We start from the raw sequence: 72,089 nt of genomic DNA, 5'->3' as shown, positions 1-72,089 counted from the left end.
TGCTCCAACTGCTCAACCAGAAAGGAAGTCATAAAGAAAGAAGGGTCCTAACACTAAACCACAAACGAAGCCGAAATAAAGTTAGGTGAAAAGAATCAAACCTACTCCAGTGGATGTTTCTGATGTTCCTGCCCCAACCAAAATTGAAACCGACACTTCTGAACCAACTGCCTCTAAGAAAAGAAGACTGAAGAAGAAATCTCATGTGGTCAAAATAGCTTCTGATCCAACACCGAAACCTCTCCAAGTTGCACCATTAACCATAAACACGAAAGAAGTTGTGCAGAAAAGAACCATCGATAAAAGGAAGTTTGTAATGAAGCCTTCATCGAAAGTGCAAAAGAAAATCAGTTCTTCCTCTGAATCAACTCACATTGAGCATTCAACAGAGGGAGATAGTTCAGAAGAAGATAGCTCTGAAGTTAGTAGAGCAAAACAAGCAGCAGAAAGATTCAGAATCTTTTAGAAAGAAGTTACAGTTGAACAACCAAAAATTATTCCAAGTCATGTTGCACCTGAATAGTCAAGTTTAGAGAAATTGACGAATTCTCCCGCGCGTGTTGCTCAGGGGGAAGAAACACAAGCTGTCCACCAGAAGTCAAGAAACCTTCAGTTCTTTCACAAGCACTTGCCTTAGTAAGAAAGAGCAAGACATCTTACACAAATATCGGCTGAGGCAAAGAAGGCCGAAAGGATCCTTCCACAAGAACCTACTGAAGTAGAGCAGGTCGAAAAGACATTGACACAAGAACCTGCTGAAGTAGAGAAGGACGAAAGCTTGCCACTCCTTTCCAATGATCACTTAAATCTCCCACAAGAACCTGGCTTGCCAGCAGAGACAAGAAAATTGATCAACGAGCAGAATGACAATCTAGCACCATCAAGGGATTAAGTCCTTCAGCAAACCATCTCAAATGAATTTCAGCGAGTGTTACAATGGCGCACCTCATCTCTCGACTTATTTCCAGAGAGGTTTGATACAATGAGTGAAGAGAAGTTTGCTCTTGAGCGGCTTGGTACTCAAAATGTTTATGATGCCACACGAATCGAAACCATCAATCGGGTTTACTCGTACATATTGAAGAACCGCAGTATTGCGAAAAGAAAAGCCCCGATCAGTTTCGATATCAAGAAGCCCCCACTTGATCCAGCGTTTAAAGCCAAAATGAAGGAAGTCAGAGCAGCAATGAGGTTGTCTAAGATCAAGACTGAGCCTGAAAAGCTGCATCAAAATGATCTCGAATATAGCATAAGCAAGACGGAAGAAGATGGGCTTAGTGTTGAACCTGCTGACAAGGAAGAAGGAAACGATGATGAAGATCCCATGAAAGATGACAGGGAAAATAATAATGAAGGAGATAATGAACAAGCTAAAGAAGAAGAAGATGATGATGATGAAGACCACATGAAAGATGACAGGGAAGATGAGAATGAAGAAGACAATGATGAACAAAATAATGATGAAGGAGATAGTGATGAAGATGGTGATGACAAAGATGATCCTGATAATGGCGGCACTATTGTTGCCCACGCCACCACCATGGAATCTGAAGGAGACTCCGAGCCACATGATGATCAACACGAAACACCACATAGCGCTCATGACGATCACTCAGATAAAAAGGAAGACTCGAGTCTGAGATCAGCTAATGACGACAACACGGACGCGTCACTTAGTGCGAGACATGACGACTCTAGTCGAAAAGAAAAAGGTGTTCAAACCTCATGAACGATCAAGATAAGACAATCTAAAGCAAGAACCACAATGTTGTTCTTAACAAATCTGGACGAAGAGATTAAACTACGTTGCAAATGGCTAAAATCCAACCAAAAGCATAACAATCAAAAGCTCACGGACTTGTCCGTGAACATGAATCTCGTTTTGGAAAAATTATCATCTATGCAAGCAAGTCATGCGACTGATGGACCAAGTCAGCAAACTCAGTTGCTGGAAAAGATTGTCAAGGAACAACACTCTCCCAAAACATCAAACTTTGCTCTAAAAGAGAGAGTTGATCTTTCATGCACGAAAATTGACATAGTTCACGACAACTTATTCACAATGGTGGACTATCAACACCAGATCTTGAATTATGTCAAGGAGCTAACTATCACCGTCAACAAGCTCTCGAAGCCCTCCGACCCAGCCTCCGATGATGCCAAAAAAAGGGGGAAAAGAACAGTAAGAAAGATGATGATTATGAAGAAGAAAGAAGAGGAGAAGGTTTTGAAAATAGACAAAGTGAAAGAAGAGAAGAGATGATACAAGAACACAAAGGACTACACCTCCTGCCTCCAAATCAAATCTTGCCCCCAAATCAAATCACCCACCTTCTTCAAGATCTCGTCATCATTCCTTAAGACCTTGTCAGTCTTATGGCTCCAATTCCGCTTATCCATTTCATTGACTAACTTAGAGAGAAAATAAGAACCTTCATCAAAAGTTGATGCGCAACAGATATGTAACAATGGACGCAGCAGGAAACTTCCTTCAGTATAGGGAATATGAAGAAGGAAGTGGAAAAAGATTTGAAGGCTACAACATGCCTACATGGCTGAAGAAAAGAGATAATTCAACAAGACAAGAGTATCAAAGAAAGAAGAATGAGGAAATAAAGAGAGCAAATGTTAAACTTCGTCTTAAACAAGAAGAGGTCAGGAAAGAGAAAGAACAAGAACTAACTCACTTTCAAGAGACTCAAGAAAAGATAAAAGATGTTACATGAGTTGGAAAAGATGCTGATCTAGGCACCAAGCATAATGTCGTGTTTAAAATTCATGAAGAATCTGGCAAGAGTAACGTAGAAGGGATGAACTCAATTGAACTTGTGATGTGGTGGAATCTCAACATCATTCCAGGACAAAATGTACTTGAGGCTTATTACAACTACATGACCTACAACTTGTCAGAAAAATATGCAAAATTGGCTCGATCCAACCCCGTCCGAATCTTCAGAAAGTTAATCAACGATGACTTAGATATCCAGAAAATGCTCAGGGATTAGAAGGCTCGAGATGACAAAGAAAGAAAGGAAGCAGATCTGCAAAAGCAAAAACTTTTGAACATGTAATTGTGTTACTTCTTTTTGTAACCAAATGATCATCATGAATGAAATTTCATTTTGCAGGTTTTGTTATGTTTCATTTGAATTTGTTTACATGGACCACTCTTGTAAACTCTACATTTAGGCTGTTTTGGAATGAAAATCCTTTGAAGGATGTTTTTCACCCTTATAGCAAGAGTGTAGGTTTTGGCATCATCAAAAAGGGGGAAATTGTTAGGAACAAGTGTACATAGATTTTGATGATACCAATCTTGCTAGGATTGTAGACCCATCTTTTTTGTTTTATCTTAGAACTTTCGTGTTAAACGAAAGCTGTTGCAACTTACTATATGATTCGTACTATGTGGTACACGAATCCGAGTTGTGATTAGTTTGTTAGGTCAACTTGAAGACTTGAAGATAAAGAGAAGGATGAGAGAATAATTTAGACCGAAAGATGGAAGGGTCTAACTCTCGTATGATCATCAAATGATAAGGAAGATCATTTGACTGAAAGAAAGGACGGAAGATAAGGTTAATCTTTCGTGTAACCTTTTCGAGACAACAACCCTAAGTCAGACTTGAATAGACAACTATGATTAAGTGAAACAAAAAGAATGTTGTCTATGTATCGCAGCTGGGAAATCATCCTAGACAAAAGGAGTCTTAGGAATGATACTCACAAAAACCAAGGAGCATTAAATGATTGGTACTTCATGTCATCGAAAAAGGACAAAAAGCCATGTTTTTTTATACCAACAGCTACACAGTATAGTCGCAATACATGCTCCATGCCCAGTTGTTAATACACGTTGGTTAATAGGTTTGAAATTTCATCTCCCTCCAACGGGTGAATTTTTCCACACCTATAAATACCTCTCTTCACCATTGAAGAAGGTGCTGGTTGTTCAACTGATTTAATCTTAAGAAAAGCTCTTCATACAAGTCCATCCAAAAGTTTTTCATAACCACCGTGTTTGAGTTGTGAAGTTTTCAAAGAAGCTCATCCAGATTTCATACTTCACAACCTGAAGAAGTCCTGCATTTTTACGTGAAGATTCATCCATTCATCAAGTCAAGACTTCAAGCTGTTGGAGAAATACATTATCAACTTCCAACACTCAACTCTGAAGAAGAAGTTGATAGAGGCGGTGTAACACCCAAAAATTTTTCAACTTTTAAGACTTTTATAATAAAGGTAAATCCTCATAGAATTCCAAAACATAACATAAGAGTACGGGGTGCTATGCCACACCTAAGCCAGAGGACTTAGGTGCACAGGCTACTAACTAAAATCCTCAATAATGTCAATACATAAGCATGGCACGCAGGCCGAAAGGGGAACTATCTATTCTATGCTTCAGATCTCTAGCGCGCTCCAGTGTCTACTCATCTGTGCCTGAAAGCCAAATATATCTGTTCAGCGAGAGATGCTGGTAACCCACTCCAACGCGTTGAAATACATTACATATAAATATATATAGATATAGGAAAAACCATTTTGAATCATGAAGATATATCCTAGGAACTCTAGCTTTAAAACCGGGAATAGACTCGACAGATAAGGATAAGCACATCAAATAACAATAAGCAGTTTAAATAGAGGTAACATCATAAGGAATGCACAACTCAGGTCACTTCTCAATTCCAAACACATCATCACCCAATCATCATTCATGTCACATCATCATTGAATCATCATCAAATCACCACTCAAATCACCACATCATTCATATCACAACATCATCGAATCACCACTCATATCACATCTTCATTGATGGCGCCACGGGACCAATCGCATGCCCCGAACATGAGGGTCAATGCATATAGCATTAACACGGCCCCGCAGCACCCTACCTCAATACCGCGGTACGAGGGGAGTTGATCGCAACCAACCCTTTGAGAACCGTTGACGAACTCAACGTCGGACCACGATCCTACACACCACTGACGCACCCAGTCGGTGGACCGCGATCCCCTTTTCAAGGGGGGACTTACGACCCTACACACCGCCGATGGGTACGCCGGTGGACCATAGCGGATCAAGCCCGATACACCGCGGAGCTATACTCAGTCGGTGGGCGAAGATCCTCGGAGACTATGGCCCTACACACCATCGTCCCATCGCTCGGTGGGTCGCAGCCAGCCGTAGCCCTACACACCGTCCTGGCGCGTTCAGGTCCGGTGGGTCATAGCACCGAGGCCCATGTGGACCGCAGCCAAAGAAGTGAATCACTGACCGCAGCCAGGAGAATGAACCGCTGCTCATAAGTAATCATCAGTGGACCACAGCCCTATATAATATTTATATACCTGACCGATCGCAACCGGCCTGGTTAACAGCTAGTATGGTTCTCAACCCATCCAACTGCCCGTATAGCCAACTTGAACCAAATTGGGGAATCATGCATCACATACACATTAGAGCACATAGTAGCACATTAGGAAGGGGAGACATATAATTAAGCTTACGTGTGATCATTCACATACTAAGAATCGTCCTAAGGGGTTCATACGACTTCCACCTAGGTCAACGGGCTACCAATTCAACTAGCATGCAATTCCTAAGATTCACCTATCCTACGAACGGCACCCGAAACATCAAACTAGACATAGGCACGATAAACGGGGTCCGTTGGGACGCCACGGGGAATGGAGGACATCAAACGGGGAAGCCGGGGACCCGAGGTGGGTCACGAATCAGCGGGTGGCCGGTGGGTGAGGGATCACCCGCCGGCTACCCGCCGGAGATCACTGCCCGGCAGCGGGTTGCCGGCGGGCGGACGCCTGCCCGCTGCCCGGCGGTGATCTTCGGGCAGCGGGTAGGTGGCGGGTACCCCTACCCCCACCTACCCCCCACTGATTCATTCATCAATATTTCGCCCCGAGAACCTTTGTGGAACCCGAAACCATGCTTAGATACTTTTAAACGCAATTAACGACACCACGTAGTCAAATAACGGATCAAAAGCAAGGATCACATACGTCTTATCCTATCACGACTTCTAAATATAAACAACACCCGAACATGCGAATTCCCACCCAAATATAAATCAAGAACATCACAATATAACTTCCCAATCCAACCTAGGGCTCAAATCCCACCCAAATCATCAAGAACATATTCCATCTTTAACATCAAGAAATATCAAGATTCGGCAAGAATCATCATATCAAAATCAAGAACTCCTTTTCAACATCAAGATCATCAAGATCATCAAGAAAGTATATAAATCTTCCCATCAATCACCAAGATCATAAAACACATTAAGCACATTAAGCATTAAACTGACGCACTTTAAGTACACAACACGCATATTAAGCACACAAATAAAACACCTGAAGAATACAAACCCACGCACTTTAAGCACAAAACTCACGCACTTTAAGCACAAACCTCACGCACCTTAAGCACAAAATTCACACACCTTAAGCAAAAAATTCACGCACCTTAATCACAAAAACACACGTACCTTAAGTACAAAACTCACGCACCTTAATCACAATACTCACGCACCTTAAGCACACAAAACTCATGCACATTAAGTGTAACACCCCGTGTTACGATCCCTAAAACTAATTAAATCATTTAATTAATCACATAAGAGAAAGAATTAAATCACAACAATTAATTAGGGAGGCCCACCATAGTCCATGGGCCCTTATCCCTAAACCCAATCCTTAGTCCCAAAAGGAATAGAGTTAGCAAACCTATAGTAATTGGGCCTAAGTAAGACTCTTAGATATATAAATAGGGAACATAAGGAGGCACCTAGGATCCCCACCACAATAATCCCTCACCACACAAGAAGTTCCAAGAATTCCCCTAGGAGAAATCAAGAAAGAAGAAAGCTTCAAGAAAGACCCTTCATAGCCAAGGAATTAATTAAGGCTAAGAGGTAACCCATTTCTCAACCAAACCTATTTTCATAGCTATGATTCCCCTCTTAGGATTTCCCCATATTATTGTGAATTGATGATTGTGATATTATTATTGATGATTGGTGGGATGATTCCATGGGTGATCTTCATGATGAGAGGTTCTTGGTAATTATGGTGTTCTTGATAATTATATGACGTTCTTGATAATTATATGACGTTCTTGATGATTATATGATGTTCTTGATAATTGTAAGATGTTCTTGATGTTTATGTGATATTCTTACCGAATCTTGATATTAGAAGATGAATTGTGTCCTTGTTGATTTAAAAGTGATTAGAACCCTAGGTTGTATCGTATGATATCATTCTTGGTATATGGGGTGGGAATTCGCATGATTGGGTGTTGATTATGTTTAGAAAAGTATGATAGGTTATGTGTCGTATGTTTCTTGATTTTGATCCGTTAATTGTCTACGTGTGTTATCAATTGCGTTTGAAAGTGTCTAAGCATGGTTTCGAGTTCCACAAAGGTTCCCGGGGCGTTTTTGTGATGAAAGAGTCAGTGGGGGGTAGGTGGGGGTAGAGGACCCGCCACCTACCCGCGGCCTTCCTGGGCAACGCCGGCAGCGGGCAGCTGCCCGCCGGGCACCCGCTGCCCGGATTAGCTGCCGCCGGCGGGCAGCCGGCGGGTGAACCCTCACCCACCGGTTACCCGCTGGTTTGAACCCCACTTTGGGATTTTGGCTTCCCCGTTTGATGTTTCCCCAACCCCCGTGGCATCCCAACGGACTCCATCTATTGTGCCTATGTCTAGTTTGATATTTCGGGTACCGTTCGTAGGTTGTATGAGTCTTATATATTGCATGCTAGTTGAATTGGTATCCCGTTGACCTAGGTGAAAGAAGTATGAACCCCTTAGGATTATTCTTAGTATGTGAAGGATCACGCTGTTGGTCCCAAAAGAGGTAAGGTGAAAGTCTAGAGGGGGGGGGGGTGAATAGACTTTCAAACTTTTTCGCACAGCACAACAATTGTTAAGACAGAGATAAACCAAAACTCATAACTAGATTGTTAGAGTATAGTGCACAGCGGAAATAAATAAACATAAAGTGTGTGTGAGATTGTGAGCAGAATATCTTCGTGAGAGCAAATATGTAAAGAGCTGTAAGTAAAGAAAGCAGTAAAGAACAAAAGACAATTATAGTGGTTCGCGAGGTGGTGTAATCCTCCTACTCCACTTGCTCTTTTCTCCAAGAGCCAATTCACTATATCCACCACTTCTTGGTTCCAAGATACAATGAATTCCGAGATCTAGTGCTTTGATCACAAAGCCCGCACTAATCACGCCCAGTGACACAACACTGCTGCTTCGGGTTTCACGTCGCCGCGCTACTATCCCAGGATTTCACGACTCCACGTTACTTTCCCCCCGTCTTCCACACTCCGGTAGAAACGTATCCCGTGATCTGGTGCTTTGATCACCAAGCCCACACCAATCACGCCCAGTGCCTCCGACACTGCTGCTTCGGATCTCACAGCTCCGTGTGACAATCCAGGATTTCACAGCTCCGTGCTACTTTCCTCCCTTCTCTTGTTTTGCTCCAAAACAAGTGTTGTCTTGCTTCCAACTTCTGAGACTCTGTAGTTGATCTTCAATGATGCGCAGGTCTCTTTGATGAAGATAAGCACTCTGGAATGATTTCTCTTGATAGCTCTGAGTGTTTTCTCTCTTTGAATATATCAAGTAAAGCACTTGATATTTTTGCTCTGCTTTGCTCTGTTTAAGAACTCTCTGAATATTTTTCTCTTGAAGCTCTCTGAGTTCTTTTTCTCACACTTGAAGATTTTAGCTCTTAGAATTTTTGCTCTCTGCTCTTTTAAGCTTAATTGCTCTATTCGATCCTTTGATGGATTCGAATTTTCTGCTCTCTTGTTCGTGAGTTCGTTGTATGCTCTTCTGCTCTTGTATTCTTCAAGTCTTCATATCTTCATCATTTTATAGCTGGTAATGAGAATCCGTCCGTTGGAAAGAGACGCTCTCATTTTTGAAATCTTGTATCTTTTGTCAGAGATCTTATCTTATCTTCTGCAAAAATGTCAGAAAGAGATAAGCTAGCCATTGATGGAGTTTCATCTCCATGTAAATGAGCTCCCAAACTTCATCTGATATTCCTCTGGTTTTACGTTAAGTGAAAATATCTGGGTCTCAGTTTTGGTGTAGAATGGCTTCTCTGATTAACTCTGAAGTGGTCCTTGTATCTTTGGGATTCAAAAATAATCTTTATTTTAATCCCATACTAGTTAGACTAGTATTTTCCTTGTGAGAATATTTTTCACTGTAAGTTCTGCTTCATCTTCTTCATTCTCACGTCTGGGTGTTCTCAGACTTCAAACTGGCTTTGAACTTCCACCCAATTTGAATTTCTCCTTTGTAATTGACACCCAATTTCAATTGTCTTGTAATTGACACCCAATTTGAATTTCTCCATTGTAATTGGCTCCCAACTGACTTTGACTTGCAATTGGCTCCCAACATCTCCTGGTGTTTCAATTACTTCTCACATCTCCTGGTGCTTCAATTACTTCTCAATGTTGACTTCGAAATTGGACTTCTTCAATTGCTCCTCAATGTCTTCTTTTAATTGGTCCCCAATCTGAATTGCATCCCATACTACAACTTGAATTGGCTCCCAATTTCAATATTCTACATTGGCTCCCAACTTGAATTGATTCCATTTGAAACTTGCTCCCAATTTCAATTTCTCTGAACTAGCTCCCAATTTCAATTAATCTCAATTTCTCACTGGCTCCCAATTTCAATTGCTTCGAAACTAGCTCCCAATTTCAATTGCTATGAAATCGAGTGAAATTGCTTCCCAATTTCCACTTGTAATTGGCGCCCAAAGCTTGGCGCCCAAAGCTTAAACTAGCGCCCAACTCCATCAGATTAATTTAATTTGACTTCTCAAATTTTACCTTGTAAAATTGTTAATGGTGAATTTTGAACTTCAGCCATTTCGGATAATATATCAAGCATCATCCACTTCGTCCATACAGCTTTTGATTAAATCTCCAATCACATTTGATGTACTTCTTTCTTTCCATAGATGCTTGATCTCCAAGTCAATTTCATGCATTCTTCCAATATTAATTTTCTTCACGAAAATTCTTCTGAGATATCTTCTTTGAGTAGTATTGACGTGATTTCATATCATTCATCTTCTTCTTCAATTTGTCATTTTCTCCAGACAAATTCTTGATTTTCGGCTTTATATCTTCTTCTTCTTCTATTTTCATCCATTTTCCTCTGTTTTTCTCTTTTCATAATTAAATAATTTCCCGATCATGGTCTAAGACTCTACTAGACCTATGAAATAAAATTGGGGGATCTACAAATACATATTTGGCATATCAAAACCATTACACTTTATTCCTAATAATTTCCCCCCTTTTGATAATGCCAAAACCTATACTCAGTCATTGGCTTTAAGTCTTTGAAAAATAATCTTTTTGCTCAATTTTATTTGACAAAGCCAAGATGAGTTTAACAAATGGTTTTCTTGACACAATCAAAAGAAACTTGTGAATTAAATTTTTAGACAAGCTCCTCAACGCATCTTGAATTATTTTTATTTTGATCATCATCAATTTTTAATTTTTGTCGTGCGTTTGACATATTTCTTGTCTTTTAATTCACGAAAGTCTAATTACATTAAACAAATAAAATTAAAGACTCAAAATAGACCATGGGAAATTATTATTGATATATTTCGAATTTATAGAGAAAAACGCAACAGAGGTTCGAAAATAGAGAATATCAGCTTAAGAGAATTTTCAGATTACCTTCTGGGTTTCTTCACACCATAGTCTTTCTTCAAAATTTCCTTGACATGTTCTCTGAGCTTGAAGAAATCATCTTTGAACTTTGCATTCTGAAATTTCTTTGTAAGTTGTCCGGCCATATAATGTCCATAAGCTTCTTTGATATTGTTGCCCAGAAGAACTCCGTTTTCCCACCATAAGACACATTCTTCGAAGCTTCTTTCTTCTCCAAGATTCATGCCCATATTTCCGGTGAAATCTCTTAGTTCATACCACATCTCGGTTCTTTTCCTTTTGCCTTCTTCTTCTTTATTCTTCTCCGAGATCCATTGGGCTTGATCGGCTGCAGGCCATTTCTTGATCATGCTTGGTAAATTTTCCTTGGTCCATATTGTTGTCTGAGTGGCGGTACCCTTAGAGCATTCGAACCAGCCACGCTGTTCAGCAACCTTCGATGTACTCGTACCAAGACTAGGATTCGCGAACTGAGCAAAACCAATCTGAGATGGTCCTTGTGAGGATTGTCCGCGGCTTCGGCCTCTACCTTGAGTAGACACTACTGGCTGTTGTTGACTTCCAAGAATAAATTCTTGTTGTTGCAAAGCCATGTGACTGAGAATTTCTTCCCCCCTTTTGGCGTTATCAACCAAAAATGCAAGGGTCTTAAAATCTCGGTCTTGGTTTGCCTTCACAGTTTCAACACTGTTGTGTGTTTCAATGGAAACGGTTTGCACGTTGTCAAGCTTGTTTGTTGTAACTGCGAGTTCAGCTTCAAGTTTGTTGATTCGGCTTTCTTGATCTTGAATCGCCTTGATTTGTCTCAAGTGACGTTCGTTGTTAATCTTTTCAGCTGCTTCACGTTCCTTCTTCATGAACTGAATCACTTTAAGTAAGCCTTTTGTCAATTCTCCTTTCAAAATTCTTTCTGCTTTGTCAATCTGGGTCTTCAAAATATTTTGATGCTCCATTAATTCCTTCAGATTGACTCGTGTATCCGTGTGTTGTTGATCCATCATTTGGTTTTGTTCAACCAACTTTTCTCCAACTGTTTGACAAACAACATCACTGGATTCGGCCACTTTGGCAAATAAGGATGAAAATATGCCATCATCTTGATCATTCATCTGCACAAAGTTTTGAGGGGATCCGAATGGACTTTTATTCGGATATGTGAGAACAACTGTATCAATAAGTTGCATCCCTTCTTCTTCAGGTGATTCGGCTTCTTGATTGAGATCACCAACTTGTTCTTCTAAGACTTCTGTTCTTGTATAGTTGTCTGCAAATAAATCTTCATTTTCTATAACAGGGTCCACGGTAGGCATGGTAGACTCGGTAGGGTGTACCGGCAATACACTGGATAAATCCTCTGTGATTTGCAGGCTACTCTCAGTAGCAACTTCTACTGCAACTTCAACTGGTATATCTCTTCTTCTTTCTTCTGACACTTGTTTTCTTATTTCTTCTCATACTGACACTTCTCCTCTTAATCTTTTCTTCTTTTATCCCTTTTGTAGCCATAATAATTTTTTTTTAATTTCTTTTTATTCCTCTTTTCTTTTATTATTCATATAATTTTTATGTATCTTTTTGGCTACGAAACTTGTTCTTTTTATATACCATAGGGATTTTCATTTTGTAGGAGAAAGACAGAGAGAAAATAGAGATAGACAAAACCAGTAGCAAAAACATCCAAGAATTTTTATTTATCTCCTTCTTAGGGAGAAAGAGAGATAACATTTTTGGATCAGGTCACATTACATATTCAGGCTTCATCAGTACAGAGACCAGCGCCGTGATTAGTCTCAAGATCAGCATGCGGTGGAGACGGAGAGCTTGATTTCAGAGTATAGACTAATCCGGGTTCCATTGAGAGTTGAGCAGATCGCTTGAAGCTGCGGGTTAGAGGACGAGAGGACAGTGGTGATGGCGTTGAACGTCGTAGCTGCACTGCTGAGACCTTTGGACTTCTTTGAACTTGATCCTTAGTCGGTGGTTGTCCTTCCTCTTCTTCAGAGAATAGGATGAGAGGATCGCTAGGTGTGTCTCCAACTTCATGTCCTCCATTTGCAGCACGTCGAGCCCTCAGCATCGCTTGTCTTGCTTGCTCGGCCACTCTCCTGGAAGATCTTCTCTTTTCTTGATTCTTTGGAGTCATCGAAGCCTGCAAAAAGAAATAGATACAAACAAAAGAAATCTCCACACAGATTTGTTTGCTTCAGGTCCTAATTTATAGGCCTAGGAAGGTGCTAGAACCGTGTGTCCTAATGATGAAGAGGTTGAAAGGTTTTCTCTGGATATAGCCGACGTTTGGTTTCAAGAGGTGTGATGAGTGCTTTCGTGACTCTTCATTGGTCGAGAAAGCGGTGGATGTGATGGGTAGCGGTTTCTAGGAGATTTAATGAGGGATTAGGGTGACGATTTGAGTGAGAACGAATCGGTTGGGAAGGGTGCTGATATAGGAGAGGATTATGGGGGGAGGTTTAGGTTGGGTGGAGGTTTGATACCCAATTAAACTCTAAATTTTCCTCCTTTATCTCCTGATTTCCTTCTCAAAATCGTGTACCACAGATATAAACACACTCAAACATCTCATTAGTAGCAAAAATTACTCCACAAATAATTAATCACACATCCAAAATATTAAACACATACACACGGCATTCCTAATTAAAATACATATAATTTGGAAATTAACACAATTAACACACATATTCCTAATTTATAATTAGAAACAACTTTATATAAAATTTTGCATCCTAAAAACAGATTTTAGAAACGAAAAATATTAACTTAAAGCATTTTAACACATTATATCATATATATGCACGAAACACATATAAAACACGGTAAATCACATTAGGCACATATATAATTAAATAAACATGGAAAATCATTTTTAGAGCAAATTGTTCATGCAAACAAGTTAGTTAATTTACAGAAACATGAACTCATACTCAAAAACTGATTAACACATTAAAACATGCAATTTAAAGCAAATTAACAAATAAATCAAGAATTGCACATTTTATCAAATTAATTTGCATGGCATATGATCTCACGTTAAATAACACATGCAAAAACACAAATAAATTTCTAACACATATTGCAATTTTATCACATAAATATTTTGAATAAAAACATGCATAGAAACACATAAAACAATTTATCCACGTAAAACAATTAATTTTGAGCAGAAGTATCAATTTAAATTGAGAGATTAAGTTCAGTGATACTTAGCTCATTTCGATCATTCCCAACTCGTGCCTTAAGGTTGAAAATCTCGTTTCGCATAAAGGCTTCGTGAGAATATCAGCAACTTGGTTTTCCGTAGGGATAGATTCGATCTTCAGATTTTTCTTTTCAACGTGATCCCTTATAAAATGATGTCGAATGTCGATATGTTTGGTTCTTGAGTGAAGCACCGGATTGTGAGTGATAGCGATTGCACTAGTATTATCACAATAAATACTAACGTCATCACAGTTAACTCCGTAATCCTTCAATTGTTGCTTCATCCACAAAATTTGCGCACAACAACTTCCTGCAGCAATATATTCGGCCTCGGCGGTACTAGTTGTGATGGAATTTTGCTTTTTGCTGAACCAAGAAACAAGCCTTCCCCCCAAGAACTGGCATGTCCCGGAAGTGCTTTTTCTGTCTATTTTGCAACCTGCAAAATCCGCATCTGAAAAACCCGTTAGAGTAAAATCTGTACCTTTTGGATACCACAATACAACATTGATTGTGCCTTTCAGATATCGTATGATCTTCTTTGTTGCGGTGAGGTGGCTTTCTTTTGGATTTGCTTGGAATCTTGCACACACTCCCACAGCATAAGAAATGTCCGGCCTACTTGCAGTAAGATATAGAAGTGAACCAATCATTCCTCTATATTTTGTTTGATCGACATCTTTTCCATCTTCATCTTTGTCTAGCCTTATTGATGTGCTCATTGGAATTTTGATCGTTGATTTTCCATCAAGGCCAAACTTCTTTATCAAGTCGCAGGTGTACTTTGCTTGATTGATGAATACTCCTTCTTTCAGTTATTTGACTTGTAAGCCCAAGAAGTAATTCAATTCACCCATCATGCTCATTTCGAATTTATTCTGCATAAGCTTCGAAAATTTCTCACACAAAGAATTGTTAGTGCTTCCAAAAATAGTATCATCAACATAAATTTGCACTAATAAAATATGATCACCATCTTGAATTCTAAATAGAGTTTTGTCAACAAGGCCTTTGGTGAATCCACAGCTTATCAAGAACATTGACAAAGTATCATACCAAGCTCTAGGTGCTTGTTTCAACCCATACAATGCCTTTTTAAGTTTGTAGACTTTATCACCTTCGCCTTTTACCTCAAAACCTGGGGGTTGTTCGACATAAACTTCTTCTTCGAGTAGACCATTCAAGAATGCGCTTTTCACGTCCATTTGATAAACGGTGAAATCTTTGTGTGCGGCGTAGGCTAGGAAAATTCTGATTGCTTCAAGTCGGGCTACCGGTGCAAAAGTTTCATCAAAATCAATTCCTTCTTCTTGAGAGTATCCTTTTGCAACGAGCCTTGCTTTATTCCTAACAATCACGCCTTCTTCGTTTGCTTTGTTCCGGAAGACCCATTTGGTTCCTACAACGTTGTGGTTCGGCGGTCTTGAAACAAGTTCCCAAACATCATTTCTTTTGAATTGATCGAGCTCTTCTTGCATAGCATTTATCCAATCCGGATCATTAAGAGCTTCGTCCATTTGTTTCGGTTCAATCTGAGATAGATAACACGTGAACAATGCTTCCATGGTAGATGATCTTGTTTTCATGCCTTCATGGATATTCCCAATAATTAATTCTAGAGGGTGATTTTTGAGCCATCTTAAATATGGTTGAAATGGGTGCATGGTACTGGGTGGATCCATTTGTTGTGAATTTGCAGTGTTGGTTCGAATTTCATCAATTAAATTGTCTTGAAATTGATTACCAACATCACATGCAATTTGATCATTAATTGGATCACCAACTTGTACTGCATCTCCATTCCCACGTGAGGCATCACTCCCAAAATTATTATTTAAAGAATTTCCAACTTCTTCTGGGTGAGGGATGGGATTTTCTAGAGAATTAATTTCCAACTCATCTATTCCTTGCAAAACATCATCTTCACACGTATCATTAGTATCACAAAAATCAATATGACACTTGTTACCATTTTGTGCAATTTCTTCGTCCAGAGCGCCATTTTTGATTTGTGATTTTTCATCAAATACCACGTGTATGGATTCTTCAACCACCATTGATCTTTTATTCAGAACTCTGTACGCCTTGCTGGTAGCTGAATATCCTAGAAAAATTCCTTCATCTGCACGCTCATCAAAAGCTTTTAGATGCAATTTATCATTAATATGAATAAAGCATTTGCATCCAAAAATATGAAAATAACCAATATTTGGTTTTCTCCCTTTATACAGGTACACTTATCGGCTTTACACGATGAAATGTGGGAAGTTATTTCCACTGGCCCTATCGAAATATTAAAAGTCAATACGTCGTTTGTTATATCCCCGGATGCTCCACAGTACGTACAAAAGCCAAAATCGGAATGAACATCGGACGATAGAACGCGGAATAATCTTGACAATATTGCCAAGGATATTCTATTCAAAGCCGTTGATGATACAATATTTCCGAAGATCCGAAAGTGTGCCACTGCCAAAGAAATATGGGAAACTCTCATCAAGATTGGCGAAGGAGATGAACAAGAAAAAGACAATAAGTTCACAATCGCCATGAAGAAGTGCGAAGATTTCAAAATGCTCTCAAATGAAAGTGTTGCAGATATGGAAGCTCGAATGATCAAAGTTCTTGGAGAGATTAGTGATCTTGGCAAAAATGTTAGCCAAAAAGAAATTAATCTCAAAATCCTACGAGGCTTACCATCTGCATGGGATATGAAGGTTACGGCTATGCGCGATCACCGAGATCTAAGAATGTTATCAACAGACAAATTATTTAGTGATCTAAAAGCATATGAGTTCGAAATGAAGGCCAAAGATGATGATGTTCATGAAGCTCGAAATGCTGCTCTAATGGCCGAACAACCGTCAACCTCCAGGTCAGTAGAAAATAATGTTGATTTTATGACTGACGAACAATTTGCTTTTTTTGTGAAAAGATTTAAAAGGTTTATGCGAAAAGGAGACAACAAAAATTTTGCTCGTGGAAAATTCATCTCTCGCATAACACAAGAAGAAAAAGTCGAAGAAAATAAGGATTTATGCTACAATTGCCGCAAACCCGGACATTTTAAAATAAATTGTCCGTGTCCGATCGTTAGCAAGTATCAAGGCAAAAATGTTGAATCTACACCGAACAAATTCGAAAGCAAAAGGTTCAAGCGCGACAAAAGAAAAGCTCTCGTTGGCAACGAACCAAACGAAATTGATGATTCGGAGGATTCATCATCAAGCGATGAAAGTTCATATTCAGATGATGATACGACGCTAATATGCAAGTCAATTGAGTTAAGTACAAGTGAAGATTGTCTTATGGCTCTTGACGCAGAGGAAGAAGAGGTAACATCTAATTCTTTCAATTCTGTTAATTCTTCTTTTTCTCGTGAATCTATTGACAATCTAATGCGAGAATGTCAAGAGATTATGCTCACTCATCCTCAACTCAAGGAGCGCAATAATATTCTAATTCTTGAAAAAGAAGAAATGAATAAAAAATTGCAAGATGCTTTACTTGAAGTGAGTAAATTGAAGATTGAAAATATTCATCTTCAAGAAGAGTGTAAAGCAAGAGAGGTTAGAGAACATAATCTTAGAGCTACTATTGCTACGTTCACTAATTCGTCTAAAATTATAGATAAAATGGTGAGCATGCAAAAGCCATCAGGAGATAGAACCGGAATTGGTTATGACTCCACATGTTCTCAAACCCCTCAAAACCTGACTAATTCTACTACTACTTTAAATAATAAAGTTCAAGTGGTAAAATTTGTTAAAAGTCAGAATAGCACGATGAGACAAGGACTTGGGCTATCAATCAAATGCAAAGTTGAATGTTGAAAGGCCGAAACAAGTTTATACTACGGCAAAGCAACAAAAATTCATCAAGCAAAGATATGCCAAAGAGTCAAGTGCAAAAAGATTTCATAGAAAAGAGGGAAGCTTTTCTAGAAATAAAGTTGGGAGATTTTATCCCACTCAAAAAGATTGGTTGTGCAATAGATGTAATGCTTTTTATAGACCAAAGCAACCATTCTCTTCCCAGGTGCCAAAATATAAAAATAATTTTCAAAATCCGGCGCCAAAAATATTTTCTAATGTGAGTTATGATTATCGTGTCTCTAATGGTTACAAATCGCCTCATCTTAATTCAATAAGATCAAGGTGGGTTTGGTTACCAAAAATCACTAACAGTAAAGAACCCAAGCAAATATGGGTACCTAAAGTTAATTAATCTTTTTTGCAGGATGTTTGGTACATCGATAGTGGTTGCTCACGCCACATGACTAGAAATAAATCATATCTAGTGAATTTCAAAGAAATCGATGGACCAAAAGTTATATTCGGAGGAAATCAAAATTATGGAATTACAAAAGGAGTTGGCACGATCAAGAAAAATGGATTGAAGATTGAAGATGTTTCTTTCGTTGAAGGATTAAAATTTAATTTGTTGAGCACTAGTCAATTTTGTGATAAAGGCTATCTTGTGGAATTTTCTAAAGATAATTGCCTAATAAAAAATGAGCTCACAAATGAGATTATTTTATCTGGAAAACGGCGAAAGAATATGTATATTGTTGATTGGAGCACAAGCAAAGATTCAGTGTGCTTAATGGCCAGAAATTCGAATGAAGCTAATTGGGAATGGCACAGAAAGTCAACCACTTAAACTTCAAGACCATCAATCAGCTTGCAAAGAAAAATCTAGTAGAAGGCTTGCTAGATATTATCTTCAAGAAGAACCAAGTGTGTGATGCATGTCAACGCGGAAAGCAAATCAAATCATCATTCAAATCAAAGACACACGAGTCAACGTCAAGACCGCTAAGCTTACTACATATGGACTTATTTGGACCGGTTGATCCAATAAGTGTAAGTGGTAAGAAATATACTCTCGTTGTTGTTGATGATTTTTCCAGGTACACTTGGACCGTGTTTCTCAAGAAGAAAAATGAAGTTGAACAAGTTCTACCGAAGCTGTTGAAGCAACTACAAAATGAGAAAGAATTGCAAATATCAAAAATACGAACGGATCGCGGAACCGAGTTCGTGAATGGAGTTATACAAGCTTTTTGCAATTCACATGGAATTTCTCATCAATTATCTGCCGCAAGAACACCGCAACAAAACGGTGTTGCCGAAAGAAGAAACCGGACGCTCAAAGAAGCCGCACGAGTGATGATTAGTGCTGCCGGTCTCCCGAAACGCTATTGGGCGGAAGCTATCAACACTTCTTGCTACACGCAAAATCGAAGCACGAACTTTCCAATCATCAAATTTATCAAGAGAGAATAATAGATTTTGAGCTAAATCTTTCTTCATCATCATCACGAGATATATGAAAGATTAATCCAATTCACACACTTTGTAGAATGGATCAGCCTAGCAGTCAAAAATAGTTAACCCAGTTAGGCAACGTGTTTTAATACCAAAGGTTGGTATAAACTGACTCAAATAGGCTACAGGCTCTGATACCAATTGTTCGTCCCAAAGGAGGTTAGGTGAAAGTCTAGAGGGGGGGGGGGGTGAATAGACTTTCAAACTTTTTCGCACAGCACAACAATTGCTAAGACAGAGATAAACCAAAACTCTTAACTAGATTGTTAGAGTATGGTGCACAGTGGACCATAAAGTGTGTGTGAGATTGTGTGAGCAGTATATCTTCGTGAGAGCGAATATGTAAAGAGCGGTATGTAAAGAAAGCAGTAAAGAACACAAGACAATTATAGTGGTTCGCGAGGTGGTGTAATCCTCCTACTCCACTTGCTCTTTTCTCCAAGAGCCAATTCACTATATCTACCACTCCTTGGTTCCAAGATACAATGAATTTCCGTGATCTAGTGCTTTGATCACAAAGCCCGCACTAATCAAGCCCAGTGACACCACACTGCTGCTTCGGGTTTCACGTCGCCGCGCTACTATCCCAGGATTTCACAACTCCGCGTTACTTTCCCCCCGTCTTCCACACTCCGGTAGAAACGTATCCCGTGATCTGGTGCTTTGATCACCAAGCCCACACCAATCACGCCCAGTGCCTCCGACACTGCTGCTTCGGATCTCACAGCTCCGTGTGACAATCCAGGATTTCACAGCTCCGTGCTACTTTCCTCCCTTCTCTTGTTTTGCTCCAAAACAAGTGTTGTCTTGCTTCCAACTTCTGAGACTCTGTAGATGATCTTCAATGATGCGCAGGTCTCTTTGATGAAGATAAACACTCTGGAATGATTTCTGTTGATAGCTCTGAGTGTTTTCTCTTTTTGAATATATCAAGTAAAGCACTTGATATTTTGCTCTGCTTTGCTCTGTTTAAGAACTCTCTGAATATTTTTCTCTTGAAGCTCTCTGAGTTCTTTTTCTCACACTTGAAGATTTTAGCTCTTTTAAGCTTAATTGCTCTATTCGATCCTTTGATGAATTCGAATTTTCTGCTCTCTTATTTTTTATCTGCTCTACTGCTCTTGTTCGTAAGTTCCCCCTTTTTCCCTTGATCTTCAAGTCTTCACATCTTCATCATTTTATAGCTGGTAATGAGAATCTGTCCGTTGGAAAGAGACGCTCTCATTTTTGAAATCTTGTATCTTTTGTCAGAGATCTTATCTTATCTTCTGCAAAAATGTCAGTTTTGGTGTAGAATGGCTTCTCTGATTATCTCTGAAGTGGTCCTTGTATCTCTGGAATTCAAAAATAATCTTTATTTTAATCCCATACTAGTTAGACTAGTAATATGTCAGTTTTGGTGTAGAATGGCTTTTCTGATTAGCTCTGAAGTGGTCCTTGTATCTCTGGGATTCAAAAATAATCTTTATTTTAATCCCATACTAGTTAGACTAGTAATTTCCTTGTGAGAATATTTTTCACTGTAAGTTCTGCTTCATCTTCTTCATTCTCACGTCTGGGTGTTCTGCTTCATCTTCTTCATTCTCACGTCTGGGTGTTCTCAGACTTCAAACTGGCTTTGAACTTCCACCCAATTTGAATTTCTCCTTTGTAATTGACACCCAATTTCAATTGGTTTGTAATTGGCACCCAATTTGAATTTCTCCTTTGTAATTGGCTCCCAATTGACTTTGACTCCACCCAATTTGAATTTCTCCTTTGTAATTGACACCCAATTTCAATTGGTTTGTAATTGGCACCCAATTTGAATTTCTCCTTTATAATTGGCTCCCAACATCTCCTGGTGCTCCAATTACTTCTCAATGTTGACTTCGAAATTGGACTTCTCTTTGAATTTCATCTCAATCTGAATTGCATCCCATACTACAACTTGAAGGGCTCCCAATTTCAATTCTACATTGACTCCCTTCAATTCTACATTGACTCCCAACTTGAATTGATTCTGAATTGCATCCCATACTATAACTTGAAGGGCTCCCAATTTCAATTCTACATTGACTCCCAACTTGAATTGATTCCATTTGAAACTTGCTCCCAATTTCAATTAATCTCAATTTCTCTGAAATCGACTCCCAATTCCTTTGAATTGGCTCCCAAGTGCAATTGCATCTCACTTTCTCTGAAATCGGCTCCCAAGTGCAATTGCATCTCAATTGCCATTGGTTCCCAATTGCCACCCAAGTGAAATTGCTTCCCAATTTCCACTTGTAATCGGTGCTTCCCAATTTCCACTTGTAATCGGCGCCCAAAGCTTAAACTAGCGCCCAACTCCATCAGGTTAATTTAATTTGACTTCTCAAATTTTACCTTGTAAAATTGTTGATGGTGAGTTTCAAACTTGAGCCATTTCGGATTATATATCAAGCATCATCCACTTCGTCCGTACAGCTTTTGATTAAATCTCCAATCACATTTGATGTACTTCTTTCTTTCCATAGATGCTTGATCTCTAAGTCAACTTCATGCATTCTTCCAATATTAATTTTCTTCACGAAAATTCTTCTGGGATATCTTCTTTGAGTAGTAGCGACGTGAATTCATATCATTCAACTTCTTCTTCAATTTGTTATTTTCTCCAGACAAATTCTTGATTTTTGGCTTTATATCTTCTTCTTCTATTTTCATCCATTTTCCTCTGTTTTTCTCTTTTCATAATTAAATAATTTCCCGATCATGGTCTAAGACTCTACTAGACCTATGAAATAAAATTGGGGGATCTACAAATACAAATTTGGCATATCAAAACCATTACACTTTATTCCTAACAAAGCATGATAGGTTATGTGCCGTATGTTTCTTGATTTTGATCCGTTAATTGTCTACGTGTGTTATCAATTGCGTTTGAAAGTGTCTAAGCATGGTTTCGGGTTCCACAAAGGTTCCCGGGGCGTTTTTGTGATGAAAGAGTCAGTGGGGGGTAGGTGGGGGTAGGGGACCCGCCACCTACCCGCGGCCTTCCTGGGCAACGCCGGCGGGCGGGCAGCTGCCCGCCGGGCACCCGCTGCCCGGATTAGCTGCCGCCGGCGGGCAACCGGCGGGTGAACCCTCACCCACCGGCTACCCGCTGGTTTGAACCCCACTTTGGGATTTTGGCTTCCCCGTTTGATGTTTCCCCGACCCCCGTGGCGTCCCAACGGACTCCGTTTATCGTGCCTATGTCTAGTTTGATATTTCGGGTACCGTTCGAAGGTTGTATGAGTCTTATATATTGCATGCTAGTTGAATTGGTATCCCGTTGACCTAGGTGAAAGAAGTATGAACCCCTTAGGATTATTCTTAGTATGTGAAGGATCACGCATAGGTTTTGTTATACGTTTTCTCCCCCTTCCCAATGTGATAATGTGGGTTGCATGTGCTTGCTATGTGTTATGTGTGCATGATACCCCAATCCGGTTGCGATCGGATTGGTTATTCCTGAGCTGCGGTTCAGAAGCTGGCTGCGGTCAGATTTACACTCTTGGGCTGCGGTCCACCATTTGGTTGCGATCAAACGTTTCTACATGAGCTGCGGTTCATACTTTCCTGGCTGCGGTCAGATGACATACTCTTGGGCTGCGGTCCACTGTTTGGTTGCGATCAAACTATGATGAGCTGCGGTTCATCGGTCGGTTGCGATCGACCCCTCCGTGTTGCGATACGGGGCAGGGTGCTGCGGGGCCGTGTCAGAGCTATATGCGCTGACCCTCATGTATGGGCATGCGATTGGTCCTGTGGCGCCAACAAAGTGTGCTATGTGATGAAATAACGGATGAGTTGTTGTTATGAGTATCTTGGGGATGTGACTAGGGGATTTACACTGGGAATCGCATGTGTTGGGTTATGATCATCAATTATGCTTATCTTTACCTGTCTTGCCTGTTTGTAACTATATATGTTGGTTTAACTGCTGTCTGTGCTTAGCCCTATCTGATGAGTCTATCCCTGTTTTAAAAGCTAGAGTTCGTAGGATATATCTTCATGTTCAAAATGGTTTTCGTATATCTATATATATATCTATATGTATTGTATTTCAACGCGTTGGAGTGGGTTACCAGCATCTCTCGCTGAACAGATATATTTGGCTTTCAGGCACAGACGAGTAGATCACTGGAGCGCGCTAGAAGCTTGGGGCATAGCTTAGATAGTTTTCCCTTTCGGCCTGCGTGCCATGATTTAGTATTGATACTGTTTGAGGTTTTAGAATTTAGCCTGTGCACCCGAGTTCTCTGGCTCGGGTGTGGCATAGCACCCCGTACTCTTTGTATCGTATTTTGGGATTTAATGAGATTCTATCTTTATTATATAAGTTTTAAAAGTCTTGAAAATCTAGGGTGTTACATTAAGCACAAAACTCATGCACCTTAAAGTTTCAACAACAACTCACATTAAGTACACACTCACGCACATTAATCACACGACTCACGCACCATAAGAACAAAACTCACGCACATTAAACACAACACTCATGTACATTAAGCACAAAACTCATGCACCTTAAAGTTTCACCAACAACTCACATAAGTACACACTCAGGCACATTAAGTACAAAACTCACGCACCTTAAACACAAGACTCACGCACCTTAAATACAAAACGCACGCACATTAAGCACAAAACTCAATACACACTCATGCGCATTAAGCACAAACATCACGCAACTTAAGCACAAGACTCACGCACATTAATTACAAAACTCACGCACATTAATTACAAAACTCACTCACATTAATCACGCGCACAACCACACGGGAGACACTTATCCGCACTGAAATTTAATTCTATATATATATATATATATATATATATATATATATATATATATATATATATATATATATATATATATATATATATATATATATATATATATGTTGGTCCTGAAAGAATGTAATGAGAGTCTAGAGGGGGGGGGGTGAATAGACTCTTTTCGTGAAAAGCCCTAATCGTCACCTTTCGGTGTTTAGGCGCAGCGGATAAGATAGATTCGTTTTAAATGCTTTGCACGAGTTTGCGTAATTAGGAAAACTTTCGGTAACGGTGATAAATGGGATGATACGAATGCAGAAAAGAAAAGCGTAAGTAAAGAGATAGAAGGGACAAGAGATTTTATAGTGGTTCGGCTAACGTTGCCTACTCCACTCTTCTTCCACAACTGATGGAAGGATTGCACTATCACTCTTTAGTACAATTACACAAAGACTTCCTTGATCACTAAGCCGGACAGCCTTCGTAGGTTTTTCAACTCCTCGAGTTTACTCCGCCTCTATCAACTTCTTCTCCTGAGTTGAGGTTGGTAGAAAATGATTTCTTCATTTCTCCAACGATGAAGTCTTGACTATGAGATATGATTGATTCAAACAAATGGCAAGACTTCTTTTGAGATGTAAGAATATGATCAATAACCTTCTTCAAGTAACTTAGCACCTCAATACTGGTTCACAAAAGCTTTTTGGAAAATGAGAGCGTTCAAGAGCTTTTGCAAGTAAATAAGTCGAGTGAGAATGAACCAGCACCTTCTTAGTTGATGAAGGTGGGTTTATATAGGTGATGAAAATTCATCCGTTGGAGGGAGATGAAATTTTCGAACCTTTTAACCATTGGACAAGGACCGGGGAGCTTCATGCATTAAATGCTCCATTAATGAGGTTGGACCATGTAGCCGTTGAAGGTATTGAAAGCATTAGGTTTTGTCCTTTAGCTTCAGGAGATGGTACATCTTCATTTAATGCTTCTTGAAAAGTGTGTCCCATAAGATGAAGTCCTTATTGTCCTAGGATGTTGTCAAATCAGACAGATAGAACATTCTTCTCGTTGTCGAAGAGAAGTAATTGTAACACCCCGTGTTACGACCCCTAAGATCAATTAAATCATTTAATCAATTACCCAAAAGAAAGAATTAAATCACAATAATTAATTAGGAAAAGCCCACCATAGTCCACGGGCCCTTATCCCTAAACCCAATCCTTAGTCCCAAAAGAAATAGAATTAGCAAGCCCATAATATTAGTTCCAAACTAGGACTCCTAAATATATAAATAGGGGACTTAAGAGGCACCTAGAAACCCCCCACAAGAATAACTCCCCACCACCCCAAAGAGCTCCAAGAATCCCCCTAGAAGAAATCAAGAAAGCAAGAAAGCTTAAAGAAAGACCCTTCATAGCCAAGGAATTAATTAAGGCTAAGAGGTAACCCATGTCTCAACAAAACCTATTTTTATAGCTATGATTCTCCCTTAGGATTCCCCATATTAATCGTGTGTTGATGATTCGTTATATTGATAATTGTGTTATGATTCGATTGATGTTTTTGATAATCTTTATGATAAGAGGTTATTAAGGATTTTATGGTGTTCTTGATGTTCCTGATGATTATGCGTTATTCTTGGTGTTCGTATGATGATCTTGAGGTGTATATGATTTTTCCTACCGAATCTTGATATTAAAAGATGAATTGTGTTCTTGTGATTTAAAAGTGATTAGAACCCTAGGTTGTATCATGAAACTCGTGTGGTATTGTTCTTGGTATATTGGGTGGGAATTCACATGTTCGGGTGTTAATTATGTTTAGAAAAGCATGATAGGATATGTGTCGTATGTTTCTTGATTGTGATCCGTTAATTGTCTACGTATTGTTGTCAATTGCGTTTGAAAGTGTCTAAGCATGGTTTCGGGTTCCACAAAGGTTCCCGGGGCGTTTTTGGTGATGAAAAGAGTCAGTGGGGGTAGGTGGGGGTAGGGGACCTGCCACCTACCCGCGGCCAAGTCGGGCAGTCCCGGCAGTGGGCAGCCGGCGGGCGGGCAGCTGCCCGCCGGGCACCCGCTGCCCGGAACAGTGCACGCCGGCGGGCAGCCGGCGGGTGGACCCTCACCCACCGGCTACCCGCTGGAAAATACCCCAACCCGGGATTTCGGCTTCCCCGTTTGATGTTCCCCCGACCCCCGTGGTGTCCCAACGGACTCCGTCCATCGTGCCTATGTCTAGTTTGATATTTCGGGTACCGTTCGTAGGTTGTATGAGTCTTATATATTGCATGCTAGTTGAATTGGTATCCCGTTGACCTAGGTATAAGAAGTATGAACCCCTTAGGAGTATTCTTAGTTGTGGAGGACCACGCATAAGTTTCGTTATACGTTTTCCCCCTTCCCAATGTGTTGATATGGGTTGCATGTGCTCGCTATGTGTTATGTGTGGATATCACCCCGAATTGGTTGAGATCAATCGGGCTATACGGGCAGTCGGATGGGCTGAGAACCATACCGGCTGTTAACCAGGCTGGTAAAGACCGGTCAAGTATATAAATATTATATAGGACTAAGTTCCACTATACGTGCAGTCGGATGGGCTGAGAACCATACCGGCTGTTAACCAGGCTGGTAAAGACCGGTCAGGTATATAAATATTATATAGGACAAAGGTCCACTATACGTGCAGTTGAATGGGCTGAGAACCATCCCAACTGTTAACCAGGCTGGTAAAGACCGGTCAGGTATATAAATATTATGTAGGACAAAGGTCCATCAGTCGGTTGCGATCGGCTCCTCCGTAATGTGAGACGGGGCAGGGTGCTGCGGGGCCGTGTCAGAGCTATATGCACTGACCCTCATGTATGGGCATGCGATTGGTCCTGTGGCGCCAACAAAGTGTGCTATGTGATGAGATAAGAAGGATTGATGTTGCGACTGTTATGGAAACGTGACCATAGGATTCTTGCTAGTAAACTATACATGTTTAATTGTGATTATTGGTTGTGTTTATTTATAACTGTGCCCTATGTCGAGAATTGTATATACTTGATTATGACTGTTGATTGTGTGTACCCCTATCTGTCGAGTCGGTTCCCTGATTTGAAAGCTAGAGTCTCTTAGGATATATCTTCATGCTTCGAAATGACTTTTCGTATATCTATGTATATATGTATATATGTATTGTATTTCAACGCGTTGGAGTGGGTTACCAGCATCTCTCGCTGAACAGATATATTTGGCTTTCAGGCACAGAAGAATAAGTCACTGGAGTGCGCTAGAGCTTGGATCGTAGAAGTAGTTAGTTTCCCTTTCGGCCTGCGTGCCATGTTTATGCATTTATATTATTGAGACATTAGTTAGTTAGCCTGTGCACCTGAGTTCTCTAGCTCAGGTGAGGCATAGCACCCCGTACTCTCGTACCCTATTTGGGATTTAATGAGATTTCACCTTTATTTTATAAGTTTTAAATATCTTGAAAATCTGGGGTGTTACAGTTGGTATCAGAGCCTAAGTTTGACCCTAGGATAAGACTCTTAAGATCGGACTTTAGGACAATAGGCTCGAACTCTAAGTATTCAGGAACATAGGATTCAGGAATCTTAGGACACGCTGTGAGATTGTGAAACCCTCACATAACCTCCCTTACCTGGAGAAAACTTTCCCCCGTTATCATGAAAAAGGACACCAAGCCCCAATTTAACGTTCTTATAAACATTGGCCCAGGACGACGACAACATGGCACCCAACAGAAGACAATCAAGAACCCCAGAACCCGCCGCGCACGACCCCCTAACCCAAACGCTACAACAACTAACACAAGTCGCCCAAGCACTAAGCGACGTGGCTCTCCGCAACGACAGGCCCCCACCACCTCCGTCGAACGCAAACGCAGACTTCGCCCGACAAGTCTCTAACCACCGACCACCCACGTTCTCAGGAGAGGAGGATCCTGTAATCCTGGAGGAGTGGATCCGAACCCTTGACAAAATTCTCGGGTTAGTGGAATGCCCAGAAGAGCGCCGCGTGGAGATAGCCGCGTTCTACTTCGGAAACGAGGCCGATCTCTGGTGGATCCACGAGGGTCCCACTTACCAACAAGAACCAGGGTTCAACTGGGAACAACTCAAAACGCGACTACGAGAGAGATTCTATCCAACACACGTGAGAGCCTCCATGTACGAAGAGTTTCTCCATCTAAAACAAGGGACAACTACCGTTATGGAATACCACAGACGATTCCTTGAACTAGCACGCTTCGCACCCGAACTAGTCCCCACCGAGGTAACCAAAATAGAGAGATTCGTATCGGACCTCAACTTTGAAGCCCGAAAAGCACTAGTGGTAAGCAGACCTCGGACTCTCAACGAGGCTTACTCCAGTGCCGCTAACCTCTACCGAATCCAACTACTCCAACGCGGGGTTCAGGAGCAAATGCGAAAGAGGAACCCCGGAGGAGGGGCACCACCAGTAAAAACAACAAAAAGCGACGCCAACACAAGACCAAGTAACCTGACCAACCAAAGGCCACCTCCGTGGAACAACGACGCTAGCGCCAGGAGCTTTCCTTGCCCGAAATGCAACAAGAACCATAGAGGCAAGGATTGCATGGGCAAACCCTTGCGATGCTTCAACTGCGGAGAGGAAGGACACAAGGCCTTCCTTTGCACCCAACCCCAAAGACCACGCACTGCCACCATGGGACAACATGGGGGCACCGCTCATCAAGGAAACTACGACGCTCCCGGAAAAATATTCGTCAAGAACCGCACTCAAGCCGACCTCGGGAACGAGAGCAATCTCGAGGAAGGAAACCCAAGCCCAGAAGACGAGGACCACGCAAACCCCATGGGAGAAAGCCAAGAAGACGAATTCTGTCTAGGTTAGGTTGGCAATTTCTTGTAATAACCTTCGTGGTAGAACTACTTATTTAGCTTAATTACTTCGAAGATATTATAAATAAAAGATCGGTTCAAAATTCGGTCTTATTTACGGGGGGGTAGAACTAAAACTGTGCAAACTAGCCAAGTCTCACCACTAGAAGACAAAAGAAGGAAAAAGACAAGGGCCCCATCATCATAAGGCCTAGTGTTGCCAATGAGAATTGAACTCTTGACCTTCCACTTAAAAGACAAGACTCTAACCACTAGCCCATGAGTGTTTCTTGAAACCTCAAGGGAACACTCCCTTGTTAAAGCCCCTACAATCCCTAAAAACCCACAAAATCCCCAAATCAAAAACCCTTCTTCTTCTTCCCTTTCTCCTTCTTCTTCTCCACTCCCTTCCCTACTCTCCCTCACGCCCCTCGCCGCACCCCACCGGAGAAACCCCCCAAACCGCTCGACATCCCCACCAAACCTAACGCCGCCGCCGGTCAACCTCTCCCCGCCGGTCCCACACCGCCGCACCAGCACCCCGCCACCTTCGCCCGGCGAACACCCAGCCGCCGCCCGCTGCCACTCTTCGCCCAAGCACCCGTCACCACCCCTCGCCAAGCCACCTCCTCCCCTCGCCAGGCCACCACCGGAGCACAGCTCACCGCTGCCCACCTTGCCGCACGGAAAAACGCACCACCGGAGCCCTACCGGAAAAGTCGGCGGAAAAGCCACACCACCGGAGCACTCGCCGGAAAACGCCACTTGAAAGGAAAAGAAAATGCCGAAGAAACCCCTCGGAACCCGCACCCCGGAATGGAGCAACGCCGATTACACCGTGATCGGAGGTAAAGCCCTTGAACCCGACCAATTCTCTCCGGAATTGGTTGATGTGCTTAAACACCAAGGGCTTTTAGAAACATATCTCACCATCAAGGGGGATACGTACCCCGAATTGGTGAAAGAATTCTATCAACATCTTGTAGCCACCAAACAAGGTGACAAACTAGAAATCACCACCAAGGTCCGCGGCAAGGAAATTGTGCTCTCCGAAGGCCGTTTGGACAAACTCTTGAAATTGACCACCACGGGTGTGTCAAACTACGACCGAAAGGGGTGGATTGATACCCAACACACGGGGTACAAGGACTACCTCGGGTACCTACTCGGGAAAGAGGACGGGTTCACCTCGGCCACGCGACCCAACCGGAAGTGGCTATCGGCGGAGCAAAAGATATTGGTTATGATTGTAACCGATAGCCTCTTGCCCACCAATAATAAGAGCAAGGACGTAGGAAGCTTAGAGTGCACCTTTGCCTATCTACTGAAACATAAAATCAAGTTCAACCTACCGGCACTCATGCTAAAACATGCCCACCAATAATAAGAGCAAGGACGTATAGCATGCCGTGTTTATGGCTTCGGCCCAAAATCTCTTAGGTAGTCCTGAGTACGAGATCATCGTTCGTGCAACTTCTTTCAAGGTTCTGTTTCTCCTTTCGGCCACTCCGTTTTGCTGAGGAATTCGTGCTGCCGAGAGTTGATGAAAAATTCCATTTTGCGCACAGAATTCCTTTATGACTTTGTTGACAAATTTCGTTCCCTGATCTGATCTTATTCGAATTATTTTGACCTCCTTTTCTGTTTGAAGTTGTCTCAAAAGATTTGGAAGAGCTGTTTCTGTTTCATTTTTCTTCTTCAAGAAAAGTACCCATGTATATCTTGTGTAGTCATCTACTATAACAAGAGTATACTTTCTTCCACTCAAACTTGCTGGATCTACTGGTCTGAAGAGATCCATATGTAGAACGCTTAGAGATCGAGAATTTGCATCTATATCTTTTGACTTAAAAGATGACTTGAATTGCTTCCCTTTTTGACATGCTTCACATATTTTATCTTTCGTGTAAGATACTTCGGGTAGCCCTCTCACGAGATTTCTTTTGGCAAGCTTGTTTATCGTCTTCAAGTTCAGATGGCTTAGTTTGTTGTGCCATTCTTGATTGAGATCTGCATTACTTTTAGCCACAAGACAAACATTAGCGTTAGAAGAATTTAAGGATATTACATACATGTTCTTCTTTCGTTGACCCGTTAAGACTGTTTTGCCATCCTTCGTGTTCACGATTTTGCATTCATCTTTGAAGAATTCTACTTTGTATCCTTTGTCACAAAATTGACTTGTGCTTAGGAGATTGAACTTCAGTCCTTCAACATAAGAGACATCTTGTATTGTTATTCCCTTTTTGATGATGTCCCCTTTTCCACGAGTTTTGCCGCTGTTTTCTCCTCCAAAGATAACTTTGGGTCCATCTACTTCTTTAAAGTTGCTCAACATTTTTTTATCACCAGTCATATGTCTTGAGCATCCACTATCAACATACCATATGACCTGTTTTTCCTGCATCAAAGATTATGTGTTTTTAGGTATCCATTTAGTTTCGGGTCCTTGGGGGTTAGCAGTCAACTTTGGAACCCACATCAACCTAGAGTATCCACGACTCATCCTTGGTCCTCTATATCCATTAGATGTACGATAATCATAATGGATGCTGGCAAAGACTTTAGCATTATATTTTTTACGTTGATATTCCTGAGGAAGATTTTCATAATGCTTGAGATGATTAGTTTGTTTACGCAGATGAACCTTTTCAAATACTGCTCTAGGGAGAGGTTCTGGGTAATCAAACCAATCTTCTTCTGATGGCCCAGTCCATCCATTGCCATACCCAGATCTTTTGAAGAATCTTTCGGGTTGTCTGATTTGTCCGTTCCTTGAGATTCCTTGAGTAGGATTCTTTCATGTGAATTTCGGACGATATTGCCTCTGGTTAACATTCGTCTTTTTCTTGGATTGAGTATTCCTGTTAGGCTGACCTCTTTTATGGTTTAGATCTTGTCTATTGCCATTTGGTCCATTCCTTCTGACATAAATTTGTCTAGGATTGCCTTTAACGGGTTTCTCTTTTCCAGATTTCACAACACGTTGTACAGCCGTTCCTTTCGGTTGGCTTGTTGTTTGTGGTGTTTCGACATTGTTAACTGCCATCATAAGCTCAGACAGCTGGGTGGGTCCTTGAACAAATGCGGCCTCGAAGCTTTCGTGTGAATATGCATTCGTGGATTTGTTCAATTCGACTTGTGAAGAGGAGCTGGGGTTAAAACCAATTCCAGTTCTTTCCCCGGGCAGTCTGGATTCATTCATTATTCTATCCATTAGATTGGATGAATTATTGAATTTATCCAAGACTTCAAGCAGTTCTTGCTCTCTCTTTTCTTTTGCTGTGCATTGCTCCTTTAGAGCGAGAACATCTTTCTCAAGCTGCTCCTTAGCAATGACTAGCATATTGTTCTCAATACGAACTTGCTTTAGTTCATTATAGCTAGTCATGAGCTGAGAGTTCTCCTCTTTAAGTTTGGAGTAAGTGCTATTTATCACCTTGAAGCTCCTCATCATTTCGGTGACAGATTCATTGGAGGTATGACTTCCCACAGAACTTGACTCAGCTGAGTAACAAGAAGATGAATGAGAGTTTACCTCATCTTCATCTGCCATGAGGCACAGTTCATCTGACTCTTGACTAAACAGGCACAGCAGTCCTTTCTCCTCATCAGTGTTTTCGTCTTCTAAGCTCGAGCTTGAGGAGCTACTTTCGGTTGCAACTGTGTCAGAAGTTTCGGTTACTACCATTGCTTTCCTTCTTCCTTCATTTCTGGAGTTTGATGATTCAGGCTTGTCGCTCCTTTTATATCTTTCTCCAGTCTCTTTTGAGGGACTTGTGGTAGTTTTTTTATCTTGATGCTTGCTCACTATATGCTGAGGACTGTTCGCCTTGAAGTGTCCTGGCTTTCGACAATTATAGCACAGTAGTTGCGAGTCCATGGTTTCGGTTTTTGAGGTTTGAGGGAAGCTTTCATGCTTCTTTCGGTGGCCCGATCGTTGTGGCTCTTGAAAGTTGTTCTTTCTCATGAACCTTTTCATCTTCCTGACAAATAGTGCATATTATTCATCAGATAAAAAATCACAAGAGTTAGATTTCGACCTGTTGGAGGTTGATGCTGATTGATTTGCCACGAGAGCAATGTTTCTTGTTTCTGATTCTTCGGCATCTTTCGGTTCATGTTCAAACTCATAGGCTTTGAGATCACTGAAAATTTTGGCCGTGCTTGTTGTTTTCATATCTCGACTATCCCTCATTGCTATAACCTTCATTTCCCATGATTTTGGTAGTCCACGAAGGATCTTCAGATTCATCTCCTTCTCAGTTAGCTCTTTTCCGAGGTCTGACAAATCGCCCATCAGCCTGGTGAATCTGAGTTCCATATCCATGATTGATTCATTTGGCAGCATTTTGAAATCTTCAAATTTTTTCATGGCCATTGTCAGTTTGTTGTCCTTTTCTTGCTCGTCTCCTTCTCCCAAACTCATTAGGACATTCCATACTTCCATGGCATTTTGACACTTTCGGACTCTTGGAAACAAAGAATCATCCAGAGAGTTGTAGAGAATATTTCTTGCTATATTGTCCAGATTTGCTCTTGTTCTTTCGTCCGTGGAATACTGGTCTTTCGGCTTTGGTATCATCTGTGTAGCTCCTGCTCCTTGTGCTGCTGCTTGTGCATTCGCCATCATGACCATGATTGGTCCAGTTGTTATGACGTCCCACATTTCATCATGAATAGAGCATAGAAGAGCCTGCATCCTTAACTTCCAGTCATCAAATTTAGCAAGACTAAATGCAAGTTGTCTAGAGCGATGTGCATGTTCCTTTTCCATTTTTTGGATAAAAAGTGTGCAAAGAAAATATGCAAGATTTTCAAGAGATTTTTGAAAAGGGATCTACCAGGCAGTAAATGCAAAGCCTTTACCGATCAAGGTATTGGCTCTGATACCACTTGTTGGTCCCGATAGAATGTAATGAGAGTCTAGAGGGGGGGGTGAATAGACTCTTTTCGTGAAAAGCCCTAATCGTCACCTTTCGGTGTTTAGGCGCAGCGGATAAGATAGATTCGTTTTAAATGCTTTGCACGAGTTTGCGTAATTAGGAAAACTTTCGGTAACGGTGATAAATGGGATGATACGAATGCAGAAAAGAAAAGCGTAAGTAAAGAGATAGAAGGGACAAGAGATTTTATAGTGGTTCGGCTAACGTTGCCTACTCCACTCTTCTTCCATAACTGATGGAAGGATTGCACTATCACTCTTTAGTACAATTACACAAAGACTTCCTTGATCACTAAGCCGGACAGCCTTCGTAGGTTTTTCAACTCCTCGAGTTTACTCCGCCTCTATCAACTTCTTCTCCTGAATTGAGGTTGGTAGAAAATGATTTCTTGATTTCTCCAACGATGAAGTCTTGACTGTGAGATATGATTGCTTCAAACAAATGGCAAGACTTCTTTTGAGATGTAAGAATATGATCAATAACCTTCTTCAAGTAACTTAGCACCTCAATACTGGTTCACAAAAGCTTTTTGGAAAATGAGAGCGTTCAAGAGCTTTTGCAAGTAAATAAGTCGAGTGAGAATGAACCAGCACCTTCTTAGTTAATGAAGGTGGGTTTATATAGGTGATGAAAATTCATCCGTTGGAGGGAGATGAAATTTTCGAACCTTTTAACCATTGGACAAGGACCGGGGAGCTTCATGCATTAAATGCTCCATTAATGAGGTTGCACCATGTAGCCGTTGAAGGTATGTAAAGCATTAGGTTTTGTCCTTTAGCTTCAGGAGATGGTACATCTTCATTTAATGCTTCTTGAAAAGTGTGTCCCATAAGATGAAGTCCTTATTGTCCTAGGATGTTGTCAAATCAGACAGATAGAACATTCTTCTCGTTGTCGAAGAGAAGTAATGCTTGATAAAGATCGTCTTTTAACAAAACTGTCCTTTCGTGCTTGTTGACAACTCCTGCTTGACTCTCGTTGTTGTTTTTCATGTCTCGTGTCTTCTTTCGCCTTGGAGACCCTAGCATCTAGTCATAACTCATTTTCGTGTGTTTGTCTAACTTAACACGAATTACAGAGGAGTTATGGCAACTCTCGTCTAGGACGAAAGCAGCGATTGAAAAAGCTGATGGTTAGGGGTCTACTTTCCTTCATTACATTGGTATCATCAAAATCCTAATACAATGTTCCTAACAAAAATATATATATATATATATATATATATATATATATATATATATATATATATATATATATATATATATAATCAAAAGCCCTAAATTAATTTGAAAATAACAACAACAACAATAATAATAATAATAATAATAATTATTATTATTATTATTATTATTATTATTATTATTATTATAAGTTAAAAGAATATATATTCTATTATTAATTTTTTGTGAACCAAATTAAATTCCACTTGAGAAACATTTCAATTTTAGAAATAATTGTACGCGGTTGTGAAATGAATAATGACTAGGAAAAGTGTGCATGAAAGAAGACTAAAATTGTACGCGGTTGTGAAATGAATAAAGACTAGGAAAAGTGTGCATGAAAGAAGACTTAAAAAGCAAGTCTACTGTCTACTAAATGTTTGAAAGACTCACGACCAAGACATTTAACAACCCTTCTTTATTTCCATAAAAATTACATTATTATCTTATAATATTATGAGGAAATGTTTACAAAAGATAATATAAATTAGAATAATTAATATATTATCTATAAATTAAAAAAAATATAAAGTTGAAAATAAATTTTTAGTGTACCTACAAGAACCTAAACAATGTACACGTAATTATAGATTTAACCACGTTAACAAATTAGAAGGTAAGAATATAGTCTCTGATTTATTTTATTATTGTTGTTGTTGTTGTTGTATGATGTGTATATTTTATACTAGTTTCTAATATGGAGTATATCTTTTAAATTCCAGGTTTATCAGGAGCAAAAAAATAATTAAAAATTGCTCCCGAATTTAAAAAATAAAAAATAAGATCTCACCCATTGCATGTATGTCATTCCATGTTATATTGAATAAAATTACCTTTGGGGTCGTTTGGTTCACGGAATGTCAGATTACCTTAGGTAATGTTAGATTGCTGGGAATGTTAGACTACTGGGAATGTTAGATTCCTGTGTTTGGCTAAAATTAGGGTATGTGATATAATCATGTTTGGTTTAGGGTTATCTTTTATACACACACTATAATATCCTTAACATATTTTCATATATTTTAATAAATTTAAAAATTAAAATAAATAAATAAGATAACGCTATCATATATAATTACATGATTTTTAAAATATTAACTAAAATTTTGAACGTGAGAAACAAAATTATTTTATATGCTAACATAACATAATAAACATAAAATATATATAATTACAAATATATATATATATATATATATATATATATATATTAAACTAACATAACCTAAGAAATTGAAGGGAATCATATTCCCTTCAAAATCCTATGTGGAGGGAATATAATATTCCATGAGAATGTGACATTCCCTAAGATAATATGAACCAAACATAGGAATGTGAGATTTGGAATGTCACATTACCTTGGTTATGTTATATAACCTGAACCAATCGCCCTAGTGTACTACATTTGTATTATAATTTATATTACACATAATTACATTTACACCTTTATAACTCAATTATTATTTAATAAATTCTAACTTTGAGGACTAAATAAATAAAAATTATAGTTCACCCTTATAATTACGTATAATATAATGACCCTAAATTAACATTTTTAAAATAGGGTTTAGAATTTGAGGTAAAAGAAAGAGTTGGAAAATAGGGGAATGAAAGAAGACTTAAAAAGCAAGTCAACAGTATCTATTTGAAAGACTTAATCAAACAAATATATATTACTAAAAAATGGTTTTAAAAGATACGGAGTATAAAATAAATTCCGTATGGTTGTTTGAAGATTTCAAAGTACAATGGCGGTTGATTACCGCCCATTTATGCCATATATATATATTAGCTCCGATCCGTTGTATAATAAGCATTTCGTCAACAAAAACACAAAATGAGACCACTTTACATGGCTTTAAAGACATTTCTCATATTTGTTTTTATTGTGTTGCAGAGTAATGTGGTTGTTGTTGTATCTTCCTCCTCTTCATGTGTATCACTGTCACAGCTGAGAGCTCTCAACCTTCATTCACCACTGCCGTGGTTGCCGTGGTGCGGCGACAACTTTTCAAAGAAGGTGATTGAATGGAATATAAAGGAGGATTGTTGTAGTTGGGATGGCGTTTCATGTGACCCTGCCACTGGTTATGTCACTGGACTCAACCTCAGTTTCAGTATGCTCTCGGCTCAAATTTTTCCCATTTTCAATCTTCACCATCTTCAAACTCTCAATCTTGCTTGCAACGATTTCAACTCTGCTCCATTCCCGTCCGGGTTTGAAAATTTGAGGAATTTGATTCACCTTAACCTTTCGTATACCATTTTTTCTGGTCAAATTCCTGCGGGGATTTCGATGCTGACGAGGTTGGTGTCTCTTGATCTTACCTCGATGTCTTCATTAGAGTTAAGAAAACCAAACCTTGAATCTTTTTTTATGAATCTGACTTGTTTAAAAGAGGTGTATCTTGATGGTGTAGACCTTTCTGCTCAAGGCTCTAACTGGTCTCAAGTCTTATCCTCTGCACTTCCTCATCTTCAGGTTTTAAGTTTGTCATATTGTCAGCTGAACGGTCCAATCCACAATTCATTTGCAACACTAAAATCTCTATCTTATTTGCAGCTTAGCACTAACATTCTTTCTGATGAATTTCCACAAAATGTTTTTCTCCTTCCAAAATTGAAAACAATTGACATCTCCAATAATTACCTTCTGAGTGGCCAGTTTCCAGAGTTTCCAAAACACACCCCTTTGCAAACCATTTCACTTTACAATACAAAATTTCATGGAGAATTGCCTCAGTCCATTGGAAATCTTCAGTCACTGAAAATTTTAGATATTTATAGATGCAATTTCTCGGGGTTAATCCCATCATCACTAGCAAACCTCACAAAGTATTATTGAGTTGGACATTGAAGAAAACAGATTCACTGGTTCTTTACCCCCATTTCATAGTACAAGTGTGCCAAATCTCTCGTACCTTGACATGTCATCCAATCTTCTCACTGGTGGAATTCACTCGTCTATTTTCACACTACCATCTCTAGCAATTTTGCACCTCAATGCTAACAAATTCAGTGGTGAACTTGACGACTTCTCTAATACATCTTCCTCTGTTTTAAAGGAAGTGCATTTGAATGACAATCAATTGTGTGGGGTGGTACCTAAATCAATCTTTCAACTTCCTAACCTCATTTCTCTATCACTCGCATCTAACAACTTTAATGGTAGTGTGAAAATTGAAATGTTGCAGAATCTCAAGAACTTGACATTTTTAGATCTCTCTAGCAATAGCTTGACGGTTGAAGATATTAATGATGGTGATGATGATAGAAGCTTTGACTGGCCTCAATTGGTGTCTTTGTATCTACAAAAGTGCAATTTATCTGATTTTCCCATTTTCCTGAAGACTCAAGTAGAGCTTAGAGATCTGAGTCTTGCAGATAATCACATCCGGGGTTATGTTCCTAGTTGGCTGGGGAACAACATCTTACTCGAGAACTTGGACCTTTCTGGAAATCCAATAGATTTTCTTGAACCATCATCCGTTGTGGGAAATAGTTCATTCAAGGTACTATACTCTCTATGGATGCATTCTTGCAACATTTCTAAGTTCCCTGATATCTTGAAAGGCCTTTGTGCTTTAAAGGATCTTGACCTTTCTGATAACAAGATAGAAGGTGAAATACCAAGCTGGATATGGATTGAGTCGCTTGAGCTTGTGAATATTTCTCACAATCTTTTATCTGTCCTTAATGAATTTCCCTCAAATATTTCTTTAAATGTGTTTGCTCTTTATCTTCATGGAAATCGTATCAAAGGATCTCTTCCATCTGGAATATGCAATATGAGCAACTTGAAGTATCTTGATGCATCAGATAATAATTTGAGTGGTTTGATTCCAGAGTGCTTGGTCAAGCTTGAAACTCTGTCTGTTTTGAACTTGAAAGGAAACAGATATCATCAAATGCCTTCTAATTTTACATTAGCAGGAAATCTTGTTACTCTTAATATCAATGGCAATCGATTGAAAGGGAAGCTGCCAAGATCACTGGCCAATTGCAAAATGCTGGAGATTCTTGATTTAGGAAACAACATGATGTTTGATACTTTCCCATTTTGGTTGGAAAAACTCCCTTCACTCAAAGTTCTTGTCTTGCGAAACAACATGTTTTATGGTGAGGTGGAGATTCCTAGGACAAAGTTTGTGTTGTCAAACTTAAGCATAATTGATTTGTCCTCCAATAATTTCAGCGGGAAGTTGTCCACATATTTCCTGCAGAGTTTGAGTGCAATGGCTGTGGGTGGGGAAAACAAATCACTGTCCAGCCTCATTGGAAACCATGATGGCTACTACCATGATTCAGTGACTATCATGAACAAAGGAAATGAGATGGTGTTAGTTAAGATTTTGACAATATTTGTGTCTTTGGATCTGTCAAACAACAACTTCCATGGCAATGTTCCAGAAGAGATTGGTGAACTAAAATCACTGGTTGTGCTCAATCTGTCACGAAATGCCTTTGATGGGCAAATTCCAACATCATTGGGAGAATTATCACAACTAGAGTCTTTAGATTTCTCACACAATAAATTCTCAGGAATGATTCCTCCACAACTCACCAGTCTAACTTTCCTAGAAGTATTGAACATGTCTTACAACCAACTAGCCGGTCGCATTCCTTTGGGTAACCAATTCAATACTTTCACGAATAGTTCCTACATAGGAAATGCAAGACTGTGTGGAACCCCACTCTCAAGAAAATGCAGTGAAGATGATGATGTACCAGTAGCACAAGATGAGAGCTTGGAAGGTGAAGAAGCCATATTTGATTGGAAGTTTGCAGTTGCTGGATGTGGGTTTGGGTTAGTTGTTGGGTTAACAATCGGGTTTACATTCTTGGCTGATTGGATTATTAAATGGGTCGTAAAGCAGCAGCAGAAGAAGAAGCAAGCAAGAAGGAAGAAGAAGAAAATGCAATTAACAGTCCTAAAAGTGAGAAGATAGCTTTTGTTTTGTGTTTAAATTCCCTAAGCTTAATATATATGTTTAATGCCTTAGCTTGTTAAGTTAAATAGTACATCTTCTTCTGTTTTAAAGTATTTGTATTTATATTTACATACTTAATGTCTTCGTTAAGCTAAATAGTGCCTAAATTATGTTGTACGCAATTTCTCAAGCACCTTTTTTAAAAAGTAGTTTTAATTACCATTTATTTGGTACTTGCATCAAATTTTGAGTATTTTAATACTCAAATTTTATGAATCATCAATATTTGAACAAATACTTAATACTATAAACAGATTATAGTGTATTCAAAACAAAAAAAAAAAAAAAAAAAAAAAGAAACAATATCCTAATTCTTATCAGATGTTGCGACTTGACACTTTTTTTGTTATCATTTATTGTGTTATTACATTGAATTTTTCAATACAAGAGAAGAAGAAAAGACAAAGAAAGTTAAATTATTTTGGGACAAATACCCTCTGGAGCAAGTGCTTAATCCCCTTTGGAGGAGTCTAAAATAATTTGGAAACCATTGTATATATGATTATGGAAATTTTCCAATTGGAACACAAGTTTTGATTTTGTGATGAATCTCGAAACAACAAAAGAAAGTATGTGGAAAAAGTTTTTGGAGATTGTTGAGAGTTTGAAAGTTTCAGTTCCCTTACTTGATTTGCTTTCACAAGTTCCCTCTTATGGAAAATTTTTGAAAGAGATTCTAGCTAAGAAAAAGAAATATGGGGAACGAGAGATGGTAGCTGTGGCACAAGAGTATCAGGCGTTGACCCCGGGAATTGGGAGGAATATACCTAAGCATAGAGATCCGGGGAAGTTCACAATTCCTTGTGTGATTGGAGGCCGACCTTTAAAGGGATCCCTTTGTGATTTAGGAGCCAGTGTGAGTGTTATGCCTCTTACTCTTTGTCAAGAGTTAGGGTTAGGAGAACCAAAACCAATCCAATTCACCTTAGAAATGGCGGATAGATCCATCGTAAAGCCTATTGGAATTCTTGAAGATGTCCCAGTTCGTGTGGACAAGTATTTTGTGCCTTGTGATTTTATTGTAATAGATGTCCGAAGGAACCTAGACGTTCCACTCATTTTGGGGAGACCCTTCCTAGCCACTATTGGAGCAATGATTGATGCAAGGAAAGGGTCCATGATTTTTTACTTTGGGGAGGAAAATGTGGAATTTAATGTTCTTGATGAGCCAAAAATCATTGAATGCAAGTCAATTTTGCACATCGACCCTACTCTCAAGGTGACACATGATGAGTATTTGCATTTGAAGAGTCTATGGGGTGATGAGATCAAACTCGCGGATCAACCAGGATGAGCACTCCATAACCAGGTTAGGTCGAGCTAGCGACGTTAAACTTAGCGCTTCATGGGAGGCACCCCATGTTATCTTTTATTTCTTTCATATTTATTGCTTTCTAGTTTAATTTTATTGTTTTCTAGATTCGTTTTTTGCTTTCTAGTTCGTGATTATTTTATTGCTTTTTAGTTTTCTCTTTTCTCTTGTTTTACTTTTCTTTTATTTTGCATCAGGGATGATGCAAAGTTTTAAGTGTGAGGGGGAGGAATCATTAATTTGGGGATATTTCTAAATTTTTAAAATTTTTGGTTTTGCTTGGATGACTCATATGCTATTTTTGGTGAATAAGTTACTTGTCTTAGCATGCAGTTACAATTACTCTCTCTTGTTGGTTTGTGGTTTGTTTTAGTGGTGCTTGCTGCATCTCAATTTGTGATGGATGATTTGAGGTGTAACACATATTTGATCTATTCCCTTGCCAATAGCTTTGTTAACCACTTAATAATTGGATTAATTCTTGATCTTGTGTTATGCATTGCTAGTGAAGGCTTATGTGAGATTCCGGTCATGGGTGTTTTGCTAGAACTTGCCTCATTACTCCCTAAGTGATGTCTAAGTTTTGCATGTTTTGAAGTGATTTAGGCCATTTTTGTTTAGCCATAGCCTTTAAACCTGTCCCTATATATATTTTTATCCTTCGTGTCCCCATTGTGCCTTTTGTTTGTTCAAATAAGTGCTAAGCACTTATCCCCTCTTTGTGATTGTTTTTCTTTGATTTACCCCATTATTATAACCCTTAGCCCGTGGCCAAATATTTCCCTTCCACCCTTGAGAGAAGGAAACTTTTATCTTTATCTTTTCCGTAAGAAGAGTTTTATGGAGTTGTGCTACGAAAAAAAAGCAGCTAGTGTTACAAATGTTCAAGTGTGGAAGTCATGAAAGTTTGGATTAAAATTATCTTGCTATATCCAAAAGAAGTCCAAAGACAAAGAAAAGAATGAGAAAAAAAAAAGATTGAAAGTTTTTGAGTTTGGATCCCCACTTTACCAAAGAGTTGCTAAGTTCTTAAAAGAAATTTGCTCCTTGGAATTATGATTATCTCATCTCTTCCAAATTTTGAAAAGTTTAGATAAATTGTGACATTCTCTCTTTTTGATTAATTTTTTTCATACCACTTCTTTGTTAGCTATCACCCGTAGCCACATTACAAGCTTAATAAAGTCCTATTTGATCTTAGCATGCATTCTTAGATTTGATCTAGGGGAGTATGAAAGGCAAGCCTATGGGATCTCATTCATGAACCGTGTCCTGCATAATCTCAACGGAGTATTTGTGCACACTTGATCCTCACATACTTTAAATTCTTGGTGCTTGGTTATTGGCTTGGAAATGGGTCTCTTATGTGCCAAACTAATTTGATTCTTGAAGCTTGTTGTTTTGTAGCAAGTTGGTTGGTGGTTTGAAAGGTTGTGCAAGAGAGAGCATGAGTAATTTATATGTTTTGACTTGTGATTTTATTCCTTGGTTTTGCTTGAGGACAAGCAAAAGCTTAAGTGTGAGGGGGTGATGTTATCACATCTTTGCTTGTTTTTATAGTTATTTTGAATCATCTTAGTATTTAAGTTCTTTAATTTTGCTTATTTAAAACATGTTTTCCTTGCTATTATCATTTAATTATGGTTCACACTTGTTTTGAATGTTTTACGGTGTTTGTTAGTGTTTTTGAACCATTGTAGGTTAATTCTATGAGCAAGGGAAGTTCAAGGATGAGTATGGAGCAATTTTGGGCAAGTCCGGGACCCAGAAGACTCGACACATCGAAAATTTCCAGTAGCATCACAAAACTGAGCCAAAGAGGCTCGACGCGTCGAGCCTTAATTCGACGCGTCGAGAATGACGCGACATGCAAAGTGATTAGTGGCTGCAATGTTTCCCAATTCAACTTCAATTCCAAATTCCAATTCCAACTTCAATTTTAAATTAAATACGGCAATTTCTTTATTTAAATATAGGAATTATAATTTGAGTCCAATTTTGTACAAGATTCCTATTTCATCTCAACTTTGTACCCACTATAAAATCTCCCCTTCCTCAACCCTAATACGAGACCGAGAGATTTTTAGAGCTCTTTGTAGACAAGAAAGAGAGAAATCAAGAGGCTCAAGTTGTCTTTGGAAGCAAGGAGGAAGCCACGGAGATTTGGGAGAATCGCTTGGTTAATTCTTGTACTCTTTTGATGATTTGTAATCCTTTATTCATATTTGCTATGTATAATTTAGCCATGCTCGGCTAAATTCTTTAAGGATTTTTGGGTGAATTTGTTTATAAACCTATGTGCCTAGTTCGTTAATTTCTTAATATATTTATGTTTGGTTTTATGATTTGTGTTGCAATCTTGTTTTAATCTGTTGTTGTTGGTAGTTAAAGGCCTAAATTACTAGCTTCACAGTCATGTTTGTGTCACCAATGGGAGTTGGGGCATAAATTAGGGCACACACGATTGCACCTAATGGTTGGTCCTTGGGAAAGGGGAACTTATTAGGGGAAGTTTATTCTAGATTATTGCTCATCGGGAGATGGTAGTAATTAGGAATAATTGAATGCTGATCTTTGATCTTATTGGGTGTTTAAGCCATGGGAGTGGAAATTCACTAGGAATAGAGATTACGGGAGTAATTCGATTCCACTTTGCATTCCCATACAAATCTTAATTCCAAACCAAATATTACAAACGTTAATTGGCACTAGGTGATTAAACATTGTGACCCCAAGAATCCTATTTTGCTCTATTGTCTACAAAACCTTGCTACTTATTTTATTCTGCTTGTTATTTTATGCAATCAATCAACCTTCAAGTTTTGTTCGGACTAGTTTCATATGAGTAACCTAGTAGCTAGTGATTAGTACCCCACCTCTCTGTGGTTCGACAACCCGAATACTCCGGGTATTATTTGTTTGCCCCAAATTACAGCAATCAACTATGATCCAGAAGAGTTCTATAATTCTATCAAGAACAAACAAGCCCCTTTGAAGACAGAAATCACTTGGCCATTAAAGAAGAAGTGGTTTAAGTTGAATTATGAGTTTACTGTTGACATTTTCAACAAGATTGTTGATCATAAGACCTCAGGCACTGATGATGTGACAAAGGAGAAACTGAAGATGTTGCATGCCTTTCTCAATGAACTTAAGGTTGACTGGTCGAAGATTATTTTCAATAATCTAGTTCACACCATCACCTACCACCGGAAAAGTCCAGGGGACATCGCCAAGAAACTAGGGTATGGTTTTATGGTAAGTCATCTTCTTGTCACTAAAGGAGTTTTGATGCGACCAGGCATTCGGCCCGGACAGAAAGCTTGTCACATGAAGCAGAAACCATCTGGTTACGACAAGTAGAAGGGGTTGGAATTGGGAATTCCCATCGAATTGGTTAAGGGCAAACGAAAGTCAAGAACACCAAAGGTATCCGAAGATGATCAACCCAAGCCAAAACGGCAAAAGAAAGAAAAACGCTCCTCTCGGGATAAGACGAAGGGAAAAGATGATGTACAACCGTTGTCAGTACCTCCAAAGTCTCCTCAAGAGAAGAAAGATCCAATTCCACCAACTCCATCACCGGAAACAATAGAGGGAGAAAAAATAGAGTTTAAATAGAGAGAAAAAACATTCAAAGTTGTTAGAAAGAAAATTTTGAAATCTTGAGGTTGATGGTTGGATTTCAACTATTTATATTTGAGAAGGAAAAATCTATAAAAGTCTTAAAATTAAAAAGTGTGCAAAAGTTCATAACTTGTTGAATACAACATGACTTTTAAAAACTCTCTAAAAGTCTTAATCGAATACCACACGACTTTTAAAGACTCTTTAAAAATCTTGATTGAATACTGCCTGACTTTTAAAGACTCTCTAAAAATTTGAATTGAATACCTCCAAACTTTTAATATTCATAAAAGTCTTTAAAACTCTATGAAAGTCATGATTGAATACACCCCTTAAAGCTAGATGCTTCCTATAGTTAGAGGTTGTTCAAGCGTGACAAAAAAAAAAAAAATAAATAAATAGAACTACACTGATCTGATCTTTAAGAGAGGCAGGATTAGGGTTTTCCAAATTGGGCAGCCCAAAACAAGAATATTTTACCATTTGAAAAATTTATCTTTTTTTCTATTTGGAAAAGAAAAAAGCAATCGTTATACCCTACACCACGGTGCGCGTAGCACTGTGCGCCGCGCGCCTCCCAAAACGACGTCGTTTTGGGAGGTGCGGTAGGAAGTTGCTGTGATTATGTGTATTTGTTCACACAATAATGTGTACTTGTTCACACAATTATGTGTATTTGTTCATACAGTTATGTATATTTTTTATACAATTATGTACATTCTTTTTATACAATTATGTACATCCGAATCAGAAAATTTGTGTGTATTATGTTAAGAGTTGATGTGTATTATGTTAAAAGTTTATGTTTATTATGTATTATGTTAGATTATGTGTATTATCTTTTAAAAAGAGTATGTATATTTTGTTATATAATTATGTACATTCATGTATACAATTATGTGTATTCTAGTATAACATTATGTACATTTTTTAACAACGGGTTTTTTTAAAGAAAAAATTACTACCATTCACTGGGGCGGGAAATTTCAATTTTTTTTTTTTAAAACGACGTCATTTTGCATTTGGCGCGCACAGTGCAACGCGTGCCGTGGTGTAGGATATAAATTGCCAGAAAAAAGAGTATAAAAATGTGAAAATGACAAAAAAAATTCCGTAGTGGCCCGTCTTTAAATGTATAAAAAATTCATTCATCCTAGTTAAAATTACTTTTCTTTATGAAATTTGAGATAATAGAGGAAAACATACATTATTATTTGAGAGTGTGTATTTGGTAAATCATACTTCTAATACACAACAACTTGCTAATTAACCATAATAAAAAAATTAAAGATGCTGGCAATAATCAAATTAACAACCATTCAAACACGAGAGTTATAGTCTATCGGCTAAGAAGATCGAAGGGTTGTTAATATAAACTTTATAATATAAAAACAATGATTGAATATGACATAAAACCGATACAAGAAAATTAGAAATAATTACAATGCAAGTAAATATAATGTAGTATTAGTGACCATATATCTATATGTATAGTACACAATATAATGGTCAAATTGCTTGATCTGGTCAAATTGCTACATGATATTAAAGTGGAGAGTAGACAGTGGTGTAGGGTCATTTTCACTGCATTTTCTTGAGAGTGGGATTCCACACAATCTTACATTTTCTATGTAAAAACTATTCTTGGAAGGATTGAATTGTTCTCCAAAGGAATACCGCCGGCTAATTGGTTGTAGATTCACCCCCACTGAAAAAGATGATTATTATATTGTAGATTCTATTTAGTAACGTTAGACTACATTTATATCTAACATTGTTCACATATGTTTAGAGTTGTTGACGCCATTGATGATGACAATTGACAACCATATTACTGTGCAATACAATACATAGAAAGATGAAAAGTATATCTTGAAATGATTGTAAATTAAAGTTGTCCCATTTTTGGTTTTTTCAGTTTTCTCTTGATCGAAGATCAGATGAGTACGTGGGACTAATAGCTAATGCAAAATCCATAAAATGTATTGTTTTCATCTCAAATTCCTTGCCGCCGGCTGGCAGGCCACTTAATATATATTCCAAATGGCATCATCTATTTGGTTTGTAGTGAGCAATTCAAGAAGTTTCACCATGAAAACCAAGAAGTAAGTGCATCCTTAGGCGGGATATTTGAGGTGCCTATTGCCTAATAAGCATTTCTCCTATTAATTCTCCGATCCGTTTTATAATAAGCATTTTTTCGTCAACAAAAACATAATTAAAACACAAAATGAGACCACTTTACATTGCTTTAAAGACAATTCTGATGTTTATATTAATTGTGTTGCAGAGTAATGTGGTTGTTGTTGTATCTTCATCTTCTTCCATGTTCATGTTGTCAACTACAACTACAACTACAGCTGCTGCATGTGTACACAGCCAATGGTTAGCACTGTCAAAGCTGAGAGCTCTCAACCTTCATTCAAAGAAGGTGATGGAATGGAATATGGAGGAAGATTGCTGTAGTTGGGGTGGCGTTTCATGTGACCCTGCCACCGGTTATGTCATCGGACTTGACCTCAGTTTCAGTATGTTGTCTGGTGAAATTTTTCCCATTTTCAATCTTCATCATCTTCAAACTCTCAATCTTTCTTGCAACAATTTCAACACCACTCCATTTCCGTCCGGGTTCGAGAAACTCAGGAATTTGACTCACCTTAACCTTTCGCAGACCTCTTTCTCTGGTCAGATTCCTGTGGGGATTTCGAGGCTGACAAGGTTGGTGTCTCTTGATCTTTCCTGGATGTTCGCTTTTGTAAAGTTAAGAAAACCAAACCTTGAATCTTTTTTTATGAATCTGACTTCTTTAAAAGAGTTGTGTCTTGATGGTGTAGACCTCTCAGCTCAAGGCTCTAACTGGTCTCATGCCTTATCCTCTACTGCATTGCCTCATCTTCAGGTTTTAAGTTTGTCCGATTGTGGTCTCAATGGTCCAATCCACCCTTCATTTGCAACACTAAAATCTCTGTCTTATTTGCAACTTAGCCATAACAATCTGTCTTCTGATTTCCCAGAAAATGTCTTTCTCCTTCCAAAATTGAAAACCATTGACATCTCCTATAATAGCTTTCTGAGTGGCCAGTTTCCAGAGTTTCCAAAACACACATCTTTGCAAAGAATTTCACTTTCTCAAACAAATTTTCATGGAGAATTGCCTGAGTCCATTGGAAATCTTCAGTCACTGAAATGTTTTTATATTCCTTACTGCAATCTCTCGGGTTTAATCCCATCGTCACTAGCAAACCTCACAAGTATTATTGAGTTGAACATTGGAAACAACAGATTCGCTGGTTCTTTACCCCCATTTCGCAATACAAGTGTTCCAAATCTCTCGTACCTTGACATGTCATCCAATCTTCTCACCGGTGGAATTCACTCGTCTCTTTTCACTCTACCATCTCTGGAATACTTGTTCCTCAATGATAACAAATTCAGTGGTGAACTTGAGGAGTTCTCTAATACATCTTCCTCTGTCTTAGAAGAATTGTATTTGAATGGCAATCAATTGAGTGGGGTGGTACCTAAATCAATCTTTGAACTTCCTAACCTCATTGGTCTATTATTGGGTTCTAACAATTTTAATGGCAGTGTGAAAATTGAGATGATGCAGAATCTCAAGAACTTGGAAGCTTTAGATCTCTCTAGCATTAGTTTGACAGTTGGAGAAAATGATGATAGAAGTTTTCACTTGCCTCAGCTGGAAAGGTTGCATCTACAGAAGTGCAATTTATTTGATTTCCCGATTTTCCTTAAGAATCAGGTACAGCTTAGACATCTGAACCTTGCCCATAATCACATTCGAGGTTATGTTCCTAGTTGGCTGGGGAACAACAGCAATCTCGAGGACTTGGACCTTTCTGGAAATCAATTAGATTTTCTTGAACCGTCTTCAGCTACAGGAAATAGTTCATTCATGTTGCTAAACTCTCTAAGGATGCAATCTTGCAACATTTCTAAGTTCCCCAAGTTCTTGAAAGACCTTGATTCTTTATCGTTTCTTGACCTTTCTGATAACATGATAGATGGTGAAATACCAAGTGGGATATGGAAGAATCAACTTCAATTTGTGAATATTTCTCATAATCTTTTATCTTGCCTTAATGAATTTCCCTCAAATATTTCTTTAAATGTTTTTGCTCTTTATCTTCATGGAAATCGTATGAAAGGATCTTTTCCATCCGGAATATGCAATATGAGCCTACAAGTTCTTGATGCATCAGATAATAATTTGAGTGGTTTGATTCCTGAGTGCCTGCTCAATGATGCACCACTAACTGTCTTGAACTTGCAAGGAAACAGATATCATCAAATGCCTTATAATTTTACATTAGCAAGAAATCTTGCTACTCTTAATATCAATGGCAATCGCTTGAAAGGGAAGCTGCCAAGATCACTGGCCAATTGCAAAATGCTGCAGATTCTTGATTTAGGAAACAACATGATATCTGATACTTTCCCATTTTGGTTGGAAAAACTCCCTTCACTCAAAGTTCTTATCTTGCGAAACAACATGTTTTATGGTCAAGTGGAGATTCATAGCACAAAGTTTGTGCTACCAGGCTTACGCATAATTGATTTTTCCTCCAATAATTTCACAGGAAAGTTGTCAACAAATTTCTTGCATAGTTTAAGTGCAATGGCTATGGTTGGGGAAAACAAATCACTACCCAGCCTCATCGGAGAGCATGATGAATACTATCATGATTCAGTGACCATCGTGAACAAAGGATATGAGATGGTGCTGGTTAAGATCTTGACAATATTTGTGTCTTTGGATCTGTCAAATAACAAGTTCCATGGCAATGTTCCGGAAGAGATTGCTGAACTGAAATCGCTGGTTGTGCTCAACCTGTCACGAAATTCCTTCGATGGCCAAATTCCAACATCATTAGGAGTGTTATCTCAACTAGAGTCTTTAGATTTCTCAAAGAATAAATTCTCAGGGACGATTCCTCCACAACTCACCAGTCTAACATTCCTGGAAGTATTCAACATGTCTTACAACCAACTAGGTGGCCACATTCCTTTGGGGAACCAATTCAATACTTTCACGAATAGCTCCAACATAGGAAATGCAGGACTGTGTGGAACCCCACTCTCTAGAAAATGCAGTGAAGATGATGATGTGCCAGTAGCACATGATGAAAGCTTGGAAGGTGAAGAAGCCATGTTTGATTGGAAGTTTGCAGTTGCAGGATGTGGGTTTGGGTTAGTTGTTGGGTTAACAATAGGGTTTACATTCTTGGCTGAATGGATTATTAAATGGGTCGTAAAGCAGCAACAGAAGAAGAAGCAGGCAAGAAAGATCATGAAGAAAGTGCAGTTAACCGTCCTAAAATTGAGAAGATAGCTTTTGTTTTGTATTTAAATTCCCTAAGCTTAGTATATGGCCCTGTTTGGTAAAAAATTGGCCAATAGGTCAATTTTGGCTTATTTGACCACTATTAATTGTTTGATTTAGTTAAAATATCAATATAAATGTTTGGTTAATTAGTTTTTTGCAACTCCAAAATGCTAAAATTCAAAAAGCTACTCTAAGCAACTTTTTCAATTAGCTTTTTGAGAAAAGAAATTATATCAAACAGCTATCAGCTAACCGCTAATTTACCAAACATTTTTCTACAATCAGCCAATGTTATCAACTATTTATACCCTCTAATTAACACAATCAGCTAACGGCTAACAGCTATCAAACAGTCATTTTACCAAACAGGCCTTATATGTTTAATGCCTTAGCTTGTTAAGTTATATAGTACATCTTCTTCTGTTTTAAAGTATTTGTATTTGTATTTACATACTTGATGCTTTCGCTGAGCTAAATAGTGCTTAAATTATGTTGTACGCAATTTCTCAAGCACCTTTTTTAAAAGTAGTTTTAATTACCATTTATTTGGTACGTACTTGCATCAAATTTTGATTATTTAATACTCAAATTTTATGAATTAATTTTTTGAACAAATACTATAAACAGATTATAGTGTTTTAAAAAAAAAAAAAAAAATGAATCAATATCCTAATTCTTATCAGATGTTGCGACTTGGCACTTTTTTTTTGTTATCATTTATAGTGTTGTTACATTGAATTTTTCAATACAAGAGAAGAAGAGAAGACAAAGAAAGTTAAATTATTTTGGGACAAATACCATCTGGAGCAAGTAAGTGCTTAATCCCCTTTGGAGGAGTCTAAAAGAATTTGGAAACCATTGTATATATGATTATGGAAGTTTACCCATTGGAACACAAGTGTTGATCTCTATTAAGCAACTCTTTGATTATCTCGTGACTTCGTGACACTTAACTATGGGGATCAAATTGTTTCTACTTAAAATCAAATTTTTATTTTTTAAAATCACCCTAACATAATAAATTGGTCCTTTAATATCTTATAGGGACATCAACCTCTCCCGAGGCAAATTATAATATGGAAGGTGAATTGCCCGCATGGACAGCTCAACTGATTATAGAGATAAAATTTGGAAAAAATGATCAGGGATCGAGTCTCACCAGTGAGGGGGGCTCCTTGTGCGCAGCAAGCAAAGGTTACCATGATTGACATCCTCTCAGATGCTCTGTTGGGTAGGGTTTCAACCTTTGGAAAGAATAATATAGAAGGTGAATCACTAATAAATATTTATTTTTAATATAGAGAATGTTTAGTTTTACGTGATATATAAAAAATAATATATAATTCATAAAAATTGAACCTTCGATATATTAAAAATAAATACTATGTTTATTTATTTTTAATATAGAGAATGTTTAGTTTTACGTGATATATAAAAAAATAATATATAATTCATTAAAATTGAACATTCGATATACTAAAAATAAATACTATGTTTAGTAGAGCTTATTTTAGAGTTAGAGCTTATATAGCTTATTTTAAACTACAAATAAGTTATAAGCTCTATCATTTTAGTAAAGCATTGGGGGTTTAAAATAATAGCTTATTTTGAAACGTTACTCAAGTAACCGTTTCAAAATAAGTTACTAGCTTTTTTTTTTTTTTTTATCTTTATTAATTTATGAAAATGATACCATCTACTCTTCATTAATTAAAATGCTAATATCTTAGTTTATCCTTTTATTTCTTTTTACATATATCAACTAATTCAACAATTAATATTACCAAATATTTAAATTTCAATTAGTTAGTTTATTAGTTATTAGCTTTTCATCTTTTAGATTTTAACTAGGCGTGCCAAAAAAAGCCTTTATCAAAGTAATCAATTTTACAAGTGAACCATGGTCTAAAGTTTTGATTGTTGTATGGATGCTTAAGAGATGACAAATTTTTATGTGGACCATAAAAAAGTACATTATTTGTATATTGAATGTACTTTGTATAAAATAGTGTACCTTCAGTATTTAAATAATGTATTTTTTCTGAATACATGATACATTTTTAATATATTAAATGTATATATTATTTGCATACTGAATGTATATTATTTGATAATATACAAAATAATGTACTTTTAAATAATATATTTTATATACTCAAATAATATACTTTTTATTTGTAGTCCACTGTCCACACAGTTATAACGACTCTTGAGAGACTAAATAAGTTTTTCAATTATGGTCCACACGACTTGTGTGGACCATATTTTCTATACTGTAAAATAATGTACATTTAGTACAAAAATAATATACATTCAATACAAAAATAATGTACATTGTATTCAAGGGATGTACATTATTTTTGTACTAATGATACATTATATTGTATAATGCACATACAATACAAAAACAATGTACATTTAGTATATTAAAAATGTACTTTTTGTTATAGTTCACATGGTCCACACAATAATTAGCCTAAGTTTTTGAGAATGCAACGAATCATGGGCCATCAAAATAAATACTAAATGGGCTCAATAATGGGAAGCCCAATCATTTTTTGGTTTAAATATAACCATTTGTTTTAATTTATTTAATTTAAATAGCTTTGTTCTATTTTATGTGCCTCAATATTTCTAAGTTGTTTATAATTCAAGTTCATAAATTTATTGTTATATATATATATATATATATATATATATATATATATATATACTAATAAGAGCCCAAGAGAGTTAGACCTATAATGGGTGAAAATGGCGATCAAATTTTTTAATCAAATGAATAACTCAGATTCATCAAATTTTAATTTTTTCTCAAGATTTCCTAATTTATCCTTAATGAATATGATTATCCGTTAACTTTTTCGTTAAATATTATCTTTTTCGTTAATTTTTGTTAGTTCACCGTTAACTTACTCATTGATTTCAATAAGAAAGGTCTTAGGTTCGAATCCCGTCACAATCAAAGTTGGCATAATTAGTACTCTATTTTACTCTTATTAAATTAAATAATAATTTAGTAGCTACAGCAAAAAATAATACATATGCATTTCTTTAATTTAGAATTATGTGTCTACAATGTCTTTATTCAAAAAAAGTTTATTCATTATCAATAAATTAAATAAGAGAAATAATTTCATTAGTTATATTGTATTTATTTTTCTCCAATATAAAAATTCTTTACATTCAAATTATTATATTCGTTACATTGTCCCTACAATGTCTTTATTAAAAAAAATTATTCATTATCAATAAATTAATTAAGAGAAATAATTTTATTAGTTATATTGTCTTTATATTTCACCAATGTAAAAATTCTTTACATTCAAATTCATCAATTGATTATATTCACTACATTGTCTATTATCTTTTTTTGTGCACTATTTTTTAATTAAATATCAAAGTTATAATACGAAATAATGATATATATTTATTTACCAAGTATTTTATTAATACCATGAAAAAGTTAAAAAATATATATAATTAATAAATCCAATCATATTAACTACTTGAGGGACTTGTTGACAAAGAGAGTATTCAAATCACACAACAAATTGAAGTGGGAAACTACCTCACAATGTCCTTGTTTGACAATCAGCAGTTAGCGATTAGCGGATTTAACCAACGAATTATATTAACGATGATAAAAAGTTATTTGAAAAAATTAGTTGTTTAGATTAACATATAAAATTACCTAAGAGTAATAATAATAATAATAATAATAATAATAATAATAATAATAATAATAATAATAATAATAATAATAATAATAATAATAATAATAATAATAATAATAATAATAATAATAATAATAATAATAATAATAATTGTTTTAAAAAATAAAAATATATATAAAAATATAATTAAGTCAATCATATTAACTACTTGGGGGATTTATTCACAAAAGAGTATTCAAATCACACAACAAATTGAAGTGAGAAACTATCTCGCAATGTCCTTGTTTGGCAATCAGCAATTAACTCTTCAATATTAGTATATATTTAATATTTTATGTCCTAATTTTTATTTGATCTCCCTTCTGTGCCGTATTTGATTTCAACCATATCTATACAATTATTTTATTGACAATTATAATCAATCTTGACTATATTATCTTGCATTTGTAAACTTAAAATTGCCTATTTAAATACGTAAATTTAACATTCAATTATTTATGCATGAACAATTCTAATATAATCTTGCCTTGATATACTTTAAAGTACTTATTTAAAAAAAAAAATATATATATATATATATATATATATTGGGCATTATTCCAATCGTGCAATGCTCGTAAAAAGATTAGTGTGTGTGTGTGTGTGTATATATATATATATATATATATATATATATATATATATATAAATACCATTAAAATTATATTAAATTAAACTAGTTATGTACTTTTTTTTTTTGAATGTTACTAGCTCTATTACATTGTAGTATCTGTTCATATACTTTCTCAACCTATTGAAACACAAAGAGCTAATAACACCTCCACTAAGGCTCGAACTCACAACCTTTCAAGTGGAAGTCCAACCCGGATACCATTGGACCACATAGTCCTGGTACTTGTTCATTTACAAATAGTATAATTTGAATTAAACATTTAAAAAAAATTTATAACTACATTTATTTATTTTTATAAATATCCAAAATTCAATCTCTTTATCTAATAAAAACATCCACGCCACCGCGACTTTCCTCTTCTTTTTTCTTGTTCTTAGGTAATTTCAATTTTCCGGACAAATTTTAAACTCACAAGATTTTATTATTAGAGCCACTACAAAAATAAATCACTAGTCGTACAATCAACTCATCAATCAGACCCTAATGTTTATGTACCTACAAAAGATCCAATCCTACACCACAATAAAATCCATAGACTCACTAACCTTGGAGTCCTTAACAATACCACACACTTACTTTCTCAAGTTGGTTTTAGCACTCACATTTAGATTAATTTTTATGAAAAAGTTTCGTGATCACTAACACAATGAAACACTTATATTTCAACCTCGAAATAAAAGTTATACATACATTAACCTTTACCTGATAGTGTAAATTGGACCTGGGTCGATATTATGCTACAAATACAATGGTTGTGAATAAGTAAAATGACGTTTAGCCAGTCAATTGGTCGGACAAGTTAGTCGATATGTCGGGTGGACAATTGGAAGGACTAAGGTTTTATTTGTATTATAGAATATAAGACGCTTACAAGTGACTTCATGTTACAATGTAGTGAATATTCGTTTGAAAACGAGGACCCCTTTGTTTATACTAAGGAAGTCGGCTAGGCATTTAATGCTCCAACCGCAAGTAGCTTGCTCTTGTTTGTCTAAACAGTCGGTCGCTCTGCAACTACACATAGGTTGATTACCCTAGGCAACGTAGCCATCATATATTCTCGCACATCTTCAGTTGCCCTTCCGGGTGAAACAATGCCAAGTGACTCTTTGGGCGCTCCTGTAGCGTATTTACTAATCACAAGTGTATTTACCCATCACAGGTCGATCCGGGTGGGTAATTTAACTAAGTGGTCTTAGCATGGCCGGTCTCACAAATAGTCCTAGCGTGTATTTACCCATCATGAGTCTCCCACTTCTTGAATTTGCAATGGTCGGCAAGTTTGAGAAGTTAGAAGTATTTTTTCCTTTGTTGCAGTTGTCCATCTTCTCCCACTAACCGGGCACTCCAATCACGATCGAGTACTCTGATATTTGTTGAATATTGCCTATCATGATCCATTCGCTACTTGCCAACCGGTCGGTCTGATCTTTAACCCAAACGGGTGACGACTTGGGAGGTCGGTCGACCGGGCGGGATCATTTGGATATGATCTTCTTTTATTTCGTTGACTCCTTAATCACCTTGCTTTTTGTGTACAGGTCAACCAATGATGGGCAGTGTCGGTCCGGTCGATACCTCTACCGCAACATCTCGAAATCAAAGCTCTTAGGTTGTGCACTTGTAGTTTTGTGTTTTTGACGGTCAATGATTGTACTTTCGTTGGACATAGCTTGGACATTTTGGGGGCTAACCTCACACTTGTGTCGATCATAACATATATTTTTTGCTAAGTATCTTTGTTCCTTATTATATGTGATCTTCGTGTTGATTTTTTCCCTTTCACCTGACCGGACCACTTGGTTGAGCAGCCTTCAAATTTTGACGGTGGAACATTTATCTTGTAAAAAATATGACAACTTGGTTGCAAAAATTAAGTTAAAGTCAAAGTAACATAACTAACACTACTACAGAAAATAGCTTTAACCTCGGCTAAATGACCCCATTTAACCTCGGCTATCCTACGACGTCGACTAAATCGACGTTGTAAGAAAATAAACGACGTCGGTTATTTAACCGACGTCGTATGTATTTAATTTTTTTTTTTTAAATGATACGACGTCGGCTAATTGGCTATTAGCCGACGTCGTATCACTATTTTAAATAATATAAATACATACGACGTCGGCTACGCCAAATAGCCGACGTCGTATGTATTTAATTTTTTTTTAATTGCTACGACGTCGGCTATTTGGCTATTAGCCGACGTCGTATCACTATTTTAAATAATATACATACGACGTCGGCTATTTGGCGTAGCCGACGTCGTATGTATTTAATTTTTTTTTTAAATTGATACGACGTCGGCTAATTGGCTATTAGCCGACGTCGTATCACTATTTTAAAAAAAAAATATATATATATATATCTATACGACGTCGGCTATGCCCAATAGCCGACGTCATATCCATTTTTTTTAATACAGAAAATGTTTTATGCTTTCTAGCCAACATGCTATGCAATCAGAACCTGTGCAGCTAGTTACATTCAACATCAACATCAACTAATTCAAACTACATACTAAACATTAAACTAATTAAGCACAATACAACAAAACTACATACTAAAACTAAAATTAATATAAATAACACAATGCAACAAAACTACTAATTAACATCAAACTAATAAACACAAAGTAGTTTTAAACATAAACTAGTATCAAATTAACAACGTTTTATTAACCCATTCGTCAATAAGAAACTTAGACCATTTGTCTCTAACGTCATCAATCTCTTGTTTGTTGTAGGGCAATCGTCCTTGTCTTTCCAAAATCTACAAAGTTAAAATAATAATAATAATAATAAATAAGTAAATATTTTAAACAACATTTGAAAAAGAAATATGTATTATTAGATTACTTGCCTTATCCATTCCTTTGCTTAGGTTGTTGGCAACAATTTCCCACATGAATTTCATCACAAAAAAACCACATTCGGTGCTTCCTTTTTGTATAGCACACTACATTTGAATTACAATAAAATTATTTTAAAATAGAAATAAAAAACAATAAGTTTGCATGTTTTACAAAGTGAAAGAAGTACTTACCAAACATGTAGTCCATTTCGGTGAACGAGATTGTTTCTTTCCACTCATCATGCTTGTTGCAGCCATACACCTATTCATATAAGACATAAAATATATGTAAATATTTGGCATCACTTGTTTAATAATAACTATTAATTCATTATATAAATTTACATATGTTTCCATTATATGTTTAATGTCTTCACGCGGCCCATGACCAAGTGAATCAAACCAAAAAATTTCATTTAATCTAGGACAAATCACCATCAGCATCCAATGCTCACTACAAATAAGTAATTGATTAGTTATACGTAAATAAGTAAATATAATATAATATAAAAATATATTATATATAAGCACTTTAATTTAAAACGTAATTAAAACTTACTTGAGAACGTATGGGGCTAAATACACATTTTTCTTCTCATACTGCATGGTGGCATTTATATATGATTTCCTTTTTTCTATATTATTCATTTTTGGTTGAATCCAATATGGATCTAGGAAACCATAAGTGTCTTTTGATGCCAACTCAAAACTGATGTAAATACCCCTATTCACAAATACAACCAATTATACATAAATAATCAACTATGTAAATATAAAACTATTATGCATAAATAATCATAAAGAACTTATTATTACCTTATAAAGAACTGAACTAGAGAAACATCGATGGTGTCCATACTTAAGAAACGCATTATCTCCGCACTTTCAAGGTGCAAGTCATACTCAATCTTGCCCATAATACCACGAGCCACATGGATCACAAGATTCTGTTCGAAACGGCGAGCTATTGTAAAAGCCTTTTTGCACTCAGCAGTCAAAGAATCTAGAACAATACTATTGTCCATGGTATTGTCTTTTAACCGTGAATTATAATACAAGTAAGAATTATTATTTTAAAAAGTAAATTATTTAATATTTTAAAATAGAAATATTATCAGTATACATACCGCATTAGCTTCAGTACATAACTCTACCAGCTTCTTTGGCCAAACGATAAAGTGTTGAATTGCATCACTTACAAGCTTAACCTCACCGGTGGGGAATGGTACATGTGCAGTTGGATCACCAACTTCAGTTACACTCACTTTCACATTGTTTACATCCAGTACAACCCCATGAATTTGTCCACCACTGTAAGCTGTCCCATATGCCACTGGACGTCTAATTGGATCTTCTAAAAACAATTGACATCGTGCCCCTAACTACGATAATTTTTAATTAAAAATCATATAAAATTTTATTGATAAATAATAATAAGATAACTATAAACGAATACTTACAGCCTATAAATTATTAAACGGGTCTGGGGAACTAGCTTTGTCACTGGGAGGTGGTGGCACAGCATCCACACATACGGCGTCCACCTGCTTTGGCTGTAAAGGAGTCTGCATAGCACTAAATTGCAACATCATACTAGCTATTCTTGCCTCAAATTGCTTTGTTATACGTTGACCAAATTCCTCCCGTTCAGAAATATTTTCCTGCTTTTGTTTTTCTAACGCTTTTGCAACAGCAGCATCAACAATTTGTTGAACATCTTCAGGAGTCTTTTGGCGACGTTTTGCATGGCCAAAAACACTTTTGATGCCATGTCATCTTCCCATGGCTCTAACACGTCCACAATGCTCATCAGTACCCAACGCAACAGTCAATGAATCCTTTCTTCCATCCTCAACAAATTCTCCTTGAGAAATTTGCAACTCAAGAGCATCCTAACATATATAAAAATTATTCAATAATAATAATTACTATTACTGTAGTAAATGACAAGATATGTACTTACAATTTTTTCCGCCACCACTCTAGTTGAATCATTGCGATAATTTCCTGACTTGTCCATTCTTGCTTTCTTCCATTTTTCGGCTCTACGTATGGGACTTGGAGGACTTATTGTATACGACAGATCTGCATCAGCACATGCTTGTTGTTCTTTCAACTTCTCGTCCATCATCATCTTCTCCAACCTTTTATAACCTCCTCGAGCTAAAAGATGTGGATGAATATTCTTAGCTTGTATGTCTTGATATTTTTTCCTTGTTGCCTACATACATACAAATATTAATCATATGATAAATTTCATATCCCTTGTTCAAAATATTGATAAAATAATAATGATACATCATATGATTCACCCGTATGCGACTGATAAAACGCATTCCATGTCTCTTGTTCAAGGAAGTCGTATGTTTGACAAGGGTTCTGACCTGCATAGCAACCGTATATATACTAGTAAGAAAACAAGATTATTTATTAGTAAGAAATGTAATTATAAGTACAAGGGTTCTGACCTGCATAAATACCATATATATACTTGTTCACCAATTTTGTTTTAAAATCTCTCCACCTATCACTCACATAGCTTAACCAATGTCTCTTCATATCAATGGTGTCGGGAATATCAAAAGTACTCTACAAAACAAGATTATTTATTAGTAAGAAATGTAATTATATTAACTTTTTAAATAAATCTAAATCTAGCTTACCAGGATTTCTTTCCAAATAGTAGCTTTAGTATCTTTTGGGACATCCGACCATTCTTTTATTGTTATAGGAGTATTGATTCGTGCCACTAATCCAACATAACTTTTAAATTCATTGCCAGCTTTCCCGTAGACAGGCTCGAATCCATCAAGCACAACTTGTAGTTTCCCAAAAGCATTACGTTGCCTAATGATTTTTTGCATACGAGTGGCACCCCTCTTCTTAGTAGTTTGAGTACTACTTTGAGTATTATGAGTACCTTCTGTAGTACCACCATCATCTGTGGAATCCATACGCCTGTTTAGAAAGAAAAATTATTAAAATATATATAGAAATATTAGAATAAGAAAATATAAAAACAAAATAAATACCTAATTAAAGCATTACATATATAAGAAATCAATTCTCCCATATCCCTTCACGATGATCATCTCGTGATGCATGCACTTCATCTATCTCATTATCAATAACGGGAGGCAATAAACTTGACGAAAATGGTGGTATTTCCTCAATATCAAAACTAACATCTTCATTCTCATCTACAACAATTTGTCTCTTTCCATGAAGAACAATGGACCATTTTTTGTCACAAGGATCACTAATATAAAAGACTTGTTTTGCTTGGGATGCCATTATAAACTGCTCATTTTTGTGTCTTTCCCGATTAAAATCTACAAGGGTAAATCCTAACTCATCAACTTTTACACCATGCTTATTATCTACCCATCTACATCGAAACACCGGGACCCTAAACGAAACATAATCAACTTCCCATATTTCTTCAATCACACCATAATATGACAACTCTGCAAACACGAGATTTGGATCTTTCGAACTACTGAAATGCATTGAATTTGCAACCAAAGTAACTCCACTGTTTTGCATAGTGCTCTTTTCATCTTGAGCTTTTGTATAAAAAGAAAACTCATTAATGTCATATCCATTATGACATAAAACATCCAAACCAGGACCATGTGCTAACCATGAAACAGTTTCAGAAACATTATTCTCTTTAAGAACTTTATTTTTGAACCAACTAATAAAAGTTCGATTATGTTCGCCCACAGTCCACATGTCTGTCCTTCTTGGATTTTGCTCCCTAATCAACGCCTTGTGTTCATCTAAATACGGTTCAACTTCACTTGTATTATGCAAGATGTACAAGTGTGCCTGCTCAACATCTTCACGAGGCATAACATTCACTTTGACTCCTCGAGTACCCTTTCAAGTAATTCTTCCTTCATGCCGATTCTTAGAAACTCCAATAGACTCAACTCCTGCCAAATATTCATTACAAAACTCAATAACCTCCTCATCAACGTAGCTTTCAACAAGAGATGTGTAAGTGTACATATTTTGTTAAACCTATATTGGCTAATTTATTTTTATAAATAATAGACTTAGGATTAGCCAAAAAACTCTTTGACCATTGTTATTTATCTTAAGAGTCTTTTTAATTGGGTGGCTCACAATTAATGTCTATGAAGAGGAAGTCAGTGATTAAAATATGGTTCAAGCTAATTATGAGGATCTGATTTAAATGAATGGCAGAGAATGATTCAAGCATGGAATGAAGCTATTCACGTGGCTGTTTAATGAAAGAGTTATTGCTATAAATAGGAAGGTTACTAGTTGTGGAAACTTGCCATTTTCGAGAGTTACTATTTTGAGAATTGATCACTGCTTGCATGTTGAGAATTAATTATATTATTATTCTGCTGAGCTACTGACTGCGCCTGACTTAGTTGAGTAATGTTCGAAGGTTATCAAGGCATGCACGTCATGGTCCAGGTTGGATGTTAGAAAGGTTGTTTGTAGTATGGTAGTTAAGATTGTGAGAGTCTAATGTACTGTTCTATTGTAAAACTCCTAGGTGAACATCAATAGTGGATTGGGCTGACGTGGGTTGCCCCGCAGACGTAGGAGAAGCGCTCCGAACTGCGTAACAAATCTTTGTGTACTTGATTTACTTACTGCTTTTATTTTCTGTTATTTACTATCATTAAATAACAAAAATTAATCGATCAAAATCTAATATAAGTTTAAAAATCAAGTGGAAGTTCAGGTTCAGCTAATTTAAGGTTCACGGCATAATTTCAATTGGCTCCCGGCCTATATCGGTTCCTAAGATAACCTTTTAATACTTTCATGTACCGTTCAAATGGGTACATCCACCTCAAATAAGCTGGACCGCAATGTTTGATCTCTCTAACCAAATGCACAAGCAAATGAACCATGATATCAAAAAATGAAGGTGGAAAGTGCATCTCTAGCTGACACAGTGTAACAATAATTCCATTTTGCAATTCATCTAATTTGTCTGGATCAATAACTTTTCCACAAATTGCATTGAAAAAGAAACAAAGTCTTATGATGGTGTATCTCAACTTTTTAGGCAATATGTCTCTAACAGCCACTGGCAATAGTTGTTGCATTAAGACATGACAATCATGAGACTTCAACCCCACCAACTTTAAATCTTGCATATTAACAAGTCTACTGATATTTGATAAATACCACTGTGGTACCTTTACTCCACGTAAACACTCACAAAAACTTATTTTCTCCTTTCTTGATAAAGTATGAGCAGCGGGAGGCAAATATGTTTTCTTACCCTCGGAACGTGGTGCTAATGTAGGTCGTATACACATTTCAACCAAATCCAATCTAGCATTGAGTCCATCTTTAGACTTACCTTTTATGTCTAAAAGAGTTCCAACCAGACTATCACATACATTTTTCTCCACATGCATCACATCAATACTATGTCTTTCATCTAGTGCTTCCAATATGGAAGATCAAAGAATATAGATTTTTTTTTCCACGGACTCTTCTCATTTGTAGATTTTGACCTCTTTCCTCTTTGAGATTTAAGCTTCTGAGTCTTACCAAAAGTAACATTGATGCATTCAACTCGTTCATATACTTGATTCCCAGTCAATGGTTGTGGAGCATCTGTATAGTCTTGCACCCCATTGAATGCCTTTTTTAATTTTCGATAAGGGTGAAATTTATCAAGAAATCTCCGATGCCCCATATATACCGTATTTCTACCATGAACAAGTTGATGATAACATGTATTATCTTCACATATGGGCCATGCCTTATGACCTTTGACACTATATCCAGACAGATTTCCATACGCTGGAAAGTCATTGATTGTGCAAAAAAACATTGCATGCAACTTAAAAGTCTCCTTTCGGTATGCGTCAAACACTAACACACATTCATCCCATAATTGCTTCAAGTCATCAATTAAAGGCGCCAAATAAACATCTATATCATGACCTGGTTGTTTTAGCCCAGAAATCATCAAACATAATAATATGTATTTTCGTTTCATACACAACCAAGGGGGTAGATTATAAATTATCAACATAACTGACCACGAGCTATGCTTGCTACTTAGATTCCCGTGGGGGTTAATACCATCAGTACAAAGTCCAAGTCTAAGATTTCTCGACTCGTGACCAAATTCAGGAAATACATTATCAAATGTTATCCATTGAGAAGAATCAGCCGGGTGTCGAAGCTTGCCATCAGAAATCCTTTGATCTGCATGCCATGTTAAGTTCTTCGCATCACTTGGATTTGCAAACAGACGCTTAAATCTTGGAAGAATTGGGAGATACCACAAAACTTTAGCTGGTGGCCTTTTCAAACGTACTTTACCAGCAACATTCTCACTTGTTTTATAACGAGATGCCCCACATATTGGACATGCATGCAAGTCTTTGTAATCATTCCTAAACAATATGCAATCGTTAGGGCAAGCATGTATCTTTGTATATCCCATACCCATTGGACACAAAATCTTTTTGGCATCATACGTACTATTGGGAAGTTCATTACCATCTGGAAGCATGTCCTTTACTATTTCAAGTAACGCAGTGAAGCTCTTGTCGCTCCACCCATTCCCAGCTTTCAAATTGAATAATTTTAATATAGCAGATAATCGGGAATATTTACTACACCCCGGCCATAACGGTTGTTTTGAATCATTCAATAATTCATCTAACTCATTTGACCGATTGGTAAACTCTTCTCCAACATCGCGAAACATTTCATCCAACCGATCTTCAGACTCATTATCTTCATTGTCAACATACACATTAGATGTCGTAGACACATCGCGTTCACCGTGCCAAATCCATTGTGTATAATATGGATTAATCCCATTATCGATTAGATCATCATATATGTCCTCTTCACCTAACTTTTTCTGATTACAACATTTCTTACAAGGACACAACCACCTGTTATTACTATTCGGAAGGTTACTCTTTGCAAAGTCTAAAAATTTTCTAACTCCATCTTCGTATTCCGTACTAAGTCGATTAGCTATCATCCAACTTTTATCCATCACGTACAAGCCAATCTAGATAATAATAACTCTAATTAAACATTTGTTAACACTATTTTAACAAATTTCGATAATAATAACTACTACAACAACTACAATAATTTTAGCATTTACATAGTGCAAACAAGTAGCATTTAATGGACGCAAACAAGGAGCATTTATTCATCACGTACAAGCCAATCTAGGTAAAATAATAATAACCATTTGTCAATTCATCACGTACAAGCCAATAGATGCTTTCTTATACATCCTAACTAACCAAAGAACATGTCAAACACAATGTGAATTGAATCTTGCTAAACACAATAGACAAATTGCGTACCCGAGGCCGGCGGAGAACAGTGGAGGAGGAGCGCAGCAAGGACTGAACTTAGTCAAACCCGATTGACGCCTAACAAAAAATAAACCAATCAAATATTTTCGAAGTAGCAAAGCAGAAAAGTTTCTTTTTTTTTTTTTTTTTTTTTTTTTTTTTTTTTTTAAGTAAGCAAAGCACAAAAGTTTAATTTAAATGTAATATTCTCCTAGATTATGCTCCATATAAGTGGCTTGCACTATAAATTATAGGCTAATTTTAGCCTAAGTAATCGCAACGTAACCTTTATTACTATAAATTATAGGCCACGAATTATATTCTTGAAATCCACATGTTGCCCATGGTCGAGTAGCTAGTAATTAAGTACTTACATTTCTTAGCATATATAATCCCTCGTTTATACACGAAATGGCAGATCTATTTACTCTATCAATAACCGAGCCGGATCTGGTGTATCATAAGGGATTTTCTTTTTCTATTGATTCGTACGGATTGGATCAAAAAAAATTCTTGAATGAGGTATTCAACACCAGGGCTGAATCGAAAAAGAAATCTTTATTGGTTCTGTCTCCTGTTCTTTTTCGTTATGAGGAGAATGAATATTTTTTTCGAAGGATCAGACAAAAACGGGTCTGGATCTCCTGCAGGAATGATTTGGGAGATCTAAAGCAAAAAATGGTAGTATTTGCTAGCAATAACATAATGGAAGCAGTCAATCAATATATAATAATTGCGATCAAGTTGGTAGATGCAGTTCAAATAAATAAGGAATATAATATTCCAAATTCAATATTCTTCCAATATGATGTCGCCAAAATTTTGTCATGTATATTCTCTATATTATACTAAATATTGCACGCAAAACATGGTATACATGCGTGTATATTTACTTATTTATTCATTCATTATACTTCCTACGATAAGTTTCTATATACATGATTGTGGGAAAAAAAATAGAGAATTCGTAGCACAAATTAATGTGATAGAAAAAATTTTTGTAAATTTGTAAATTTGAAAAAAAATTAATGTCTTAACTCTTATTGCCTGAAATAAATTTGTAAAGAAAATTAGAAAAAAACATGATTAGTGAACTATTTTAAATTTATAATACAATTTTTTAAAAGTATACTATAGGCCTAATATGTACTAGTATAATATGATGTTATATTTTAAAAGTATACAATTATAGGCCACTAAAATTTCCAATAATTCATAAAATTTCGAAATATACACACACAACAATTCATAATTTACCCAATAACTTATAAAATCAAAAATATATACACAATTATTCCTAAAATTTCGAAATATACACAATAATAATTTATAAAATTCAAAATTCAAAAAATATAAAAGAGTAATTAAATATATATATATATATATATATATATATATATATACACGTACGTGCCGTATATGCGTCGATCGACGACGACGTCCGGCGTCCGGCGGTGTGGCAGCGCGGGCGAGCGGCAAGCGGCGAGGCAACGACAGGCGAGCGGCAAGCGGCGAGGCAGCGAACGGGGAGGCGGCGACCGGCGACCGTCGCTGCCTCTGTCTACGGTGGCGGTGGTGGAGGGCTTTTGGTGGCGGTGGTTGAAATGAGTGGTGGAGGGTTTTTGGTGGCGATCTGATCTGTCTTAGCTTCTATTTTACGTATTAAATGAATGAGTATACGGCGTCGGCTATATACGTAGCCGACGCCGTATACTATATATATATATATATATATATATATATATATATATATATATATATATATATATATATTTTCGGCTATATACGTAGCCGACGCCGTATACTATATATATATTTTTTTATTTTTTAATTCGAGTATACGGCGTCGGCTTTATACACGCCGACGCCGTATACTATATTTATTTTTTATTTTTTTTATATAATATACGGCGTCGACGTTATAAATAGCCGACGCCGTATAGTATATATATTTTATTTTTTATTTTTTAATTCGAGTATACGGCGTCGGCTTTATACTCGCCGACGCCGTATACTATATTTATTTTTTATTTTTTTTATAGGATATACGGCGTTTAGAAAAACCGACGTTATAATGGCGACGTTAAATCCATTTTCTGTAGTAGTGTAAAATTCCAATCGGGCAAAACCCTCCACGGTAGGGTCAGGAGTGGTCACCCGTGCAGAACCGGCTCAATGGTAGGGATGAGTGACAAATGAATTTAATCATAAACTCAAACGGACAAAAATCTTTACAGGTAGGGCCGAGAATAGTCACTCGTGCAAAACCGAATCAACTGTAGGGACGAGTGACAAATGAATATAATCATAAACTCAACCAAACAAAATCGTTATAGGTGGGTGGAGAATACTCGACTCGAGACTATACCACAAAAAGCGCCAATGATAGCATAAATTGAACTAAAGATCAAGACTATTCTAAAATATAATTATAATAAACAAATAAAATGACGCTTAGTCACCCAGACTCTAAATATAATTATTAAGTATTGGGAAAATGGCACTTTTTCCCCCTATGTTATATACTTATAGCACTTTTTCCCCCTCAATTATTTATGTAAGCACATTAGCCCCCTCAATTATTTTAAAAGTGGTGGTTTTCCCCCCTAATATATTAAATTGACATTTCTACCCTTAAAGTAAACATTTTATTTATTTTACTTCTCCAACAAATTATTGCGTATATGTAGCTATTACCACGGTTCGGTTCGAACTGAACCAGACACTATAGCAATCGAATTAAAACTTTTCAGTTATGATTCAGATCTAGAACCCAATATTTGGATTTCAATTTATTAAATTTAAGAATAAAAAAAATTGGATCATGAACCGGCGGTTCCGGATCCCGTTCGCGATTTTGAACTGCCTATATTTTAAAATTTTATTTTTTATTTTAAAATAGTTTAAATTCAACAATAAATGTATTTTATTTTTTCAGTTCGGAACATGAACCAGCCATTCCAGTTCGCGATTTTAATAAACTCTAAATATCGCGTTTTGATTATAAATTGTAATTGGAATATTTTGGTTTGGTTACTATAGTATCTGGTTTGAACCAAATTATAGTAATAATTTATTGGAGAATAAAAATAAATGAAATATTTATTTTAAGGGTAAATATGTCCATTTAACATTTCAGGGGAAAAAAGAGCCACTTAAATAATTGAGGGGGAAAAAATGCTATAAGTATATAACATAGGGGGAAAAAGTGTCATTTTTCCTTAAGTATTTAATTTTAATTTTGATTGTGAATCTAGGTTAGTTGAAACGCCCCTAAATCATGATTTAGTTTGAAGAATCTGTAGACTCCATAGTCCAAAGGCACCACAGTGGGGGACCCTCCGCCGTGCCAACCCTTCCAATCTCTATCCGTGACACCTGCCAACATTTCTGTCTTTCTGTTTCTACAAACGACACCAATGATAGCATAAATTGAACTAAAGATCAAAACTACTCTATAATATAATTATAATAAACAAGTAAAATGACGCTCAGTCACCCAAACTCCAAATATAATTATTAAGTATTTAATTTTAATTTTGATTCTGAATCTAGGTTAGTTGAAACGCCACTAAATCATGATTTAGTTTGAAGAATCTGTAGACTCCAGAGTCCAAAGGCACCACAGTGGGGGGCCCTCCGCCGTGCCAACCCTTCCAATCTCTATCCGTGACACCTGCCAACATTTCTGTCTTTCTGTTTCTCCCTCACTCGCTGCATCCCTACACGCATTTAGCGTACAACCACCCAACCATTATTATGCCTCTCATCTTTTCGTTTTTTCCACGCTTAATAAATTATTGTCCTCCATGAATTAACGTTATTTTAATCGAAACTGTTCACTATCATCCCAAGACAAGTTGCAATATTCCAAATCCTCCTCAAATACCCCAAAAATTCTCGCCATTCCCCAGATCCCATTTCCCCCATATACTCCAAAAAAGTTTGTGTCTTTTGATCCTTTTTAGACCTTTCTTTGAATCTGCGTTGAAACTTATCGAATGCCCACATTAAAATATTTGTTGTTGATCCAACAAAAACATATAAAAATGAAGAAATTTAAAGGCCGGCTTGAGTTTACTGGGAATTTGGGATAATGAATTAATGTGCAGTGGACTCACTTGTCAGATGTGCACCACTCCTATATTTGTCATCATCCCATTATAAAATTGTTTTTCTTTTAAACATATATATTAAAATTTTAATTTTACTACGGAGTATAAATTAATCATAATTCTAGTCAAAAGACTTTGTGGCCAAACGACATAATTATGACTTTTACTAATGAAAGGTCACAAGTTTAAATCTTAATTTGAGGGAATTAACTTTTTTATACTTTAGAGATTTAATAGAATCAACGTTAATTAGTAGGTTGAGAAAGTTGGAGTGATTACTTTAGATCTGGTGGGGGAGAATTTGATTTTTTAAAAACAAATTTTAATTATCTTTGACAATTGAAGTGGAATGCAACCTTTTACCCACTATTATGTTCAAATATATGTTTTATTACAGAAAAAATCCACCAAATTTTAGTAGTTTGAGATGAATATTAAAAAAAAGGAATAAGGTTCAAATTGGCCACTGAACGTAACCAGAAAATGCAATTATACCATTGAACGAACAAAAAGTGTAATTAGGCCACTGAACACTCAAAAAAGGGCAATTAGGCCACTGAACTCTCCAAACGTATGCAATTTCACCGGATAGCAGGTTACCATCAATTTTAGCAAGTTACCTGCTTACGTGACAGCTGAGTTGGCATTTTTAATAATTTTTAAATAATTTTTAATAATTTTTAATAATTAATTTTAATAATAATTTTATAAAAAATTGAAAAAAAAATTAAATAAAGTCGTTTTTATTTTTTAAAATTTTTTTTAAATAAAAATTTATTATTAAAATTTATTAAAAATGATTTAAAATTTATTAAAAATGCCAACTCAGCTGCCACGTAAGCAGATAACCTGCTAAAATTGAGGTAACCTGCTATCAGGTGAAATTACACATTTTTAGAATGTTGAGTGGTCTAATTACACTTTTTTTTCGTTCAGTGGCCTAATTGCATTTTCAGGTTACGTTCAGTGACCAATTTGAACCTTATTTCTAAAAAAAATAAATTTATTTCAAGAATTTCAAGAAGATAAAGGAGTACATCTTGATATGTGTTGGCAGATATCAGTGTTCAGAGGCTTGGTATTAGTTATGATGGGACATTATCTTTTATTATCAGTAAGGTAATAGTTTATGATTATTTTTCAATTATTGAATTATTACAAGTGAAATAATTGTGTCAAAAATGAACTGTTTCCAACAGTTAATAGGTTTTAATGATGGTGGATGTGAAAGGTTTGGCAACTGAACATTTCTGGTTGAAAATGGCGGCCCCATTTTCTTGATAGAATCCATCTAGATTGGGCTTTGAATAATGGTCATTTTCCAGTGGAATGCCACACAAGCTTGAAGCATTACGAAAATGGAAAAAGAGAGAGAGGAAAAGGAGAAGAATCTGTAAAAAAGTTTGAAGGCCGAGAAAGACAAGTTGCAGAAATATGGAAAAAATTGTCCTTTTTAGCTTTTATAGCTTTTTTTTTTGAGAGAAAAAGATTGCCCTTTTTAGCTTTTATAGTTTGAAACGGCAAAGAAAAAAAAATGGGGCAAACGTTGAAGCCATGACCCGTGAAAGGGACTAGCCAGCAATGGTGGTTGAAGAGAAAGGGTCCCGGTGCTTATCACGTGGAACTCCTTCTATAAGGAATGTAGTCTACACGCTACTGCTACTGATATTGATGATTTCTACTGTTCTTAGCTTTGGGTTTTGGTTTTCTTGAATTCAAACAGCCATTTTTGGCCTGGGGGTGTGCTCTCAAGCTCAAGAAAAGCTTCAATTTCTGGTAAATTCTTTGTTTTCTGGTAAAATATCATACCAGCTCAAATCAAGAAGGTCAATAGGTCGCTTCCTTGAAACTTTATGGTTAGTATCTAACCAATTTAGCATTACCCAAAATTTCTTTGATTCTTGAGAGTAGAAGAGGCTCTAGTTTCTTGAAATCTTTGAAATTTGTATGGTTCTTTGCTTGGGTGAATTGCAATCAGCCCAGCTCATGTTTAATAAGACCCTTTTTGCCATTTTGCCAATTTGCCAATTTGCCAGTTTGAGTATAGTACAAATGCATGTGTTATCTCAATCTTCTGGCAGTAGAGGTAGGTAGAAGTTTGGCAGTCTACTCATCAGTGCTGCATAAACGCGTATACATATACTATACAGCTGAGGGTATATTATACATGTATGTATGTATGTATGGATAGATGGATGATATCTTTTGTGTCTGTGTCCTTAAAATGGCATTTATTTCTGTGGGCTCAAACTTTTGGTATGATTTATTTGCTGTTGAATCATGTACTTTTGGCTTTCACTTTCCAATCCAACACCCCTCTGTACATTTTCTTGTTTTCTTCTACCTTCTCTATCTCTATTATGTTGTGTATTAGTGAAATGCTATCTGGTAAAATCGAAAGAATGCTGTTAGTTCCTTTCTTGATTGATTGAGGTTTGGATTAGGGTATGGTTCCCTCCGATAAATATCGAAAGAAAGAAACCCAGAGCTAAAATTGATGAGTTTCAGCTTTCAATCCCCTCAATATCGAGTTTTTTTAGTGTTAAGTGTACTGTGTTGTTTAAGGAATTAGGTATGGTAGCTGTAAGTTTTTGCCCTAGTGCCGTAATTGAAGAAACAAATATGCCATGTGGACTTCTTGAATTGCTAGGCCAATATGTCTTCCTTGTGTCTTTGATTAAGTCGGCCCTTTTTATAGGGCGATTTGAGATGGTCGTCTAACACTCACTGCCTCGAGTCCTCTGTGGAAATTCCTTTCGTTTTGACAAACCCGACGTGTCTTTGACAGCAATCTACGGTTCAGTACATAGGAATCTCGGGATAGATATGGATCTTGAATATGGGAAGTGTTGGGACACCACAAAGGTAAGTAAGTGTAGTGTTGTGGTTACCATTCAGTGTTTGCTAATCTGATAGATATGGATCTTGAAAATTACGGGGATTGTATTTTTTTGTGGCAGAAGAATTCTTGGAAGGCGACGCTGATCCTAGCTTATCAAAGTCTGGGTGTCGTTTACGGGGATCTCA

At 37.0% G+C, this 72,089-nt stretch overlaps 6 protein-coding genes across 14 annotated transcripts in view; all 6 read left to right on the top strand.

Annotated features, from left to right (window-relative positions):
- The first annotated feature begins 982 nt into the window (after positions 1–982).
- Positions 983–1,729, top strand: LOC109154929 (glutamic acid-rich protein-like). The gene has a single exon (XM_019302666.1). It carries the CDS (start codon positions 983–985, stop codon positions 1,727–1,729), a length of 747 nt encoding a protein of 248 aa, XP_019158211.1.
- Positions 1,730–36,881: 35,152 nt separating this feature from the next.
- Positions 36,882–37,978, top strand: LOC109154928 (receptor-like protein 2). The gene is made up of 2 exons (XM_019302665.1): positions 36,882–36,887; positions 37,031–37,978. The coding sequence occupies exons 1-2, from the start codon at positions 36,882–36,884 to the stop codon at positions 37,976–37,978; spliced, it is 954 nt and encodes a 317-aa protein (XP_019158210.1).
- A 632-nt stretch (positions 37,979–38,610) lies between these two features.
- LOC109154925 (receptor like protein 30-like) lies at positions 38,611–44,799 on the top strand. The gene is made up of 3 exons (XM_019302664.1): positions 38,611–38,789; positions 38,882–40,070; positions 44,509–44,799. Exons 2-3 carry the CDS (start codon positions 38,922–38,924, stop codon positions 44,797–44,799), a joined length of 1,440 nt encoding a protein of 479 aa, XP_019158209.1. The 5' UTR covers positions 38,611–38,789; positions 38,882–38,921.
- Positions 44,800–47,293: 2,494 nt separating this feature from the next.
- LOC109154924 (receptor like protein 30-like) lies at positions 47,294–48,353 on the top strand. Its single transcript, XM_019302663.1, has 2 exons — positions 47,294–47,781; positions 47,898–48,353. The coding sequence occupies exons 1-2, from the start codon at positions 47,294–47,296 to the stop codon at positions 47,917–47,919; spliced, it is 510 nt and encodes a 169-aa protein (XP_019158208.1). The 3' UTR covers positions 47,920–48,353.
- On the top strand, positions 47,928–50,413 carry LOC109154923 (receptor-like protein 12). Its single transcript, XM_019302662.1, has 2 exons — positions 47,928–47,962; positions 48,049–50,413. The coding sequence occupies exons 1-2, from the start codon at positions 47,928–47,930 to the stop codon at positions 50,411–50,413; spliced, it is 2,400 nt and encodes a 799-aa protein (XP_019158207.1).
- Positions 50,414–70,122: 19,709 nt separating this feature from the next.
- Positions 70,123–72,089, top strand: part of LOC109154977 (potassium transporter 2-like) — a 5,311-nt gene continuing 3,344 nt past the window's right edge. The window contains exons 1-3 of one of the 9 annotated variants that reach the window (XM_019302713.1): positions 70,123–70,838; positions 71,851–71,927; positions 72,023–72,089. The exon at positions 72,023–72,089 is cut by the window's right edge and continues 168 nt beyond it. In XM_019302713.1, the coding sequence (XP_019158258.1) occupies positions 71,889–71,927; positions 72,023–72,089 (106 nt within the window). In that variant the 5' untranslated portion in view covers positions 70,123–70,838; positions 71,851–71,888. Of the gene's footprint in view, positions 70,919–70,999; positions 71,149–71,760; positions 71,928–72,022 lie in introns of those variants that run through there. The other 8 variants (XM_019302716.1, XM_019302715.1, XM_019302711.1 and 5 more) reach the window with 8 other exon arrangements.

This window comes from Ipomoea nil, unplaced genomic scaffold (assembly GCF_001879475.1).
Source record: "Ipomoea nil cultivar Tokyo-kokei standard unplaced genomic scaffold, Asagao_1.1 scaffold2662, whole genome shotgun sequence".
Taxonomy (NCBI): domain Eukaryota; kingdom Viridiplantae; phylum Streptophyta; class Magnoliopsida; order Solanales; family Convolvulaceae; genus Ipomoea; species Ipomoea nil.
This window is presented reverse-complemented; position numbering and strand designations above follow the sequence as displayed.

Coding starts and splice junctions, on each gene's coding strand:
- LOC109154923 (XM_019302662.1), top strand. CDS start 47,928: ATGCCTTATCCTCTACTGCATTGCCTCATCTTCAG. Junction 47,963..48,048: donor CTGCATTGCCTCATCTTCAG/GTTTTAAGTTTG, acceptor TTTGCAACTTAG/CCATAACAATCTGTCTTCTG.
- LOC109154925 (XM_019302664.1), top strand. CDS start 38,922: ATGAGCAACTTGAAGTATCTTGATGCATCAGATAATAATTTGAGTGGT. Junction 40,071..44,508: donor TGCAATTAACAGTCCTAAAA/GTGAGAAGATAG, acceptor ATTTTCAACAAG/ATTGTTGATCATAAGACCTC.
- LOC109154929 (XM_019302666.1), top strand. CDS start 983: ATGAGTGAAGAGAAGTTTGCTCTTGAGCGGCTTGGTACTCAAAATGTT.
- LOC109154924 (XM_019302663.1), top strand. CDS start 47,294: ATGAGACCACTTTACATTGCTTTAAAGACAATTCTGATGTTTATATTA. Junction 47,782..47,897: donor GGGATTTCGAGGCTGACAAG/GTTGGTGTCTCT, acceptor TTGATGGTGTAG/ACCTCTCAGCTCAAGGCTCT.